We start from the raw sequence: 50,663 nt of genomic DNA on the forward strand, positions 1-50,663 counted from the left end.
GAATTTTCCTGTGCAGGAAGAAATTCAAATTATAGTGTATTTGAGGTTTTAAAAGGCTTCTAAAGTTTGTAATTTCCACTGAAATGTCAAACTTGATTTGCCCTAACAAAAAATGTATCAACCCCTACAAAAAAAGTCCATTAATTATAATCCACATAATAATTCAGATTTCCTGTTGCTGCATAATTACTTTCCTGCTGTGAGAAACAGGGTGAAATTAAGATAGCAGATCTGTAGGCCTTTTTACTGTAGGTGTGATCATCATGTGTGATTATGTGTGGGCTGCTGCATGGACAGTTTATTCTCTCTTAGTAGCCAGGCTATTCATGGTCTGCATAGTATGTGTGCTGCCTATCTGAGGTACGTAAAGGACACCACATGGTCAATGAAAGCAAGCTCTGGCTGGTGGGTGTGTTCGGCTCTTCAGAGAAGCATCTTCAGGAAACACAGAGAGATATGAAGAATGTGCAGACAAAAGTATAAAACAAAAGGCAGACCATGGAAATGCCACTGGACTGACATTGATTAAGTAGACTAACAAGGGGACATTGAGGGCTGGATCCAGCTGCTGCCCTCCCTCCCCTCCCTCATCCCTGACCCAGTTGATGTCAAAGCCCACTCCTTACAATGGTCCCAGTGTGCAGCTGGAGCAAACACCACACTGTCTTTTTGGAGTGTGCCTGTAACCTCTTATCCTCTTTGACTTTCCCCAGTCTTAGCCCTTGACCAAAATATCAACATACAGTTGCAAATGTACCATAGATTATGATAATATGCCAAAGCTGAAAGCCCTGATGCCTCAAAATCCAAGCTGAAATTGTGCTGTTTGTTTTCCGTTGAAAAATAATCTTGATATGTGATACAATTGAATTAGATTGGCCATCTGACTCATAGTAAAGCTGATACATTTTTTAAAGCTGATGGATTTTGACAAGAAGACAACTCAGTTCCAAAAAATCTTTAATCAGCCCATTGATATTGAACAGTAGTATTAGTCAATTGTGTTCTATGATCGTATCAAAGAAAGCAAGATGACAATAATTCTCAGAGCGATGTGCATTCTCCCAGAATAATACTGTGAAGTGTTCACATTGAATTCAAAAGACACTTTCATAGTAATGCTTCAAAACGTGTTATGCTGCAAAATCTGGGTTTTGTGTAAATGGGATGAAGCCTATGGGTGAATCTCAGCTTGCTCAATCTGCAATATTTTAAGCAAAACTCTTTAAAATCTGATTGATTCAGGTAGTTTATACATACAATTGTGATATACTTAATTATCTTACTGAATACCTTTATATTCATATAAACAAATAACAATAAAAAAAACTGCTGGTCTAAGTTTATTCTGTACAAACAAGCCAAGCCAATGGAATCATATCAGTTGGTTAGGGTAGGTGCCATCTTAAGCTATTCTCTGTTTATAACAAAGCAGAAGTCGCATTCGCAGAACGGGTTTAGCAAAAGAAGACACAGTCAACTGAAAAATAACAAAGGTACTTAAACAGACGACCATAGATCGGATTACAATACTAATATGATGAAAGCCAATACTTCAAACAAATGTCAAACAAATGTCTTACCAATTTACACTTGTACATTGCACTTTGCATGTGCGCAGACACGCTCACAAACATACGCGCACGCAAACAGACACAAACACACATACACACACACACACAGTCACACACAGACACACACACACACACACACACACACACACACACACACACACACACACACACACACACACACACACACACACACACACACACACAGTCACACACACACACACACACACACACACACACACACACACACACACACACACACACACACACACACACACACACACACACACACACACACACACACACACACACACACACACACACACACGAACGCACACATGTTGTGCATATTCAAATAGAAATATTGTTTGGATAAATGTGATACTTTTACTACAAATTGTAATCAATGTTGTAGTAAAGGTTCAATTCATCACAGTCACCGTAACAGCATTTCTCTAAGCAGAGAATGTTACAGTAACAAGCCATTCTTTAGTCAGGAAGTAAAAAATACCCTTTTAAGTTGTGAGTAACATGAGGAATATGTATAAAAATGCTTCATAACACAGATTTTCTGCTTTTTACAAATGTCCTTCAGTCAGGGATGAGTCCAGATGTTAATTGTTCCACAAAGAATTGTTGAAAATCAAAACAGATATCATAGTAAGAAAAAAGCTTCCCGTACAAATCCAACTGTACAAACACTATACTGAGGTTGTACAAAAAAGAACCAAATAAATGTTACCCTCAAAAGACAAGAATGGGAAATAAAAAGCTTTTTTTCCCCACGTTTTAACCAGCTCACAAAGGCTTTTGAAAATGATTATAAGAAAATGACACTGCTTATAGACCTCCTTCTGTGAGGAAGAGGAAGCAGTAGTATTATATTGGCGGCGATTCTGCACACTTTGAGCAGAAAAAGCTTTGTATGGCTCTTGCAGTATGAACATAAATTCAAACGTATCTTACCCACGCATCCCATACCAACTACTGTTTTGTATTCATTCCTAAACTACTGTACAGCACAGCACACACATCAACTCACCTCTACAATCTCTGTCCCCTGTGGTCTGTATGTCATCTGTCCCAGGCTGGGTCTATACTCGGGTGGTGGAGTGGGAGTGGGGCAGGCCTGTGGAGTTGTACCCGGCTGGGAAGGTACTGTAGGGGTGCATATTGGGAAGGCCCATCAAGGAGTTGGGGATCATGGTGATATTGTTGGGTGTCATCAAGGGGATGTCGTCTGGTGAGCGGCGCAGGGTCATGGTGTAGTCCATGTTGGTGGAGAGGTGCAGGGGGTCGTGAAGGTCATGAAGGTCATGGAGGTCGTGGAGATCATGGAGGTCATGCAGGTCATGCAGGGTGTCACACTGGTTCATCTGGCTGCTCTGGGTCATCTGATGGGACAGGCTCTCGTCGATGGTGGTGGTGGTGTGGCTCACTTCGTTGCCGTTGCTCTGTCGCTGGGGGCTGGCTTGATGGGGGCTGCCGTGGCCATCCTGCCGGCTGCGCTTGTCCTTACGGTAATAGAGCGCGGCAAAGGCCAGCACATTGAGGAACAGCAGTGAAGCGCCCACAGCGATGGTGACACTCAGCTCAGTGGAGTAATCTCTCGGGTTAGCCACAATCAGAGGACCCGTTTCCTCCTCATCCCCGTTACTGCTGTGGGCCGTGGAGACAGGCGGACGCTTGGTGGTGCCAGTCCTCTTACCGTTGGAGTTGGTGGTGTCCTGGGGAGGGACCTTGGTGGTGGTGGAGGTGTATTGGAACATGTCATGGAGGTTATACAGGTGGGGCACCAGGTGCTTCCAGAAAGCTACCTTGGTGGCACGGTAGTGGTCGCGGATGCGAGGCTTCAGGCCGATGTGAAGGTACAGCTGGTCATGGGGGTTGTACTTGGACCAGGCCACCTCCTCAAAGCGGTTGGCCTTGGTGTGGATGAACTTGGTGTCCTGAGGAACTGGCTTGTTGGGATCCCTGCAAACAAACAGTGAAGACAGGGATCAGAGATTGACTACCCACATAGAAGACATTAAACTTTCATTTGTTTCATTATGGGGGATGTCAACAGGCAAGTTGTGAGCTGTGAGACTGGTTGATGTAATGTCACAGAAATGTCTTTCTGGGTAAGTCTCTAAGAGCGTCCCACACCTGGATTGTGCAACATTTGTCCATTATTCTTAAAACAATTATTCAAGCTCTGTCAAATAGGTTGTTGATCATTGCTAGACAACCATTTTCAGGTCTTGCCATAGATTTTCATGTAGATTTAAGTTAAAACTGTAACTCGCCCACTCAGGAACATTCACTTTCTTCTTGGTAAGCAACTCCAATGTAGATTAGGCCTTGTGTTTTAGGTTATTGTCCTGCTGAAAAGTGAATTAATCTCCCAGTGTATGTTGGAAAGCAGACTGAACCAGGTTTTCCTCTAGGATTTTGCCTGTGCTTAGCTCCATTCCGTTTCTTTTTTATCCTGAAAAGCTCCCCAGTCCTTAACGATTACAAGCATACCCATAACATGATGCAGCCACCACTACACTGGAAAATAAGTAATGTGTTGTATTGGATTTGCCTCAAGCATTACATTTTGTAGTATTACTTAAGTGCCTTGTTGGAATATTTGTATTATGTACGGGCTTCCTTTTTTTCACTCTGTCAATTAGGTTGGTATTGTTGAGTAACTACGATGTTGTTTATCCATCCTCAGTTTTCTCCTATCACAGCCATTAAATTCTGAAACTGTTTTAAAGTCACCATTGGCCTCATGGTGAAATCCCCGAGTGGTTTCCTTCCTCTCCGGCAACTGAGTTAGGAAGGATGCCTGTGTCTTTGTAGTGACCGGGTGTATTGATACACCATCCAAAGTGTAATGAATAATTTCACCATGCTCAAAGGGATATACAATGTCTTCTTTTGATTTTATCTACCAATAGGTGCCCTTCTTTGTGAGGCATTGGAAAACCGCCCTGGTCTTTGTGGTTGAATTTGTGTTTGAAATTCACTGCTTGACTGAGGGACCTTACAGATAATTGTACTGCATGTGTGGAGTACAGAGATGAGGTAGTCATTCAAAAATCATATTAAACACTATTATTGCACAAAGAGTGAGTCCATGCAACTTGTCAAGCAAATGTTTACTCTTGTACCTATTTAGGCTTGACATAACCAAGGGATTGAATACTTATTGACTCGATATTTGAACTTTTCATTTGTAAAAACTAAAAATAATCCTAATTCCACTTTGACATCACAAGCTGTGTGTAGTCCACTGACAAAAAAATCTAAATGTAATAATTTTTTATTTCAGGCTGTAACACAAAATGTGGAATAAGTCAAGGGGTGTGAATACTTTCTGAAGGCACTGTACATGTGAAGTGCATCTATACTGTATGTCTATAAATATTGGTTCTTCTGCACAGGCTTCAATGCGCATCTAAATATGATTAGGAAAACTTTTGGGGAAAATACATGGACATAAATGGTTAATGTACAGCTACAAACTAATTAAAAAGGCAGACTAACTAAATGGAGCACAGAGATATATACACACAATTTCAAAAATTAGAACCACCAATTAGCATCATGTATTGACCTCCACTAAACACAGGACGGAAACCAATTGTACAGAGTTGACCTCAGCCATTTTTTAGAATATTTAACTCATTATTTTTACTATACAATCAAGGCTGACCAGATCTTAGTGTATTGTACTCACCCACTCTTAGCGAAGTTAGTCCAGTAGGTCATGACCACAGCACTGAGCATGATGTCATTCCTGGAGAAATTGCACGGGAACAGGTCAGTGGCTCCCACCATGGGGATGCCAAACACATAGGGCACCTCGTCCCCGTGGGCCGAGTCCGACCACACAGGCTTCATCAGGCTCTGGCAGTGGTGGTAGAAGGCGTAGAAGTATGTGGGCGAGCCGTAGCGGGCGTGCAGGTCAGCCGTCACCACTGAGGGCTCCACCCACTGGTGGTCAGTGAACAGGGCAACTAATGTCTTCCTCCTGGTCTCCGGGTTGTCCCTGTCGGCCCAGTCCGTGTACATGAACTTGATGGTCTCCCTCAGAGTGTCCTTCCCCTCCGGGTAGCCATACAGGCTGTCCACAAAGTCCGACACAGCAAAATCAAAGTCGCTGCCAGATACGCCGTCCTCCAGGTCCACAACAGTCTCCACAAAGCGCAGCCCTTCCCCCTGGTTGACGCCCAGCATGATGTCATAGTTGAGGAACTCGCCCTGCTCCATCAGGATCTCAGGATCATCAGGGATGACATCACCATCGATGACGGGGCCAAAGGCTACGTGGTAGCGGGCTGGCTGGATGTCCTGCTCCACCAGCTCTCTGGCACTCTTCTTCTGCAGGCAGGACACCATGTCCAGGGTGTCCAGCACGTTGCAGCCCACCCTCTCGGCCAGCATGCGGGTGTACTTGACAGGCTGATAGTTGACGGCCCAGCTGGACAGGGCTGAGCCACTCTGGATGATGGCTCTGTGGAACAGGCCTGAGGAGATCACAGCACAGTCAGGCACAAACATAGATCAGAGGAGGGCTGTTTGGTCAACAACCATCTGAGATGGTCTACCCTGCAGTATAATATATTGGTAGCTTCATAGGATCTCTATCTAGGTTCTGATGATGAGAGGTCAGTTTTGACCAGACTTTTGATGATAATTTGTGCTCACCGCACAATTTCATCTGAGATGGTGATAGACAAACCTCATCAACATTGCTTTTTCAATCTGTGTATCTGCAGTCTCAGTTAACTTTCATTTTCCTTTAACGAAAGATAAATCACTAAATAATATCGAGGGAAAGGATGGAACTCTAAAAATGATATGAATTCTAATTGAGAGTGTATATTTCACAATTAAAAATAAAGCTTAGTAAGTGGTGCATATGCAAGGTCTCACAACATTGGCCACATTAAAAAAGGGATTTGAATTAATTAAACTCTCACTCAACACAAAGGCATCATATTTGTGGCACTCATCTTGAAGAGTACTGATTTTGGGAATGAGTCACGATGGAAAATGTAAATTTACACAAAAAAAATGACATTTTTGTGAATACACACAGTAGCCTTGTTGAAAACATCACTGTTAAATGAACCTTTAAGATTACATTTTAAGAAACACTATTAATTCAACCTAGCTCTGTGCAAGAATTGGTCCAGTGAACTTGATGTGGAATATCTCTCTCTCTCTCTCTCTCTCTCTCTCTCTCTCTCTCTCTCTCTCTCTCTCTCTCTCTCTCTCTCTCTCTCTCTGCTGACACTCACAGCTCCCTCTCTCTCTCTCTCTCTCTCTCTCTCTCTCTCTCTCTCTGCTGACACTCACAGCTCCCTCTCTCTCTCTCTCTCTCTCTCTCTCTCTCTCTGCTGACACTCACAGCTCCCTCTCTCTCTCTCTCTCTCTCTCTCTCTGCTGACACTCACAGCATGTCCATCAGAACCAAGTGTAATGGAGGTCCGTGGACAGCCAGGCAAACCAAATAATAAACATTGACAGAAACCATGCTCCAAAATCAATACCACATCAGGGGGTGTGTGAGCAGGTGTGTATGCGATAACAGGCAGCCCTCATGCAGGGAACTACACACACCACAGTAGCACACACAAAGTCAGTCATTGCATCGTGCCTCAATAGCTGCGTCCTCAGGGAACTCTCTAACCAAAGACTACTTGGCTATGTGGCAGGGCCACCATTTTATTTGACAAACGTGTACAGTAATTTGATTGTGCATCAGAAGTTTCTCTCTATTTATCAATTAGCCCATGTCAAAACATCTTTCAGATTGGTAAATTAGTCTAGTCAACTACCTAAACTTGTATGAATCATGCTCGAATTACCGACCGTGCATGCAGGGAACGTGCCCAGTGGCCCTGACTTCCAGGGGGATATTGTTAGGCACTCACTCAGAAATCATATTAACAAGTCATGGCAAAATGGGTATAATTCAGACCTGGGATTACCTGTAGTTTAAACTGTTTGTGGAAAGTAACTCTTCCCACAAATATAGTTTGTAAAAGCGGAAATTATTTATTATTATTATTATTATTAATATATATATATATATATATATGCAGTTTATGTATAGATAAATCAGATCAAGCCTGAACTGTGCAACATAGTAGGGAGTTGAAGTTTCCAACAGGCCAAAATTCTACACAGTTTAGCGCAGAAAACGTGGTAATTAACTACAATGACCATAATCTATTGCACGCCCGGTCTGTGCGGAGCAAGACATGGAGACGGAGAGAAGAGAGAAGGCCAATCGAGAGGGATAGAAAGCAGTTGCTTCGCAAGCCTGAAAATGGTTACACTAGTGACCATATCCCCCGTGCATCCCGCAAAGGCGGAGGTGTTGCTAACATTTACAATAGAAAATTTTAAATTTACAAAAAAAAAAGACATTTTCGTCTTTTGAGCTTTTTATAGCTACTGTTTACAGGCCTCCTGGGCCATATACAGCATTCCTCATTGAGTTCCCTGAATTCCTATCGGACCTTGTAGTCATAGCAGATAATATTCTAATCTTTGGTGACTTTAATATTCACATGGAAAAGTCCACAGACCCACTCCAAAAGGATTTCGGAGCCATCATCGACTCAGTGGGTTTTGTCCAACATGTCTCTGGACCTACTCACTGTCACAGTCATACTCTGGACCTAGTTTTGTCCCATGGAATAAATAATGTTTTTCCTCATAATCATGGACTATCGGACCACCATTTTATTACGTTTGCAATTGCAACAAATAATCTGCTCAGACCAAGGAGCATCAAAAGTTGTGCTATTAATTCACAGACAACACAAAGATTCCTTGATGCCCTTCCAGACTCCCTCTGCCTACCCAAGGACGTCAGAGGCCAAAAATCAGTTAACCACCTAACTGAGGAACTCAATTTAACCTTGCACAATATCCTAGATACAGTTGCACCCCTAAAAACTAAAACATTTGTCATAAGAAACTAGCTCCCTGGTATACAGAAAATACCCAAGCTCTGAAGCAAGCTTCCAGAAAATTGGAACGAAAATGGCGCCACACCAAACTGGAAGTGTTCCGACTAGCTTGGAAAGACAGTACCATGCAGTATCGAAGAGCCCTCACTGCTGCTCGATCATCCTATTTTTCCAACTTAATTGAGGAAAATAAGAACAATCCAAAATGTATTTTTGATACTGTCACAAAGCTAACTAAAAAGCAGCATTCCCCAAGTGAGGATGGCTTTCACTTCAGCGGTAATAAATTCAAGAACTTCTTTGAGGAAAAGATCATGATCATTAGAAAGCAAATTACGGACTCCTCTTTAAATCTACGTATTCCTTCAAAGCTCAGTTGTCCTGAGTCTGCACAACTCTGCCAGGACCTAGGATCAAGAGAGACACTCAAGTGTTTTAGTACTATATCTCTTGACACAATGATGAAAATAATCATGGCCTCTAAACCTTCAAGCTGCATAATGGACCCTATTCCAATTAAACTACTGAAAGAGCTGTTTCCTGTGCTTGGCCCCCCTATGTTGAACATAATAAAAGGCTCTCTATCCACCGGATGTGTACTCACTAAAAGTGGCAGTAATAAAGCCTCTCTTGAAAAAGCCAAACCTTGACCCAGAAAATATAAAAAACTATCGGCCAATATCGAATCTTCCATTCCTCTCAAAATATTTTGAAAAAGCTGTTGCGCAGCAACTCACTGCCTTCCTGAAGACAAACAATGTATACAAAATGCTTCAGTCTGGTTTTAGACCCCATCATAGCACTGAGACGGCACTTGTGAAGGTGGTAAATTACCTTTTAATGGCATCAGACCAAGGCTCTGCATTTGTCCTCGTGCTCCTAGACCTTAGTGCTGCTTTTGATACCATTGATCACCACATTCTTTTGGTGCTAAATACGGCTGTTAGAATCCTGACTAGAACCAAAAAATGTGATCATATTACTGTTACTGTAATTTCATTATTTCCAATATGTTTTCATTAATTGAATTCACTTAGTCTATTTTATGAGAATTTGTAAGATTCTTATTTGCATAAAATAGACGGAGACCAGTCTTATCAATAATGGATAATAGCATTTATTCTTGGAGCGCGCTCTCATGTATCCACGAACAACAGTTAATATACAAAACATGACGTAATTTCATTGCTTCTAGAATGAATCTCCTCCTCCCGACTGAGACAAAGCAAGTTTAAAAGTTCATTCCGACTCACTAACGCACACACAGGACACACAACATAGCTGAATTAACTCTTGACCCCTCACAATTATCGATCACCACTTAGCTGACAGTTCTAGTTAACGGAAACCTGGGAATGCACTCACTACCTTATCTAAAACACCCCAGAGTTAAGTTTCGTCGGTTCAACCATAGGTTAAAGACCTTTTCTGCTTACTTAAAAAAAACACACCTAATCTCCTCCAACCTGGCTGGAATGGTATTTATTTAAATGTAATTACCCCCTGTTTCAGGCTCCACAATCCCTCACTTATGAACTCATATTGTTAATCAGATATAATAAAACAGAGTATAAGTTTACTTAGTTACAGTTCTATTTAAAATGGGGATATTGTTTAGTCATTTATTCATACAATTCCTAACAATTACTCCAGTGCTAGCCTCTCTACACTGTTAAGGCAAGGGCTGATTTCAAGGTTTTACTGCTAACCTACAAAGCATTACATGGGCTTGCTCCTACCTATCTTTCTGATTTGGTCCTGCCGTACATACCTACACGTACGCTACGGTCACAAGACGCAGGCCTCCTAATTGTCCCTAGAATTTCTAAGCAAACAGCTGGAGGCAGGGCTTTCTCCTACAGAGCTCCATTTTTATGAAATGGTTTGCGAGAATGTGAGAGACGAGACTTGGTCTCAACCTTTAAGTCTTTACTGAAGACTCATCTCTTCAGTGGGTCATATGATTGAGTGTAGTCTGGCCCAGGAGTGTGAAGGTGAATGGAATGGCTCTGGAGCAACGAACCGCCCTTGCTGTCTCTGCCTGGCCGGTTCCCCTCTCTCCACTGGGATTCTCTGCCTCTAACCCTATTACAGGCGCTGGCTTACTGGTCACTGGCTTACTGGTGCTCTTTCATGCCGTCCCTAGGTGGGGTGCGTCACTTGTGTGGGTTGAGTCACAACCTTGGGTTGTGCCGTGGCAGAGATCTTTGTGGGCTATACTCAGCCTTGTCTCAGGATGATACGTTGGTGGTTGAAGATCTAATCTAAGATCTAATCTTTGGTGATTTTAATATTCACATGGAAAAGTCCACAGACCCACTCCAAAAGGATTTCGGAGCCATCATCGACTCAGTGGGTTTTGTCCAACATGTCTCTGGACCTACTCACTGTCACAGTCATACTCTGGACCTAGTTTTGTCCCATGGAATAAATAATGTTTTTCCTCATAATCATGGACTATCGGACCACCATTTTATTACGTTTGCAATTGCAACAAATAATCTGCTCAGACCAAGGAGCATCAAAAGTTGTGCTATTAATTCACAGACAACACAAAGATTCCTTGATGCCCTTCCAGACTCCCTCTGCCTACCCAAGGACGTCAGAGGCCAAAAATCAGTTAACCACCTAACTGAGGAACTCAATTTAACCTTGCACAATATCCTAGATACAGTTGCACCCCTAAAAACTAAAACATTTGTCATAAGAAACTAGCTCCCTGGTATACAGAAAATACCCAAGCTCTGAAGCAAGCTTCCAGAAAATTGGAACGAAAATGGCGCCACACCAAACTGGAAGTGTTCCGACTAGCTTGGAAAGACAGTACCATGCAGTATCGAAGAGCCCTCACTGCTGCTCGATCATCCTATTTTTCCAACTTAATTGAGGAAAATAAGAACAATCCAAAATGTATTTTTGATACTGTCACAAAGCTAACTAAAAAGCAGCATTCCCCAAGTGAGGATGGCTTTCACTTCAGCGGTAATAAATTCAAGAACTTCTTTGAGGAAAAGATCATGATCATTAGAAAGCAAATTACGGACTCCTCTTTAAATCTACGTATTCCTTCAAAGCTCAGTTGTCCTGAGTCTGCACAACTCTGCCAGGACCTAGGATCAAGAGAGACACTCAAGTGTTTTAGTACTATATCTCTTGACACAATGATGAAAATAATCATGGCCTCTAAACCTTCAAGCTGCATAATGGACCCTATTCCAATTAAACTACTGAAAGAGCTGTTTCCTGTGCTTGGCCCCCCTATGTTGAACATAATAAAAGGCTCTCTATCCACCGGATGTGTACTCACTAAAAGTGGCAGTAATAAAGCCTCTCTTGAAAAAGCCAAACCTTGACCCAGAAAATATAAAAACTATCGGCCAATATCGAATCTTCCATTCCTCTCAAAATATTTTGAAAAAGCTGTTGCGCAGCAACTCACTGCCTTCCTGAAGACAAACAATGTATACAAAATGCTTCAGTCTGGTTTTAGACCCCATCATAGCACTGAGACGGCACTTGTGAAGGTGGTAAATTACCTTTTAATGGCATCAGACCAAGGCTCTGCATTTGTCCTCGTGCTCCTAGACCTTAGTGCTGCTTTTGATACCATTGATCACCACATTCTTTTGGTGCTAAATACGGCTGTTAGAATCCTGACTAGAACCAAAAAATGTGATCATATTACTGTTACTGTAATTTCATTATTTCCAATATGTTTTCATTAATTGAATTCACTTAGTCTATTTTATGAGAATTTGTAAGATTCTTATTTGCATAAAATAGACGGAGACCAGTCTTATCAATAATGGATAATAGCATTTATTCTTGGAGCGCGCTCTCATGTATCCACGAACAACAGTTAATATACAAAACATGACGTAATTTCATTGCTTCTAGAATGAATCTCCTCCTCCCGACTGAGACAAAGCAAGTTTAAAAGTTCATTCCGACTCACTAACGCACACACAGGACACACAACATAGCTGAATTAACTCTTGACCCCTCACAATTATCGATCACCACTTAGCTGACAGTTCTAGTTAACGGAAACCTGGGAATGCACTCACTACCTTATCTAAAACACCCCAGAGTTAAGTTTCGTCGGTTCAACCATAGGTTAAAGACCTTTTCTGCTTACTTAAAAAAAACACACCTAATCTCCTCCAACCTGGCTGGAATGGTATTTATTTAAATGTAATTACCCCCTGTTTCAGGCTCCACAATCCCTCACTTATGAACTCATATTGTTAATCAGATATAATAAAACAGAGTATAAGTTTACTTAGTTACAGTTCTATTTAAAATGGGGATATTGTTTAGTCATTTATTCATACAATTCCTAACAATTACTCCAGTGCTAGCCTCTCTACACTGTTAAGGCAAGGGCTGATTTCAAGGTTTTACTGCTAACCTACAAAGCATTACATGGGCTTGCTCCTACCTATCTTTCTGATTTGGTCCTGCCGTACATACCTACACGTACGCTACGGTCACAAGACGCAGGCCTCCTAATTGTCCCTAGAATTTCTAAGCAAACAGCTGGAGGCAGGGCTTTCTCCTACAGAGCCCCATTTTTATGGAATGGTTTGCGAGAATGTGAGAGACGCAGACTTGGTCTCAACCTTTAAGTCTTTACTGAAGACTCATCTCTTCAGTGGGTCATATGATTGAGTGTAGTCTGGCCCAGGAGTGTGAAGGTGAATGGAATGGCTCTGGAGCAACGAACCGCCCTTGCTGTCTCTGCCTGGCCGGTTCCCCTCTCTCCACTGGGATTCTCTGCCTCTAACCCTATTACAGGCGCTGGCTTACTGGTCACTGGCTTACTGGTGCTCTTTCATGCCGTCCCTAGGTGGGGTGCGTCACTTGTGTGGGTTGAGTCACAACCTTGGGTTGTGCCGTGGCAGAGATCTTTGTGGGCTATACTCAGCCTTGTCTCAGGATGATAAATTTGTTGGTGGTTGAAGATCTAATCTAAGATCTAATCTTTGGTGATTTTAATATTCACATGGAAAAGTCCACAGACCCACTCCAAAAGGATTTCGGAGCCATCATCGACTCAGTGGGTTTTGTCCAACATGTCTCTGGACCTACTCACTGTCACAGTCATACTCTGGACCTAGTTTTGTCCCATGGAATAAATAATGTTTTTCCTCATAATCATGGACTATCGGACCACCATTTTATTACGTTTGCAATTGCAACAAATAATCTGCTCAGACCAAGGAGCATCAAAAGTTGTGCTATTAATTCACAGACAACACAAAGATTCCTTGATGCCCTTCCAGACTCCCTCTGCCTACCCAAGGACGTCAGAGGCCAAAAATCAGTTAACCACCTAACTGAGGAACTCAATTTAACCTTGCACAATATCCTAGATACAGTTGCACCCCTAAAAACTAAAACATTTGTCATAAGAAACTAGCTCCCCGGTATACAGAAAATACCCAAGCTCTGAAGCAAGCTTCCAGAAAATTACAGGCGCTGGCTTACTGGTCACTGGCTTACTGGTGCTCTTTCATGCCGTCCCTAGGTGGGGTGCGTCACTTGTGTGGGTTGAGTCACAACCTTGGGTTGTGCCGTGGCAGAGATCTTTGTGGGCTATACTCAGCCTTGTCTCAGGATGATACGTTGGTGGTTGAAGATATCCCTCTAGTGGTGTGGGGGCTGTGCTTTGGCAAAGTGGTTGGGGTTATATCCTTCTTGTTTGGCCCTGTCCGGGGGTATCATCGGATGGGGGCCACAGTGTCTCCTGACCCCTCCTGTCTCAGCCTCCAGTATTTATGCTGCAGTAGTTTATGTGTCGGGGGGCTAGGGTCAGTTTGTTATATCTGGAGTACTTCTTCTGTCTTATCTGGTTTCCTGTGTGAATTTAAGTATGCTCTCTCTAATTCTCTCTTTCTCTCTTTCTCTCTCTCTCTCGGAGGACCTGAGCCCTAGGACCATGCCTCAGGACTACCTGGCATGATGACTCCTTGCTGTCCCTAGTCCACCTGGCCGTGCTGCTGCTCCAGTTTCAACTGTTCTGCCTGCGGCTATGGAATCCTGACCTGTTCACTGGACGTGCTACCTGTCCCAGACCTGCTGTTTTCAACTCTCTAGAGACAGCAGGAGTGGTAGAGATACTCATAATGATTGGCTATGAAAAGCCAACTGACATTTACTCCTGATGTGCTGACTTGCTGCACCCTCGACAACTACTGTGAGTATTATTATTTGACCATGCTGGTCATTTATGAACATTTGAACATCTTGGCCATGTTCCTTTATAATCTCCACCCGGCACAGACAGAAGAGTACTGGCCGCCCCTCATAGCCTGGTTCCTCTCTAGGTTTCTTCCTAGGTTTTGGCCTTTCTAGGGAGTTTTTCCAAGCCACCGTGCTTCTACACCTGCATTGCTTGCTGTTTGGGGTTTTAGGCTGGGTTCACTTAAATACATGATCTAAGTGATTGACAGTTGGTTTTCAGGGTCAAAAAAGTATGCCTTATTTACTGAAGAACTAGTAAAATAGTGATTTTGACAGACAGCATAAGCAGCAGCAGCCCTACATGAGATGATTACTTTGAATGAAATAATAAAGTCATGGGGCCTCCCAAAGTGGCGCAGCGGTCTAAGGTGTCACTACAGACCCGGGTTCGATCCCAGGCTGTGTCACAACCGACCGGGAGTACCATAGGGCGGTGCACAATTGGCCCAGCATCGCCCAAGTTAGGGGAGGGCTTGGCCTGGGGGCCTTTACTTGGCTCATCACACTCTAGCAACTCCTTGTGGAAGGCCAGACGCCTGCAGGTTGACAGTTGGATGGTGTTTCCTCCGACACATTTGTGCGGCTGGCTTTCGGGTTAAGCGGACGGGTGTTAAGAAGCGCAGATTGTCTGGTCATGTTTTGGAGGACGCATGACTCAACCTTCGCCTCTCCCAAGCCCGTTTGGGAGTTGCAGCGATGAGACAAGATCGCAATTGGATATCATGAAATTTGGGAGAAAAAGTAGGTAACATTTTGTAGCATTTTATTATAATAATAAAGTCATAAAATAAAAAATGTATTAAAGTAAAGTAATGTGAATAAATGATGGTTAATAAGTGATAAGTAGAAATGGGCATTCACTACCGTTTTTTCATTTATTTTAATTTTTTATTTAAACTTTATTTAACTAGGCAAGTCAGTTAAGAACAAATTCTTATTTACAATGGTGGACTACCTCGGCCAAATACTAACCCAGACAACGCTGGGACAATTGTGCGCTGCCCTATGGGACTCCCAATCACGGCCTGTTGTGATACAGCCCCTAGAACGAGATGCAGTGCCTTAGACCGCTGCGCCACTCGGGAGCCCAAATGGGACTTTCAATGTTTTTATTCTGTTTTGTTACAGCATTCAACCCACATAATGCATACTGTCAGATAAAGACAGTATATTCAGAGGGCCATAGATTACAGTTAGTGCAAGACCCTGAGCATTGAGCTGAAGGGTAGCTTCAGGCTACCAGGACATACATCACATCCACTAACCAAAGCATACATGTCTGGAAAACAAAGGACAAATCCCACTGCCCTTAAATTATCCACTTTGATTATACTGTATGCTTCACCTTAATTATTCACTTAACTGACCTTCCTGTTTTTTACTTTTTTATGATCCCATCAAACCAAATGTGGCCTGTAGTGAAACAAGCTCATTTTACACAACCAGGCAGTGGAAAAACATCTGGAAAACATGGCGATATAATATATTTTTATTATATCGCCAACGGTGATCGTGGTTCTTAATTAATGCTTGAAAAATATATGATATAAAGACTTGGGTAGTCTGTCTGTATACCACAGTATCACGCTGGCTCACACAATCTCAGTGAGAGGGGCCTAAGCTGGCTCTGGTGCCGTTAGAGCTGTGGCCTGATGTAATAAAGGGCTGATTGATTAGAGGAGAAGAGGTGGTGTGTGTGTGTGTGTGTGTGTGTGTGTGTGTGTGTGTGTGTGTGTGTGTGTGTGTGTGTGTGTGTGTGTGTGTGTGTGTGTGTGTGTGTGTGTGTGTGTGTGTGTGTGTGTGTGTGTGTGTGTGTGTGTGTGTGTGTGTGCGGTTGTGGGAGATGTAAAGGCACAGATGCCACTATCTTTGTTTCAGATTGAGTGACATTCCTCAATTCATTCACAACCCTCCTTCCATTTACTCTCGTGAGGGTAAGAAAGAAATACGAGCAAATCTTTTTGAAACGCTGGGGATAAATTAGTGAGTGTAAAACAGAGTGAGGTTTAAAGATTATTATATTGATTAATAGATGCTGCACAGTATGTGCTGTGTACACATGTCTTGATGAATAAAATGTAAATATATAAATTTAAAATGATAGATAGCTAGATAGTTAGACTCCATCCATACACTACCTTGAATTTATAGGTGGATCTGTTAAAGGGGTTCACTCTTTAAGAGGCAAAGCTTTTAGTCTGATTATATTGAGGAGAGGAGAACAATAGCCATCACTTAACTGTACCACTGCCCTACCACCCTAGCCACATATCCAAACAATCCACTTCCTCTGAAGGACTCGATTGGATCCCTTTGGAGTTTGGGGTCTGGTTCACAAATAGAGTACATTTTGCATCCCTTTGATATTTTAAGTAGAAATTGTTTACCAATAGTGAATTTCAAAAGCCTGTTAAATTAAATGAAGTGCATTTTGAAGTGCATTTTGACATGAAGATTTTAACCCGCTTAACCCCAAATGTATTGAAGGTTTCACTATCACTGTAAAGCTCTAGTTATGTTTTTGCTTTGACAAAGACCTTTCTGAAGATTTGTATTTATTTAATGTGATTAGTGATTCATTTACGTCTGTCCCTCATTTTATCGTCAACCCAGTTATGTGAACTGAACTCGTTTGAGTTCGGATCCGGATCCAGCGCTCTTTGTCTTGCGCCCCCAAGGGAGTATGATGGAGCGGTGGCTGGGTGCAAGGGATTCTTGCTCCAGCTCGATCTATACTTGGCTACCATTCGCCCGACTCCCTCTGGTGAGGAGAGCGTGAGTGTCCGCGTCTCCTGCCTGTCGGGCAGAGCCCTGGAGTGGGCCAACGCGGTTTGGAACAGCCCAGACTCCGCAAGGGACCACTACTAACGGCTGTTCCACCTTAGGTAGGAGACGAGGAGTGCGCAGGACTTCACGCTGGAGTTTCGGACCTTGGCCGCTGGAGCGGGGTGGAATGACAGGGCCCTGATGGACCACTACCGGTATAGCCTCCGAGAGGATGTCCGCAGGGGGCTAGCTTGTTGGGACGCCACCCTCTCCCTCGACGAGCTCATAGACATGTCAATCCGACTGGACAACCTGCTAGCTGCCCGCGGGCGTTCAGAATTGGCCCTGTTGGTTCCACCTCCCAGCCCACCCGCTCCAATACCTATGGAGTTAGGGGGGGCCGCATCGAGGGGGAACCAGAGGAGGAGGCTCCTCCTGCACCAGCTGTGGTCGGAGAGGACACACTGCCGACCGGTGCTGGAGGAGCTCGTCTGGGAGTTGAGAGGGCAGGCAGAGCACTTCTCTGTCACCCCAGGTGAGTCAGCACCAAAGTCACCCAGAGCTCCCTGTTTGTCACATGTTTTTACTAATCTCTTCCCCTGAGTTTTCTCCCTCTCTCCAGCATAAGGCACTAGTCGATTCAGGCACAGCTGGGAACTTTATGGATCGCAGACTCGCTCGTAGGTTAGGGATTCCACTGTTGCCGATATATCCACCCTTCCCCGTGCACTCCTTAGATAGCCGACCGTTATGGTCAGGGCTGGTCAGGGAGGCCACGGTTCCACTGGACATGGTAACGCAGGGGGATCATAAGGAGCGGATTAGTCTCTTCCTTATTGATCCACCTGCGTTTCCAGTGGTGCTGGGGGTTCCCTGGCTGGCTAGTCACAATCCTAGGATTTCTTGGAAACAGGGGGCTCTCTAGGGGTGGTCAGAGGAGTGTTCAGGTAGGAGTATAGGAGTTTCCATTGGTGCCACGATGGTGGAGAGTCCAGACCAGGTTTCCACTGTGCGCATTCCCTCAGAATATGCCAATTTGGCTATCGCCTTCTGTAAAAAGAGGGTGACAAAATTACCACCTCATCGATGAGGGGATTGCGCGATAAACCTCCAGGTAAACGCAGCACTTCCCAGGAGTCACGTGTACCCATTGTCACAGGAGGAGACAGTGGCTATGGAGACATATGTCACTGAATCTCTGGGGCAGGGGTACATTCGGCCCTCCAAGTCACCTATCTCCTCGAGTTTCTTTTTTGTGAAAAAAAGGAGGGAGGCCTGCGTCCGTGCATTGATTATAGAGGTCTAAATACCATCACATTGGGGTTTAGTTACCTGCTACCTCTCATCGCTATGTCAGTAGAATCTTTTCACGGAGCGCGTTTTTTCACTAAACTGAACCTCAGGAGCGCGTATAATCTGGTGCGTATCCGGGAGGGAGATGAGTGGAAAACCGCGTTTAGTACCATATCTGGCCATTATGAGTACCTCGTCATGCCGTATGGGTCTTTCAATCCTTTGTAGACAAGATTCTCAGGGACCTGCATGGGCAGGGTGTGGTGGTGTATATCGATGATATCCTGATCTATTCCACCACACGCGCCGCACATGTGTCTCTGGTGCGCAAGATATTTGGGCGACTGCTGGAGCATGACCTGTACGTCAAGGTGGAGAAATGTGTGTTCTCCAAACAAGCCGTTTCCTTCCTGGGATCATTTCCACCTCGGGGGTGGTGATGGAGTGTAACCGCGTCAAGGCTGTGCGTAATTGGCCGACTCCGACCACGGTGAAGGAGGTGCAGCGGTTTTTAGGGTTTGCCAAATACTACCGGAGGTTTATCCGGGGTTTTCGCTAGGAGGCAGCTCCCATTACCTCACTGCTGAAGGGGGGGCCGGCGCGTTTACGGTGGTCAGCAGAGGCAGGCAGAGCTTTCAATCGTCTGAAGGCGCTGTTTACCGACACTCCCGTGTTGGCCCATCCGGACCCATCTTTGGCGTTCATAGTGGAGGTGGAAGCGTCCGAGGCTGGGGTTAGAGCCGTGCTATCACAGCGCTCGGGCACGCCACCGAAGCTCCGCCCCTGCACTTTCTTTTCGAAGAAGCTCGGTCCGGCAGAGCGAAACTATGATGTTGGGGACCGGGAGTTGTTAGCTGTGGTAAAAGCTCTGAAGGTGTGGAGACATTGGCTTGAGGGGGCTAAGCACCCTTTCCTCATCTGGACTGACCACTGTAAACTAGAGTATATCCGGGCAGCGAGGAGACTGAATCCTCGTCAGGCAAGGTGGGCCATGTTTTTCACCAGATTTAGGTTTACTATCTCCTATAGACCAGGTTCCCTTAACACTAAGGCCGACGAGCTGTCCCATCTCTATGACACCGAGGATCAGTCCATCGATCCTACTCCCATCCTTCCAGCTTCACGTCTGGTGGCACCGGTGGTATGGGAGGTGGACGCGGACATCAAGCGGGCATTACGATTGGAACCTGCGCCTCCACAGTGTCCAGCGGGTCTTCAGTATGTGCTGTTTGGTGTTCGTGATCAATTGATTCGGTGGGCTTATACGCTTCCCTCTTCAGGCCATCCGGGTGTTGAGAGGACAGTGCGAGGTCTTAAGGGAAAGTACTGGTGGCCCACCTTAGCTAAGGACGTGAGGTTTTATGTCTCCTCCTGTTCGGTGTGCGCTCAGAGTAAGGCTCCTAGACACCTGCCTAGAGGGAAGTTACAGCCCATCCCCGTTCCACAATGGCCATGGTTCCATCTGTCGGTGGATTTTCTCACCGATCTTCCCCCATCTCAGGGGAACACTACGATCCTGGTTGTTGTGGATTGGTTTTCTAAGTCCTGCCGTCTCCTCCTGTTGCCCGGTCTCCCTACGGCCCTACAGACTGCGGAAGCCCTGTTTACCCACATCTTCCGGCACTACGGGGTGCCTGAGAACATCGTTTCTGATCGGGTTCCCCAGTTCATGTCCCAAGTTTGGAGGGCGTTTATGGAGCGTCTGGGGGTCTCGGTCAGCCTGACCTCGGGTTATCACCCCGAGAGTAATGGGCAGGTGGAGAGAGTGAACTAGGATGTGGGTAGGTTTCTGCGTTCGTATTGCCAGGACCGGCCAGGAGAATGGGCGAGATACGTTCCATGGGCGGTGGTGGCTCAGAACTCACTCCGCCACTCCTCCACGAACATGTCGCCTTTTCAGTGCATGTTGGGCTACCAGCCGGTCCTGGCACCGTGGCATCCGAGCCAGACCGAAGCTCCTGCGGTGGAGGAGTGGGTACAGCGCTCAAAGGAGACCTGGAGGGCCGGCATGGAATCACTCAAGGAATCACTCAAACAAGCTGGTGGGCGGCAGAAGAGGAGCGCTGACCGCCACCGCAGTGAGGCCCTCGTGTTTGCACCGGGAGACAGCGTCTGGCTCTCGACCCTCCACCTGCCCTGCCGGAAGCTGGGGCCGCAGTGTGTGGGGCCATTTAGTCCTGAGGAGGATGAACGAGGTGTGTTATAGGTTACAGCTCCCTTCTTACTATCGTATTAACCCCTCGTTTCATGTGTCTCTCCTCGGGCCGGTGGTAGCTGGTCCCCTGCAGGAAGGTGATGTGCCGGAGGTCCCTCCGCCCCCTCTGGACACGAGGGGTCCCCGGCATACACAGTACATTCCTTTCTGGACTCTAGACGCCGGGTGAGGGGCCTACAGTACCTTGTGGACTGGGAGGGGTACGGTCTGGTGCTGGGAACCGGTGGGGGACATCTTGGATCCATCACTGCTGAGGGAATTCCATCGCCTCCATCCGGATCGCCCTGCGCATCGCCCTCTGGGTCGTCCTCGAGGCCGGTGTCGGCTCGCTGCAGGAGCCGCGCGTCAGGGGAGGGGGGTACTGTCACGACTTCCACTGAAGGTGGCTCCCCTTCCTGTTTGGGCGGCGCTCAACGGTTTTGTGGATGGTATTGTTTGTATTTTTCCGGACTGTTTGTGTCCTGTTTTGGGCCGGTGATTTATTCACCTGTTGTTTTGGCATGACCTTTTCTCACCGGAATAAATACATTTTTCCTTAAACCTCTGCTCTCTGCGCCTGACTCCGCACCCACCACTCCTAGTTACGTAACAGGCAGCACCGGTAATATGTACATGTAGGTAGAGCTATTAAAATTACTATGCATAGATGATAACAACAGAGAGTAGCAGCGGTTTAAAAGAGGGGGGGAATGCAAATAGTCTGGGTAGCCATTTGATTAGATGTTCAGGGATCTTATGGCTTGGGGGTAGAAGCTGTTAAGTCTCTTGGACCTAGACTTGGCGCTCCGGTACCGCTTGCCATGCGGTAGCAGAGAGAACAGTCTATGACTTGGGTGGCTGGAGTATTTGGAATTTTTAGGGCCTTCCTCTGACACCTCCTGGTATAGAGGTACTGGATGGCAGGAAGCTTGACCCCAATGATGTACTGAGCCGGTCGCACTACCCTCTGTAGTGCCTTGTGATTGGACCCCGAGCAGTTGCCATACCAGGCAGGGATGCAACCAGTCAAGATGCTCTCAATTGTGCAGCTGTAGAAACTTTTGAGGATCTGAGGACCCATGCCAGATCTTTTCAGTCTCCTGAGGGGGAATAGATTTTGTCGTGCCCTCTTCACAACTCTCTTGGTGTGCTTGGACCATGTTAGTTTGTTGGTGACATGGACACCAAGGAACTTGAAGCTTTCAACCTGCTCCACTGCAGCCCCATTGATGAGAATGGGGGCGTGCTCGGTCCTCTTTTCCTCTAGTCCACAATCATCTCCTTTGTCTTGATCACGTTGAGGCAGAAGTTTTTGTCCTGTCACTACACGGCCAGATCTCTGACCTCCTCTCTATAGGCTGTCTCATCGTTGTCGGTGATCAGGCCTACCACTGTTGTGTCATCGGCAAACTTAATGATGGTGTTGGAGTCGTGCCTGGCCGTGCAGTCATGAGTGAACAGGGAGTACAGGAGGGGACTGAGCACCCCTGAGAGGCCCCTGTGGTGGGGATCAGCATGGCGGATGTGTTGTTATCTACCCTTACCACCTGGGGCGGCCCATCAGGAAGTCCAGGATCCAGTTGCATAAGGAGGTATTTAGTCCCAGGGTCCTTAGCTTATTGATAAGCTTGGAGGGCACTATGGTGTTGAACGCTGAGCTGTATTCAATGAATAGCATTCTCACATAAGTGTTCCTTTTGTCCAGGTGGGAAAGGGCAGTGTGGAGTGCAATAGAGATTGCATCATTTGTGGATCTGTTGGGGCGGTAGGCAAATTGGAGTGGGTCTCGGGTTTCTGGGATAATGGTGTTGATGTGAGCCATGACCAGCCTTTCAAAGCACTCTGTGAGTGATCCGGGTCGGTAGTCATTTAGGTACATTACCTTAGTGCTCTTGGGCACAGGCACTATGGTGGTCTGTTTAAAACATGTTGGTATTACAGACTCGGTCAGGGAGAGGTTATAAATGTCAGTGTAGACACTTGCCAGTTGGTCAGCGCATGCTCACAGTACACATCCTGGTAATCTGTCTGGCCCTGCGGCCTTATGAATGTTGACCTGCGGAGAGCGCGATCATACAGTCTTCCATAACAGCTGGTGCTCTAGTGCATGTTTCAGTGTTATTTGCCTCGAAGCGAGCATAGAAGTAGTTTAGCTCGTGTCACTGGGCAGTTCTCTTTGTAGTCTGTAATGGTTTGCAAGCCACATCCGACGAGCGTCAGGGCCGGTGTAGTACGATTCAATCTTAGTCCTGTATTGACGCTTTGCCTGTTTGATGGTTCGTCGGAGGGCATAGCGGGATTTCTTATAAGCTTCTGGATTAGAGTCCCGCTCCTTGAGAGCGGCAGCTCTAGCCTTTAGCTCAATGCGGATGTTGCCTGGCTTCTGGTTGGGGTATGTACGTACGGTCACTGTGGGGACGACGTCATCAATGCACTTATTGATGAAGCCAATGACTGATGTGGTGTACTCCTCAATGCCATTGGAGGAATCCCGGAACATATTCCAGTCTGTGCTAGCAAAACAGTCCTGGAGTTTAGCATCTGCTTCATCGGATCACTTTTTTATTGATCTAGTCACTGGTGCACCTGCTTTAATGTTTGCTTGTAAGCAGGAATCAGGAGGATAGAATTATGGTCAGATTTGCCAAATGGAGGGCGAGGGAGAACTTTGTATGCGTCTCTGTCTGTGGAGTAAAGAGTTTTTTTCCCTCTGGTTGCTGACAAAAATTTGGTAAAACGGATTTAAGTTTCCCTGCATTAAAGTCCCCTGCTACTAGGAACACCGTTTTCTTGTTTGCTTATGGCGGAATACAGCTCATTCAATGCTGTCTTAGTGCCAACCTCAGTCTGTGGTGGTATGTAAACAGCTACGAAAAATACAGATGAAAACTCTCTAGGTAGATAGTGTGGTCTACAGCTTATCATGAGATGCTCGCCTGAAGTAGAGTAATAGTTTGAGACTTCCTTAGATATCGTGCACCAGCTGTTATTTACAAAAATTCATAGTCCGCCAAGCCTTGTCTTACCAGACACTGATGTTCTATCCTGCTGGTACAGCGTATAACCAGCCAGCTGTATGTTGATAATGTCGTCGTTCAGCCACGACTCCGTGAAGCATAAGATATTACAGTGTTGAATGTCCCGTTGGTAGTTTAATCTCTGCGTAGATCATCGATTTTATTCTTCAAAGATTTCACGTTTGCAAGCAGAATGGAAGGAAGTGGGGGTTTATTCAATCGCCTACGAATTCTCAGAAGGCAGCACGCCCTCTGGCCCATTTTTCTCCACCTCCTCTTCACGCAAATCAAGGGGATCTGGGCTTGTTCCCAAGAAAGCAGTAAATACTTTGCGTCGGGCTCGTCAGACTCGTTAAAGGAAAAAAAAGGATTCTGCCAGTCCGTGGTGAGTAATCGCAATCCTGATGTCCATTACTTCAGCAACATTATGTACAAAATAAGTTTAAAAATAAGTTACCAACAACGCAAATATACGAACAAAAAAACACAATCGGTTGGGGCCACGTAAAACGTCAGCCTTCTTCTCCGGCGCCATTTTGGTGAAACTATTCCTTTTTTAGTTGAGGATAAGGGTTGTATACTGCGCATTCAGAAAGTACTCAGACCCCTTGACTTTTTCCACATTTTGCTACATTAATGTCTTATTCTAAAATGTATTCAATAGTTTTTTTTTCTCGTCAATTTACATACAATAACCCACAATGACAAAGCAAAAACAGGCTTAGAAATGTTTGCACATAAAATATAATGATAATAAATATCACATTTACATAAGTATTCAGACCCTTTACTCAGTACTTTGTTTAAGCACCTTTGGCAGCGATTACAGCCTCGAATCTCCTTGGATATGACACTACAAGCTTGGCACCCCTGTATTTGATGAGTTTCCTCCTATTCTTTTTTGCAGATCCTCTTTAGCTCAGTCCCTGCCAGTGAGAGTTCAATCTTGGTTTCATCAGACCAGAGAATCTTATTTCTCATGGTCTTAGAGTTGTTTAGGTGCCATTTGGCAAACTCCAAGCCTTTTACTGAGGAATGGCTTCCGTCTGGCCACTCTACCATAAAGGCCTTATTGGTGGAGTGCTACAGAGATGGTTGTCCTTCTGGAAGGTTATCCCATCACCACAGAGGAACTCAGAAGCTCTGTCAGAGTGATCATCGCGTTCTTGGTCACCTCCCTGACCAAGGCCCTTCTCCCCATTGCTCAGTTTGGCCAGGTGGTCAGCTCTAGGAAGAGTCTTGGTTCCAAAGGTGGTTCCAAAGGCCACTGTGTTCTTGGGGACCTTCAAGGCTGCAGACATTTTTTGGTACCCTTCTCCAGATCTGTGCCCCGACACAATCCTGTCTCGGAGCTCTACGGACGATTCTGTCAACCTCATGGCTTGGTTTTTACTCTGACATGCACTGTCAGCTGTGGAACCTTATATAGACAGATGTATGCCTTTCCAAATCATGTCCACTCAATTGAATTTACCACAGCTGGACTCCAATCAAGTTGTAGAAACATCTCAAGGATGACCAATGGAAAAAGGATGCACCTGAGCTCCGTTTTGAGTCTCATAGCAAAAGGTCAGAATACTTATGTAAATAAGATATTTATATTTTACATTTTTTATAACTTTGCAAACATATCTAAAAACCTGTTTTCACTTTGTCATTATGGGGTATTGTGTGTAGATTGACGAGGGAAAAATATAATTTAGTACATTTTTTAATAAGGCTGTAACATAACAAAATGTCGAAAAAGGGAAGAGATCTGAATACTTTCCAAACACACTTTATAATGTAAATGTAAAACTAAATAATGGCATAATACAGAAATATAACATTTTTGCATTTTTGCATTAAAAACATCAAAGTACAAATAAAAGCAGATAACAGTAGATCTGTTTCAACACAGTGAATAAAGTCACTTCCCTGAAGCAATACTACAGAGCACAACACATTAATGTTAATGCTCCACATAAAGCTATACATTGAGATGAAGTACCAGATAATGTAGTACCTAGTATGTGTCTGTGAAAACTGCAGGCTGAGGAATCACTGGGTCTGTGTGTGTTTATCATGTGATAAAGTTATATAAAGTCATTCTCATTGGGCATGAGATTCACTGGTGACTATCCCCATCCCATCCCACCCCCCCTGCCCTGTCTATCCAGGTTGAGTTTTAGTCTTACCCTCAGAGTGATGGGACAGTGTGAGCAGGCTGACGCAGGATGCTCCGATCCCAGATCCAAAGACAGTGATGCGACCAGGGTCTCCTCCAAAATAGCCAATGTTCTTGCTGATCCAACGCAGGGCTTGGATCTGGTCCAGGAGTCCATAATTTCCTTTAGCTGCCTGGTCACCTGTACTGAGGAACCCTGAAGTGTACAGCAGAGGATATTAGTGTTATTTAACTTCTTTCTTGTCACACTTTTATCTGTGATTTACCATACCAGAGCAGGTTAAATACCTAGCTCAGTACATCATTCTCCTCCTCCTCCACTTTTTCATAAGGATACTCTCACTGCATGGTTCCTTGAGTTGCAACCAGTCTTTTTCTCCAATATGCATTCTCCACTATGCATTCTCCACTATGCATTCTCCACTATGCATTCTCCACTATGCAGTATCAATCACAGAGAGAGGGGCAGGCCCTTTCCGCCCCTCACACAGAGATACATGAAGTGTTACAGCTGGAATCTCGCTCCTATAAGAAAGACTCCAGACCTTGGCTGTGATTCCTGCATCCCTTCCTATTTAAATCAGTCTTCCAGGCTTGACAAAAGCAGTCAATTTCTCTGCAGGTTAGTTCAAAAAAGATTAACAGTGTTTTGGAATATTGTAGCTTGTAGGCGATTAATAGTCCTAACCATTGTCCTCTGACTGAGGAGTTCTAATCTTACTCCCTCCTCCAGACAATAACATACTGAAAAAGACTTTGCCTTCATAACCTGGGATTATACATTACACACCAGGAGAAAATGACTTCCATAGCAAATGATAGAAATGTAACAAATGAATAGAAGTTTGAATAACTGGCATAAGTGTACATATGAATTGGATCTCTGTGTGGAGATCAACGTTATGGGAAGAAGAAAATGTATCTTCGAGACTGAAAAGAAATTCCACAGACACCATTCAGAGATAGTAAGAGAATCCCATCACCTAGTACTCCGACCCTGTAGTTGAGAGTGATGACGATGACATTCCCATAGCTGGCCAGCACACTCCCATCGATCATATTTCCTGTCCCCTCCATGTAGGATCCTCCATGGATGTAGACCATCACAGGCCTAGCCTCAGTGTTCCGAATGTCTGCAGAGAGAATCAGCCATTTACTATTTGTACTGTAAAGAGTTACAGGCAAGGTAATGCAACATCAGAATACTGTAACCCCTACCAGACGGTAGACTCAGCAACATTTACACCACTAAAGCTGAAGGTAAGCTCAAGGTAATGGTATTGATTTCAGCAGATGTGCTTCGTGATTACGGTCTTGGTTGTGACGCACCAATGGAGACAAGAATGCAAAGCAAGGACACTACTCATACAGGCCTAACAGAGATCTATATTATGTCAATCTCAATGTTTTTCCCCCACAAAACTGTGTTTATACTAGAGCCTGAGCCATATTCTAATATTCTATTATTAGCAATATACCGTTTTCACATCTAGTATCTCTAAAGTGTATCTAGTTAATACTATGTGTTCACTATGTTCAACAGAGCATGCGTCTTCAGGCAAGGTGGTCATTTCTGTGCACCACGCTCCTATAAATTAATTTGTCATAATAGTGGTTAAATTACAGGACATGATTTTCTCTGCATCTAAAACAACAACTACTAAATATAGTTTTTTCGTCAGAATAAGGCATATAAAGCCTCCCCACACTTATAACTGCCCTCCCCGCCCCAATGAAAAAAATGACAAAGTAAAAAACAATTTGGTGACAAAAAGAATAAGGCATATGACCTGAACTGTAAGTTCAGTGTCAATGTGAGAAAGGCGTGAGTTGCCATAAAATAACATAAGGACACCCATTTCCTACATCACACTCAATCTCCTGAACAGTACGACATGTAGTGAATAGTAATAGCTTCATCCTCATGAGTCACTCATACGGTCCTCTCATGAGACCCACAGAGAGGTAGTGGAGGAGACTTTGAGATAAGATGTAGTTGGTTATAGATAGCCCAGTCTGCGATCCCTAGAAGACACAGGAAAATCTTCACTTCCCATTCTATTTATGGTGCTACAAAATAATATCTTTGTTGATTGGTATAGCCACAAAGATACAAGAAATAACCCATGTGAGTCATTGTTCAAATTGAGTACATTTGGGATCAATGGCAAATTGACCAGCATTTGTCTTCAAGGGGGACAAAATCAGTATTCAGTGTCCCAAAAAATCCATGACACAAAAAATACTGCAGATATGATATGGATGTCCAAATCAAAACAATTGAGAGTGAAATAGCTAAGACGCTGAGAGAATCAAGTGACTTATAATTGACTTGGCATGCCCACTGATAAACTAAGGTTTAACCAGTTGTCAAAGGTAAGATCGAAGACGAAAGTCTATGAAAATATCAAAAGTCAAAAAGTGTCTAAAAAGAAAAAACGTCATGCATTAAACTTTGAGCACCAAAAATACCTTCACTGTCACCATGAGAGAAATCCACTCCTTGACTCTTGCTGTGGGCCCCTAGGAATCACATCAAGGAGGAAAAAAACAAAAAAGTACAAGAGAATTCAAAAATAGCATGATTGACCACCAAGGAAGGAAGATAGTGATATCCCAATCTGTGTCTCGGAAAATCTGTCAAAAATGGCGTTACTGTAAAAACCAAATAATGTTTGTTTGCAGTAAACATAGGCTGTGCTGAATTTGAGGTAAGATATGATGTACTCTCCTTTTCATTGCCATGACTAAATCAGAACAAATTAGATTTACATATTGTACAAACAGTAACTTTTGACATCAGAATGTTGATTTCTTTCATTATTGGCTTTCCAATAATAACAAATAAAAAATGTATAGAAATCAATGTGTTTTTCGAATAAACATGTCATGGGTGGATGTTATTGTGTGGAATGATCTTACTCTGGATTGCTCTTAATTTCGCACAGCAGAGAGACACACACACTCTCAGGCATAGATGGACGCACACATCTCTGACCGACATTTATCGGTCTCTACTGTGTTTGATTTTCAAATACGATGACGATGTGATCTTGGTTTGGAGCCAACTCTGAAGTCACTTTGCTCCTTTTTACTTCTTTGTTAGCTTACATACCTTCTTCTCTACATACTTTCTTGTTGGGTTTTCTGGCACATTCCTTGGATACTCTTTTGACTGAAAAATGAATGAAAGACTACGAAATAACAGAAGGCTCTGAAAAATTGAAGAAGCATGCAGGCACCCAATTCCCAACCCAGTTCACTTTTCATCACCTCAGGAACTATACAAGGGAGGTAGTGGGATAGTGGGTTAAAGATATACATCGAATTAAATAATAATCATAATGATTTCACAATGCTGCACACAGTCCATTTTCACATGCACCCTGTCTGTATATTGTATAAGCCCTAATACTCTACAAAATAAATGAAGGAAAGGAAATGTGTTTATCAGTCACAATAGTGTTTACTTGAGACTAAGCACCTCCGAATTTGTAAATATTGATCTACAGATCCATAGCATAGAAATATATAAATGTATTGCACCTCAGATTTTACACGGTTAAGGCGTTTCATTGTAAACAACAGGCCTCTAGTGCACAATAACAAACATTTCACCGGCCCAACAAATGTCTGAGTCTGATTTATCATAACTATTGAGCCATTCCCAGTAGTTAGGTTATGCCATGCTGTAGGCTATATTCTGACTTTAAATTATTAGTTGTCTGACGCAATAATAGGTTTTATATCAGTGTGTGATTTTCCCGTAGAGAACACAATGAACGGAGTCAACAGTGTAACAGGATGAAGAAGAGTTGGTGACATGACTTCGGATGAGAAAACAACTTGGGGTGGCGCAAATGAGATGCACAAGGACAACTGCTGCATACGCAAAACATGATGATTGCAAAGTGACAGCAAGGCCAATACAGTAAACATGATGATTGCAAGGTGACAGCAAGGCCAATACAGTAAACATGATGATTGCAAGGTGACAGCATGGCCAATACAGTAAACATGATGATTGCAAGGTGACAGCAAGGCCAATACAGTAAACATGATGATTGCAAGGTGACAGCAAGGCCAATACAGTAAACAACATGGATTGTCCCTTTGGTCCATTTTACCCGTTCCACTCACCATCCTCTGTTGGAATATAGATGTTTAAATACAAACAGTCCTCGTTCTGATCCTGAATGAGGTTGGCCACTGTGTCCAGGTTATAGGTGAACCATATGGGCATCATGATCTCAGGCACTGTGTTGCGGATGTTCTGAGGGCACACGGGCATGAAGTGGGTAGCATTCTTGATCCCTGACCAGGAAGAGGGCTGCTCTGGGGGCATGAAGCGCTTCTCCCCGATGGGAGGGGCAGCGTACGGCACCCCAAGGTACTGGTCAACGGGCTTAAGGACCTCGCCTGGCACAGCAACCCGGAGGCCCCTCAGCTTCCCAAACTGGGTGTTCACAGTCGGGTTGAAGTTCTGGCTGGTCACCACTGTGAATGGCCAGTAGGAACATAACATCCACATTAAAAGACCATGGCAGGTGGCGATGGTTGCGGTTCCTCTCCGATTTGATAGGTGTGCAGGCAACACATGGTGCGTAAACTCTGCCAAACACATGGTCTGGGCAAGTGAGTGCCCTTGCACCACGCCAATGTACACTCGAGTGTCCTCTCAACCCCTATGACCTACTATATTCCGCTTAACCAGGCATCGCTCAACCTGCCCTGGGCGCCAATGGTTACTAAAAACAAATGAACAAAGCCCAGGTATTCACTCATCTCCAGCTCCAATTCTCATTGCTGTTCTGAAACCGAGCTGCAAACAAGAGAGACAAATGGTTAGGTGAGCAAACATCGGTGGGTTGCTAACTGCAATTCCCCTGAGTATACTGACGGGACTATGTTGCCAGATTACTTGAAAACTGGGGCTTCTAAATATATAGAGCGGGAGTTGCTCATCATCCGTATGCTTTCACAGAAGATAGGCTCCCTGTAGACACACAATCATTTCAAAGCAAACTAATCACTTGGGAGAACTCAAGGGACCATTTGAACACACTACTTTGGTGAGTGAGTGGTAGTATTGTCTGTAATCCAGCAGAATGTGAATGTAAATACTGTATATGTAAATATATATCGCAGAGGATATGCTCATTGGCCTCAATTGTCTTTTTTTTTAATGATTTCACCTGGGACAAATATTACTCTTACAAACAGGCGATATAATTTCCAGCGTCATGTTTGTTACAAACACCCTTTCATGGTTCTCGTGTGGGATGACATTAACATGGGGAGAAGATTTGAACTATCTGAAAAAGCATCTGCATCGATGAAGGCAGAATGTTGTATACTGCAATGCATCTGGAAGTAAGGGATTTAGTAATATACTGCACATTCACTTTCTCTCATTTAAAAGACAGTAATGAACGGGACAGAAATATCAGAAAAACAACACTGACGTAACCTTTGAGTGGAAGGATGAAAAGCTGTGATGGAAGGAAGTACAGTGCCATATAATCATGTTCTTACCCATGATGCCTGCATGTGCATAGTATAGAGCCACAGCAGCATGGCAACAACAACCCTCCAGTAAAACAGCTAAACACTAGACTAAATCCTAATGAAAACAGTAAAACAGCTAAACACTAGACTAAATCCTAATGAAAACAGTGAAACAGCTAAACACTAGACTAAATCCTAATGAAAACAGTGAAACAGCTAAACACTAGACTAAATCCTAATGAAAACAGTGAAACAGCTAAACACTAGACTAAATCCTAATGAAAACAGTGAAACAGCTAAACACTAGACTAAATCCTAATGAAAACAGTGAAACAGCTAAACACTAGACTAAATCCTAATGAAAACAGTAAAACAGCTAAACACTAGACTAAATCCTAATGAAAACAGTGAAACAGCTAAACACTAGACTAAATCCTAATGAAAACAGTGAAACAGCTAAACACTAGACTAAATCCTAATGAAAACAGTGAAACAGCTAAACACTAGACTAAATCCTGAAAACAGTAAACACTAGACTAAATGAAAACAGTAAAACAGCTAAACACTAGACTAAATCAGTGAAACAGCTAAACACTGAAAACAGTGAAAACAGCTAAACACTAGACTAAATCCTAATGAAAACAGTGAAACAGCTAAACACTAGACTAAATCCTAATGAAAACAGTGAAACAGCTAAACACTAGACTAAATCCTAATGAAAACAGTGAAACAACAGTGTTGCAGAGCTACAGGCAATAGAAACAGTGTAACCAGCCTCCTGGGTCATCAGGCTGGGTACTTGCTTGTCAGTATGGATGATTCCAAGAACATGCAAGCATAAGTTTGTTTCCCTAAATGAATTTCTTAAGCATTTATTGATAGACCATGGTTGAGGCACCTGAAAGTGAACCTACTCTTTTCTGGAATGAACAGATAATGATTCTGTCAAAAAAACAGAAATATCTCTGAGTCCTCTACCTCTTCAAAAGTGTACAATCTGGGTTGTGAAAATATATCAGAAAAAAGTAGTGAATGTAGCTAGATAAACGCTGTTTTTATTTGTTTATTGTCAACTTGTGCAATGATTGCAATTTATTGGCTGATGTATGGATACAGAAACAGGCTAAAGGTTGACAAAGTAAGCCTCAGCTTAGTTTAATCAGGAGGCCAGGCAAAGCTGCCGAGGTATATTCCCTAAACACATAGGATTGCGTTTAGACTAGCAGGGGAGATGGAAGAGACTTCCCGACAAGACATGAATACGAATAGATTACAACCCACGGTCTCTTATACTTGCAATGCTGTGGGAGCTATCTGATGCCCATGCAGTGTGTGTAGCCTACATTGAAAATAAATAAATGATCCAGAGTTCTCAATATCCTTATATTAAAGTCATCACTTCAAAATACTGACAGGCCCTGTGTCTAAGTCTGCAACTAAATGCCACAACCTGTCCTATTTTCCTGAGTTGTGTGTAATTTTCAGTGAAAAGGCTGTTGATTAAGAAAATACATAGAGAACAACAATGGTCACTTTGAGTGTAGGCCATTAGCCTAATGCTTTCAAATATACTCAATATGTCAAATACAGACAATTAACCATAAGTTATACCACACTCAAAACAGGTGTGTTAACATCCTGAATATAGTCTACAAATGTTGCATTTGTGGGCCAAAGCTGGGCAAAAAATTAATTCATGCATTTAAAGATGCATTTGAAAAAACAACATTGTTGAGGTTCGTTATGGCGGCTACAGGCCCACAATAACGTAATGATATCAGTGGCTCTATTGGCTATGCCAGTCATAAGCACAATTACAACCACATCCCCAATGACACCTTGTAGTGAATTACTCTACACGGGGAGTCTAATTGGACACACATGGCATGCTTTGACATTTCGCCTATAAATTTGTGTTAATGAATCCCAATTGCATTATACCGATTCCAAGGTAGCAGCCTGTGACCATTGGCAGAATGGTTATGGCTAAAAGATAACCGGAGTGCGGCGCAAATAAAGCAGTTTATTTCTCATCTCTATGTAAGGCACGCAAGGTGCTATAGCCGAATCCAGTGCCCTTGCAATTTAATCAGTGTTATTCCTTCCAAATCGTTCAATTAGTCCAACTCGTTTTAGTGTAAAACTAAAACATGCACGGTTACGGGGTAAAAGGATGATAATGTCACAGAACACCTCGTTGAAGGTGAGCTGGTGGCACTAATTCACCAGTAATAGGCAACGATGCGTTAAAATCTCAGAGTGAAAAAGAGACTGAAAACCAGACGTTCACACAAAAGACCAAGCCACAGACAGCCCTGCTCCTCCAAATGCCCAAATAAACACCAAGGATGCGGTTGATGAAAAAAACGTTGCAAATGTTGACCCTAATTATCACATGCAAAACATCTAAATATCATCAACATATTATACAATTATGTTTAAATGTGCTACAATTAAAATACATCATATTATGAAAAGAATACCCATGATCCTACTATGTGGGATCGTGGTGTGTAGTAAAATCTTGCCAAACCTTCATCTCATGGAAAGGGAATTTCGACTCACCTGCTCTAACGGAGGCTCCTACTCTTCATCCCCGGTTTGCTCTTCTCCATATAATTTAGTTTTCATGGCACTGCACTGATGATCACATTTCATTATTATTATATTTTAAATCGCATGCAAATATTTTGCTTTCAATTCACATGTTCTATTTTGTCTTCTTGATTAACATTAATATATTAGCCCTTTCGGTTTGTGCGCGCGCAGCTCGTTCACGACGGCAAGGTCAGGAGCGCCCACTGTCTTCGCGTTTCTAAGCAACCATGGGGATACGCGTGAGCTGACAGACAGGCAGTAAAGAATTAAAGGGAATGTATCTGTATCATGGTCTAATCAAAATTATGTATATTTCATTATAATAATTAGGCTATATCGAATCTAACGCATCAGGTAGCCTTTCCCCGGGTCCCTTGTGTGATCAATCAAATGTATTTCTAAAGGCCTTTTACATCAGAAGATGTCACAAAATGCTCTACAGAAACCCAGCCTAAAACCCCAAACAGCAAGCAATGCAGATGTAGAAGCACGGTGGCTAGGAAAAACTGCCAAATGAAAGACACAGAGTGATGCAGATTCAGGTCTCATCTAATTTAAAATTCAAATATAAGGGTCTAAATGTAGGCTGTGTGTGTGATAGCCTAAGCATAACCAATTCTGTTTAAGGATAGGCCTATAATCTGCATTGTCTTCCTGGCAAATCAATGGGAATCATTCGATAAGATTCAGCACATTCTGCTAAAACCATGTCAACGTTTGAATGGGAAAATGGTGCTGGTAATGAATAAGGAATTTACCCTTTGATTAGATGTCTTTACTAAAACATTAAAATGTGAATGGTCTAATATAGTAAATGGTTTATAGTTGTAAAAGAAGTTTCAATTATAAAGAGGCGCTCAGCATCACCCACCCAAACACATGCAGTATCTGGTGCTGATGCTGCGTTGGACAGCTCCCCCTTGTGGTAAAATTTTAAAATCACAGCCATCGCAACTTCAGTGGGAAACGATGTTTTAAAGTAACTGTCTAGTGAAAATCTCACTTTAAAAAGTACCCAAATAATGTTGTTGACTCGTCCTATACTTATATTTGTGGCCAAAGCACAAATGAGATTTTAAAAAATGCTTCCAAAGCCCCACCTCAAACCGTTTAAAAAATAATTGCTATATCCTCATAGAGGATGCCTTCATATTTCTGACTGAGACTACTAATTGGCTCACCGTTTGAGCTGGCCAATCAGCTCTTTTACTTGTCATTCATATTTTTATTGACCGGTATACGCCCTCACCATTTTGTTGTTGGGGTACTCATCTTCTATCTGTGCCATTATAGCGTCTGTGACAGCACGGGCAGCGCCAATGAGGCTCTCTCTATTTTGAAGTGGTCAATTTTCTTCTTCACGATTGGCTGATCCCTCCTGATGATCCGGTTGGACATGATTCCAACAGGGTCACTAAAAGCTGGATCAGCCAATGAAGTTGTAAGTCCCACCTAGTTGACGACATGAAATTGTTGAAAGCCTTCAATGGCGCTGCTCATGCTAATATGGCAGTTTGGCCACTAGAGGCCACTATATCATTCTCTATAGATGTGTTGACAACATCACGAAAATTCAACCAAATATTTTTTTAGAACTAAACCAAGACAGACCACAAGCATGTCGTTTCCAATGGGAACAAATTAGTCATAAGTGGGCAGAACAAGCAAGGAGGTGGGCAGAGCCAAGCACGAGCATCATCTGCATATTTCCGTTAGCTAACGCCTACTTTGTGAATTGCGCGTATGCAATAACGCCATTCGACTAAACACACCTTCTAAACAACGCGATTTTTGAAACCCTTTGCAAATGGCAAAGTCTACAAAACGTAGTCCACTCTTTTCGGAACAGCTTGTAGTTTTGGGAACAGAAAACGGTATTGAGATCAAATGTTTCATCGATGAGAACATTTGCAGAATGTCGGCCAAAATCCATCTCGTTCCATCCTCTCCCACTTCTTCTCACTACCATATGATTGGGAACGCCAAGCGGATGTTTCACATTTATACATCCAGTGAAATATCTGTCTCATTGTTCTATCTGTGATTATACAGTATGTGCGCTTCCATGGGGGAAGAAGTCAGCGTGTTGTTATGATTCTGGACGGCCAGATTGCTAGCAAGAACAACAAGAAACTCCCATGTGGGGAATTGTAAAGGGGCTCGTTTCATCTTGTTCTTGATACCATGTCTTGCTTTGACTGAGTTCATGGCAATGCAAATATGGCAAAATGTCACTAACCAACAACTGTAAGGATGTACAAGTGCTCATTGAGCAAATGTATTTATGTTTTCAATAAACATTGGAGACGAAATATAGTTTGCATGTTGTCAACCTTTAAAGCCAACCCCTTGCTGTTTTGCCCCATTGTTGTGCACACATCGGTTCTTAGGAAAAAGAGGACCGAGCACCCCCCCATTCTCATTGATGGGGCTGTAGTGGAGCAGGTTGAGAGCTTCAAGTTCCTTGGCGTTCACATCACCAACAAACTAACATGGTCCAAGCACACCAGGACAGTCGTGAAGAGGGCACGACAAAACCTACTGTATTCCCTCTCAGGAGACTGAAAATATTTGGCATGGGTCCTCAGATCCTCAAAAGGTTTTACAGCTGCACCATCGAGAGCATCCTGACCGGTTGCATCACTGCCTGGTATGGCAACTGCTCGGCCACCGATCGCAATGCACTACAGAGGGTAGTGCGTGCTGCCCAGTACTTCACAGGGGCTAAGCTTCCTGTCATACAGGACCTCTATACCAGGCGGTGTCAGGCCCTAAAATATTGTCAAAGACTCCACCCACCCTAGTCATAGACTGTTCTCTCTGCTACCACACGGCAAGCAGTACCGCAGCGCCAAGTCTAGGTCCAAGAGGCTTCTAAACAGCTTCTACCCCCAAGCCATAAGACTCCTGAACATCTAATCAAATGCTACCCTAACTATTTGCATTGCCCCCCTTCTACACTGCTGCTACTCTCTGTTATTATCTATGCATAGTCACTTTAATAACTTTACCTACATGTACATATTATCTCAATTACCTCGACACCGGTGCCCTCGCACATTGACTCTGTACTGGTACCCCCTATATATAGCACCGCTATTGTTATTTTAATGCTGTTATTTAATTATTTGTTATTTTTATCTCTTACTTTTTGGGGTATTTTCTTAAAACTGCATTGTTTGTTAAGGGCTTGTAGTAAGTAAGCATTTCACTGTAAGGTCTTCACCTGTTGTATTCGGCGCATGTGACAAATACAATTTGACTTGATTTGATCGATATACATAAATGTTTAAAAAAATCTATTGCCGTTTACCAAAACGATTGAGAATGCAACGCCCACGCAACTACTCCATCACACGTAACTACGTAAACAGGAAGAGTCGTTGCAGCGACGCGTCGCCATGAAAGTGTTGTTCAAAATGATCCCGCGCACAATACAAAGTGTACTCTTTTGTAACTTGTTTTAGAACAGTGGTCATTTTACGATTCTCTGATGGAAAGATGCAATGAGGATGAGAAGCTGAATGCCCCGTCCGATTTTGTGGCATCAAGTGTCTCAAGTAAGTCCTAAAAATCTAGCTAGCTAAGTTAGTTAGTTGGCTAGCTACCCGGAAGCTAACGCCAGCTGCGCCTAACGTTACATAGAACATAAGTAGCATTGCTAACCAATTACTTTTTTAAGTTATATAATTTTCTAAGTTATACAGCAGCGTAAGTTGTCTTGTGAGCTGTTGCACCAAACGTACCAAACGTAACGTGCCGTCCTCTTGGATGGCATTGGGACCATATGGAACATTTGACAAATACAATTTAATTTATATTGATGGGTACACTTGCTGTTTTGACTTCCTCCATGGGTACAGTCGCAATGGCCGCCAGTCCACCCATTATGCTACCATTGACTTGAATGGGGATGTCCATTCTATTCATTCTATTTCTATATTTGGGACAGCATGTGCGACTACCTTACTCGCAGGTGTTCTGTCACATGCTTGTTTCATGTACATTCTCACATACTGAATACTGCATATTGTTTTTCAGAGGGTAGTCAGAGGACCCTGATGCCCCCATCCCATTTCACCGCAAGCACCCAGTCTGCCTCCATCATAGTACCAGGGACTGTTACGGGACGAGGGACAACACCAATAAAATGGGTCACCCATGCCACAACATCCCCATCGGACTCTGGCCCTGCCAACCCATGGCTCACCATGGCTCAGGCCAAAAAAGAAATTCTAGAACTACACAGAGAAAACCAGAGGATTCTGATGTTACAGGGAGACTGCTCCAGAGGAACAGAGTCAACAGAGGATTCTGCCCACTCCATAGCAAGGTCAGGTGCTGCTCTATATGCCTTGCTTATGAAATCCACTTCTTTCACTTCTCACCCATGTCTATTAACTTAACACCTAACCTGCTCCTCCCACCCCCCACACACAGGTCTGGAGCGAGAGGTGAGCAGGCCTCCAGGTGGGAGACAGAATGGAGACTGGACACAGAGCGTTTCAGGGCAGAGTCAGAGAGGCTGAAAGGCCAGGTAGAAGCACTGAAGGAAGTTGGAGGGAGACAGAGGGAGGAGATGAGGGACAAAGAAACTTATCTGAACAGGTATTATAGTGTGGGTGTATAGACACTGACTTGTCATTATGGAATATTAGTAGCCTAGATCTTACATTCCTCATTCAATAATTCACATTTTATGGAGAAATGTGTATCCTGCTTCTATTCTAAGTAGACCTACTTAATATTTTTTTTAAAAGTTACCAGTGATATTACCTCCCCTCTCCTTACACCCTATATTGCAGGCAGAGTCATGAAATGGAGGTGATGCGGGAGGAGTTATATAAGACTAAGACTGAGCTCAGCCAAGTCAGTGTGGAGCTGGTCCAAAAGAGAGAGGACAAAGAGAGACTCAGCACCCAGGTAACAGTTATTCACAATAACTCTACATTTGTGTATGTTGTCATCCCAGCTCACCTCTGTTTTATGTGTGGTGGTAACTAAGGGAAAGTTCAGTTATTTGCATCTAGCTTGCAGCAACTGTGCCATGATTGCAGCATCATCAGCAACAATGGCATGATTGCAAAACTATTCAGTGCATTTGGAAAGTATTCAGACCCCTTGACCTTTTCCACGTTTTGTTACGTTACAGCCTTATTCTAAGATTAGTTCAATATTTTTTTTCCTCATGAATCTACACACAATACCTCATAATGACAAAGCAAAAACAGGTCTTTAGAAATATCACATTTACATAAGTATTCAGACCCTTTACTCAGTACTTTGTTGAAGCACCTTTGGCAGCGATTACACTCTAGATTCTTCTTGGGTATGACGCTACAATCTTGGCACAACTGCATTTGGGGAGTTTCTCCCATTCTTCTCTGCAGATTCTCTCAAGATCTGTCAGGTTGGATGGGGAGCGTTGCTGCACAGCTATTTTCAGGTCTCTCCGGTGATGTTCTCTCCGGTGATGCCTTTTACTGAGGAGTGGCTTCCGTCTAGACGCTCTATCATAAAGGCCTGATTTGTGGAGTGCGGCAGAGATGGTTGTCCTTCTGGAAGGTTCTCCCATCTCCACATAGGAGCTCTGTCAGAGTGACCATCGAGTTCTTGGTCACCTCCCTGACCAAGGCCCTTCTCCCCCGATTTCTCAGTTTGGCCCGGCGGCCAGCACTAGGAAGAGTCTTGGTGGTTCCAAACTTCTTCCATTTGAAGAATAATGGAGGCCAATGTATTCTTGGGGACTGTCAATGCTGCAGAAATGTTTTGGTACCCTTCCCCAGGTCTGTGCCTCGACACAATCCTGTCTTGGAGCTCTATGGACAATTCCTTCGACCTCATGAATTGGTTTTTGCTCTGACAATGCACTGTCAACTGTGGGACCTTGTGTAGACAGGTGTGTGCCTTTCCAAAAATGTCCAATCAATTGAATTGACCACAGGTGGACTCCAATCAAATTGTAGAAACATCTCAAAGATGATCGATGGAAACAGGATGCACCTGAGCTCAATTTCGATTCTCATAGCAAAGAGTCTGAATGTAAATAAGTTATTATTATTTTAATACATTTGCAAAAATGTCTAAAAAACAGTTTTTGCCTTGTCATTATGGGGTATTGTGTGTAGATTGAAGAAAAATAATAATTGAATCAAATTTAGAATAAGGCTGTAACGTAACAAAATGTGGGAAAGGGGAAGGGGTCTGAATACTTTATGAATACATTGTACATTGATGGTCCAAGAACTGCTATAGAAGCCAAGTCAGGTATGCTTGCAGCCCCCAAGGACTGTAATTTTGAATCACTGCTTCAAAACAGCTATTGGTTTAAATCAATTCCCTGCTCCCAGGCTTCCACTCAAACCTTGTCTTTATATACTACATTGACCTTGTATTGGACAATGCCTGCTCTCTGTGGTGTGCAGCTGGAGATGCTGGAGAGGAAGTCTGGGGAGGAGGCTGAGAGGCTGAGGAGGGAGGTGGAGAGGAGCCGACAGGAAACCCACAGGCTGACCAGGGAGGCTGATACAGCCAGGCTGCAGGCTGGGGAAGAGGCCAAGCAGGAGTTGCAGAAACTAAATAAGCAACTGGAGGAATCCCACTGGAGACATGAAACACAGGTAAGAGTATTTTTTTCAGATTGTTTACATTTCTTTCTGAACAATTTAACAAACATGGCGCAAATAATATTTTTTTTTACAGATGTGTAAGTTTTATTGTGGTTCTCTTTATTTGTTCCCTCTAGTTGCAGCAGTTGACTGCCACCCATGACACTGAATTGTCCACAGTCAGACAGACGAGCTCTGAGGTACAGGAGAAGTTATGTCATCTGTCAAAGGAGGTGACTCATCTGAAGTGCTGTCTACTGGAAGTGTCTGCAGAGAGAGATGGACTGAAAGAACAACTAAGGTAGGTGTTATATTTTATCCCAAAACTTCAATGGATCAATGGATGAATACATGGATAGTATCTCATTTTTGGGTTATTATTTTTTCAGCCAAATGGGCAATGCTTTTGAGACCCAGTCAGCAACGTTGCAGAGTCTTAGAAACTACATTGGACAACTTACCCCTGAGAGAGGGTTGGAAGAGAAACTAACTGAAACCATTCAGGTGGGGAGATTCATTGATAACATTGATTTAGATCAAGTTACTTGTGTGCTCTAAGGAAACACACAAGGAAAAATACAGTTGGTGCTTAACCAAGCAGAGAAATGGATTGTTCTTCCAGCAATGTCTTGCCTGTAGAACAAGGTGAATCTTGGCTCATTTAATCTCAATGCATGGTATGAGCATATTTTCTTATTACCATGTAATAAGTAGTCAATATTCTAATCTGACTTCCTCTATAGACACTGAATAGAGAGAAGGAGGCTCTGCAGGTGACAACAGAGCTTCTGACGGTCAGACTCAACTCTGTGAACGACATATTGGCCCTACAAGAGGAGGAGATGGTAGAGAAGGTGTTTGAACCATGCTTGTGTGTTCACAGCCCCACAGCTGATGCAAAATCCTCTTATTTCTTTCAGATATTTGATTAAAATCCATTCCCCTATGTGTGGGTGACTATATCTGTGTGGTTTGTGGGTTAAGTAAAGGCTTTGTCATGTCCACAGACTCTGTCAGACCCTCTCCTGAAAGCTGGGCCCAAAGGCACTCGGGTTCTGCGTTGCTGGAGAGAGAAGGTCTTCATGTTGTTGGTCCAGCTTCGCTCAAAGGATATGGAACTGCGGGGAGAAAGGGATAAACTTCACTCAACCGTATGTGATTTAGGAGGCTTATGACTTAAAAACTTGACGAACTCCAACCACTGTGAAATAATGTTCCATGTATAAATAGGCAAATCGTGATAAGGGACATAATCGAAACGTGCAAAAACATCCATTACTCTATTGTGTGTCCTGTTGCTTCAGATCTCGTCTCTGGAGCAGGAGGTGAAGAAGGAGAAGTACCAGTCCAATGTGTTCCAGCACAGCCTGCAGGACAGAACAGCTGAGCTGGAGCTGGAGAGGGTGGCTAGGGAGGTGAGGAGGAGCAGGGGGACAGCCTCTGTGGGAGTGTCTCAATGCATCTCTTCATAGGATGTCTTTCCTCCATTTTGTTGAGACATGATGCATCTGCTGTTGCCAGGGGGAGTTGCCAATTACCTCTGTTGTGTTAGCACAGCAGAGGGCGCCACTTCTCACGAAAAACCTCTTACGCACCTCCCATTAGTATTAAGAGAATGCAAAAAATGCTTCCTTTAAAAATGTTATAGCAAGATTAAAATGTCCAGATTAAATACTCTCAAACAATCCTCAAAAGACACAATTGAACCCTGAAGTCAGTGTGCGATGACATTAAACTTTTTTCAGAAGTTTGACATTTAACTGTATATGTAATCAAAAGGTCACTATGACCTCATCCGAAAGGAGACCCTAGTAGTTGTCTGGTGGCGGGTCGGTTTTTATGTTTGTCTGGTCCTGTCAGGCCGTGGAGCAGGACATGACTACGACTAAGAGGGAGAACACAGAGCTGAAGAGCTGGAGTCAGGAGGCAGAGGCTGGACTGAGGACAATGACAGAGGATACCCAGCGGTAAAGAGCTGACAGATAGACAGGTCCCCTTGACAACCACTATACAAGTCAAGCGTCGCCTGAGATATTTAAGTTGTACTAACTGTAATTTTGTACACTGGGCACCTAATCTTTTCCAGACTCTTTCACAGTCCATATCACTCATACCATCTGTTACAAAATGTCCAATGACACAGGGTGAATTTGTGTACTACTCGACCCTACAATCCTCATTTGATGTCAAATCTTTTGTTATAGTACCAGTTCTTCTTTCTACAGATTCAGTCAGGCATTTGGTGCTAAGATGTCAGAGGTGGAGACTGTCCAAACACGTCTGAACAGCTTTGGCCAGAGGCTGACCTTTGCCAAAAGAAGAATGGACACAATTCAAGGTCTGTCTATAGATCTGAAATGATTTCTTCCCGCTTAACTACAGGAAATCTTATAACAGTGAGTTTAAATTGCATGTGGATAATTCTTTGCACTGTTTTATTCTGGCTCAGTTTGACCACATATTCACTGTACTGTTGTCTCGCAGGTCTAATGATGAGGAGGGAGGCCCTACGGAGAGTGCAGCAGTCCACTAAAGCAGCCAACTCTGAGCTGTATGATAACTGACCACACTGGACCACCTTGGCCCTGGGTCTCCCTGAACCCGAGCTGGCAATGGCCAGTTATTAATCAGGAAAATGCCTTGACTTGTAGACCATTACCTCAGTTTGTCCCTCTACCACTACATCTCCCATTGCCTCACTAGTTGTGCTGTCCTCTTTCTCTATTCACAGTGCCGCTGTCACAGAGCTCCAGGCAGAGCTGTCCTCGGTGTGTGAGGAGAGAGACAAGCTCGGGCAGGAGCTCAAGAGAACCCCCGAGCTCATTGAGAGTGCTCTGGCTGATGTCCGTGAACAGTGTACGCTGTTTAGTCATCTGTTCAGAGAGATTCAGACTTACATGAATTCCTTGTACCCTGTAGCTGTACCTACAGTAGATTTGCATGCACCATCAAATTTTATTTGTCACATTTGCCCGAATAGAACAGGTTTAGACCTTATATTGAAATGCCTACTTACAAGTCCTTAACCAACAATGCAGTTTTAAGAAAAATAAGTATTAAGTTAAAAATACAATATAATTAAAGAGCAGCAGTAAAATAACAGTGGCAAAGGCTATACACAAGGGGTACCGGTACACAGTCAATGTGTGGGGGCACAGGTTAGTCGAGGTAATTGAGGTAATATGTACATGTAGGTAGAGTTATTAAAGTGACTATGCAGAGATAATAAACAGTAGCAGCGGCATAAAAGGGGTGGGGGGGCGACAATACAAATAGTCTGGTTAGCCATTTGATTAGCTGTTCCAGAGTCGTAAGGCTTGGGGGGTAAAAGCTGTTTGGACCTAGACTTGGCACTCTGGTACCGCTTGCCATGCGGTAGCAGAGAGAACAGTCTATGACTAGGGTGGCTGTACTATTTGACCATTTTTAGCGCCTTCCTCCTCTTGTATATCCTGACTATGTGGTAGTAGAAATACTCAGAATACAGTACACCAGGGGTGTCAAACATACGGCTGGCTAGGGGGTCCAAGCCGGACTTCGGGTGGTTTGAATCCGACCCGTGGTGGGAACAAAGTCAATATACTTTTTAAAATAACCAAAACCAAATGAGAACAGTGTGGTAATGATAATGAACCTAAATTCATATGGTTCATTGACTGTGTCCAGCTCGCTAATAATCACCGTAATAAAAGATGGAGAGTCCGTGATTCCCGGAATTATGAATTGAAGACTATATTTGGCCATTTTCACGGCGTGAAAAAAGAACCAGTTTTCCATGCGGCCCTTTGGACCTTGTTGAAGACTGACCGCGGCCTCCTGGGCAAATGAGTTTGACACCCCTGCAGTACACCATCTGTGTTCCCCCTCCTCCAGTTGACAGTGAGGTGAGGCAGCTGAGGCAGGCTGCAGAGCGAAGCAGGGGGGAAGCCCAGGAGGCCCAGGCAGCCAGAGAGGAGGCCCAGCAGAGGCTGCAGGAGGCCCACACACAGCTAGAGGAGAGCAACCTCAACCTAGAGAAGCTCCATGCACAGCTGATCAGCCAACAGGAGGACAGTGACAGAGGTTAGAGAGGAATCGGGGTGGACTTAAGTGTACAATGCCAGGATTCCATTGTAATTCAGTCAATTAAGTTTACTGTCTGAATTTAAAACATCTTGTGTTTTTTCAATCTATTCATCAAATTTCAATTTCTCTTGAAATCGATGTGACCGAATTGTTGACATGTCACAGAATGTTCTGTACCTGAATTTCTCCTTACACCATCTCTGTTTGACTGTCCCATCAGCTCTGCAGGAGAGAGTGTCTGAGACAGAGGATCACTGTGCTCAGCAGCTTAGAGTGATGGAATCTCATCTCAACACGGCCAGAAGAGAACACACCAAAGCAGGTAGCGGACACTTGACTCATTCATCACATCATGTCCATCTCAACACAAAATGCGAAAGGGTCATGTAGAGTTGAGAGGATTCATATATGCGTCTACAGAAATGTAGTGTAAATATATATGGCTAAGACTGATAGGACTCCTGTCTGTATGTTATAGTGGTAGCCCTGCGTCAGTTTGAGAGACAGGCTAAGAGAGAGAGGGAGCAGGAGAGAGAAGCACAATGCCTTCAGAGTGAACACACCAAGAGAGAAATCCAGGATCTACAGAAACTACTGCAAGAAAAGGACAAAGACAGAAATCTACTTTTGGTGAGTTCATTGTTTTTTTCCCCCATGTCTTGGTTTATTGTAAGTTAGCCACGAACCTCAGGCTTCGTTCACGTACTGTACATTTTGAACGCCTGGTGAACTTGTCGGCAGAAAGATGCTTAAAAGGGGTTAGTCTAGATGGAAACGAGTACTTGACATGTTTAAAGCTCTGAACAGATGTTGTGTTCCTGAAAATTTTCAAAAAAACAACTTAAACTTTGTCCGACATGGTAGAAAAATATGAAAATGACAAACAAAAAAATGCCTCTCCTCACGGGGAATGTCATTTCTACTCTGAGCCAATCAAATGTGAGCGTTGAATGCCAGCGCCTCCATCAACAGTCAACAAGACAAGTTTTGGAAGGATGGCCTCCGATAGACTTATTGTTTACCATGTTGAGAGACTTTTTTTTTTTTCTTTTTTGTGAAACTGACAACTGTCAAGACACTTTCTTACACAGATCCATTTTCAGTATTTGTATATTTTGCCTCCCACAGGCGACTGTACGTGAGAGGGGTCTGATGAGTGAGTATAAGGCAGCCCGGAACACAGCCCTGCAGACTTCTGTGGCCTTGGAGCAGCAGCAGAGACCCTCAAGGAAGAGCAACACTCTGAGAGCCAAAGACCAGCCACAGACCAGAGGTAACTTCCACCAACACACCATGTTGTCACATTGTCTCATCCTATGAATACCTCTTGTAATATAAGACAAGTGTATGTATAACACTTTATACACTGAGTATACCAAAAATTAGCTACACCTTTCTAATATTGAGTTGCACCCCCTTTTGCCCTCAGAACAGCCTCAATTCACCAGGGCATGGACTCTACAAGGTGTCGAAAGTGTTCCACAGGGATGCTGGCCCATGATTCCAATGCTTCACACAGTTGTGTCAAGTTGGCTGGATGGCCTTTGGGTGGTAGACCATTCTTGATACACACAGGAAGCTGTTGAGTTCTTGACACAAACTGGTGCACCTGGCACCTACTGCCATACCCCACTCAAAGGCTCTTAAATCTTTTGTCTTGCCCATTCACCATCTGAATGGCACACATATACAGTACCAGTCAAGTTTGGACACCTACTCATTCAAGGGTTTTTCTTTATTTTTTTAACTATTTTCTATGTTGTAGAATATTAGTGAAGTCATCAAAACTATGAAATAACACATATGGAATCGTAGTAACCAAAACTTTGTTAAACAAATAAAAATATATTTTAGATTCTCCAAAGTAGCCCCCTTTTGCCTTGATGACAGCTTTGCACTCTTGGCATTTTCTCAACCAGCTTCATGAGGAATGCTTTTCCAACAGTCTTGAATGAGTTCCCACATATGCTGAGCACTTGTTGGCTGCTTATCAATCAATCAAATGTATTTATAAAGCCCTTCTTACATCAGCTGATGTCACAAAGTGCTGTACAGAAACCCAGCCTAAAACCCCAAACAGCAAGCAATGCAGGTGTAGAAGCACGGTGGCTAAGAAAAACTCCCTAGAATGGCCAGAACCAAGGAAGAAACCTAGAGAGGAACCAGGCTATGAGGGGTGGCCAGTCCTCTTCTGTCTGTGCCGGGTGGAGATTATAACATAACATGGCCAAGATGTTCATAGATGACCAGTAGGGTCAAATAACAATAATCACAGTGGTTCTCGAGGGTGCAACAGGTCAGCACCGTGCTTCTACACCTGCATTGCTTGCTGTTTGGGGTTTTAGGCTGGGTTTCTGTACAGCACTTTGAGATATCAGCTGATGTACGAAGGGCTATATAAATACATTTGATTTGATTTGAGCACCTCAGGAGTAAATGTCAGTTGGCTTTTCATAGCCGATCATTCAGAGTATCTCTACCTCTTCTGCTGTCTCTAGAGAGTTGAAAACAGCAGATCTGGGACAGGTAGCACATCTGGTGAACAGATCAGGGTTCCATAGCCGCAGGCAGAACAGTTGGAACTCGAGCAGCAGCACGACCAGGTGGACTGGGGACAGCAAGGAGTCATCAGGCCAGGTAGTCCTGAGGCATGGTGCTTTTCCTTCACTCTGTGGTCCAACTCATCCCAAACCATCTCAGTTTGGTTGAGGTCGGGTAATTGTGGAGGCCAGCTCATCTGATGCAGCATTGCATCACTCTCCTTGGTCAAATAGCCCTTACACAGCCTGGAGGTGTGTTTTGTGTCATTGTCCTGTTGAAAAAGAAATGATAGTCCCACTAAACGCAAACCATATGGGATGTTGTATCGCTGCAGAATGCTGTGGTAGACATGCTGGTTAAGTGTGCCTTGATTTCTAAATAAAACACTGACAGTGTCACCAGCAGGGCACCATCACACCTCCTCCTCCATGCTTCATGGTGGGAACCACACATGCAGAGATCATCCGTTCACCTACTCTGCGTCTCACAAAGACACGGCGGTTGGAAACTCATTAGACCAAAGGATAGATTTCTACCGGTCTAATGTCCATTACTTGTGTACTTGGCCCAAGCAAGTCTCCTCTTCTTATTGTTGTCCTTTAGTTGTGGTTTCTTTGCAGCAAATTGACCATGAAGGCCTGATTCACGGAGTCTCCTTTGAAAAGTTGATGTTGAGATGTCTGTTACTTGAACTTTGAAGCATTTATTTGGGCTGCATTTTCTGAGGCTGGTAACTCTAATGAATTTATCCTTTCTAGCAGAGGTAACTCTGGGTATTCTTTTCCTGTGGTGGTCCTCATGAGAGCCAGTTTCATCATAGAGCTTGATGGTTTTTGCGACTGCACTTGAAATGTTCCTTGTTGACTGACCTTCATGTCTTAATGTAATGATGGACTGTCGTTTCTCATTGCTTATTTGAACGGTTCTTGCCATAATATGGACTTATCCCTATTTGGTAAAGGCCATCTTCTGTATACCACCCCTAACTTGTCACAACACAAGTGATTGGCTCAAATGCTTTAAGAAGGAGAGAAATTCCACAAATTAACTTTTAACAAGGCACACCTGTTAATTGAAATGCATTCCAGCTGACTAAATCAAATCAAATTTATTTATATATCCCTTCGTACATCAGCTGATATCTCAAAGTGCTGTACAGAAACCCAGCCTAAAGCAATGCAGGTGTAGAAGCACGGTGGCTAGGAAAAACTCCCTAGAAAGGCCAAAACCTAGGAAGAAACCTAGAGAGAGGAACCAGGCTATGTGGGGTGGCCAGTCCTCTTCTGGCTGTGCCGGGTGGAGATTATAACAGAACAAGATGTTCAAATGTTCATAAATGACCAGCATGGTCGAATAATAGTAAGGCAGAACAGTTGAAACTGTACACAGTAGTAACCAGTGAACTGTTCTGTGTGTTCCCTGTTAGACTCGCTACTGTCAGTGCTTGGGGACCTTCGGACTCTGAGTGCTGCAGTGATCCACAGCTCAGAAGACGATGCAGAGGAGGAGGGATATGGGGACAGGGTACGGCATCCCAGAACCAGAGGGGACGACTCACTAAAGTGACAGTCCGCAATAAGTACTAGGAACTTTTTTTCTGCATTTTTATTTTTTTTAAATTGCGACCCATTTCTGTTTTATACACTCTTCATGACTAATTGACATTTCATTACGTATGTAACTCAGACTCCATGTTGGTGGTAATTATGTTGGTGGATGATTTAGTGCTTTCTTAATGTCTATAAAATGGCACTGTCGACACAACAGCAATGTTCCCAGTTTAAAAATGCATTGGATGTTTTAAGATTTCATGGATCTACTTAATGTTAATTGACCTTTGGCTGACAGGCTCCGGCCAGAGGAGAAGCTCACTGACTGTGATGAGTTCATATAAGGTAGGTGGACGTGTGGCCTGTGCGCCCAGTCTAATCAATAAGTCAATGTGCTTTCTCCCAGGGCCTCACAGCGTGACAGGAAAATCAAATGAATGGATAGCTTCGTTCAAAACAGCATGCTGCCTTCCGCTGGAGAAAACTAAAAAAAACAGGCTTGTGACCCTGAGTGCTCTGAACTGTAGCACTGGAGACACGAGATTGACCTCTGCTGATGTTTCTATAGTCTTGCTAATGGTCGTGTTTATGAAGACATGAATCACCATCTTTGACAAAGTTGTGTATTTGTTTGTGATGTAATAAATTATGTTGATATTTAATACTTTCATTGTGTCTGAGAAGTGCAGTTTTGATGGAACTTAGAATGCATTTCATGAACATTTGGACCGCCTGTCCTCCATTAAGGAATGGAGAGATCGTGACAGGATATGAAAACTAATTCCAGAGAATCAGAAGCAGATTGTGAGATGCTCAGATGGCTCTTACTTAAAGTGACCTGGTGATTCACGGTCTATCAGAAGCTGTCATCGCCTGGTTATGACTAGTAAGTCGAAGTCAGGCCTAACTGGAAGAGATGTTCAATTTAGTCACTATATTTAGTGTTGTGAAAGTATGTCCCCTTTTTATGTTTTAATTATATATATTTCCATTATGAAGCACAAGCTGGGTAAAGGAGTGATCAATTGGCTCCAGAAAAACAATCTGGACTGCAGCAGAGATATATATATATATAAGCATTTATGATTAGCTATACTAATGATAAATGAATTTAAGTGTAGCCCTGGTTCCTGTTTGTGTCCCTTGCCATCAGCCTCTTGTTGCTTTTCCTTTTACAGAACACCATTACAGTTTCATGCAATTTATGCAGCACTAATTGGGACTGAGGCTGTCCATGCCAAAAACAAACTCAATCAGGCATATCCATCAGGGGCACAATACAAACCCTGGTGTTGGAAGTGCTAAGATAACCAAGCTATCTGTACAGTATTGACTAGCTGTAAGTGGGCTAGATGCTAGTGTAAAGGCAGACTGAGATTGTGAATGTGCTGGCTGTGCAAGTGAGAGTGCATGATGCAGGGTGATTTGTTTCCCAGAATGCTGTGAAGCAGCAACAGGACCGTCTGATGGATGTCTGCTTTATCTTTCCCCAGCAGTGTCCTCATCAGACCCCAGCAGCTCTAAGGCATTGTATTGTTTGGTTTGGTGCAGAGAGGACCCCTGACATGATGTTTATC

General features: G+C 43.7%; 2 protein-coding genes across 6 annotated transcripts; one reads left to right on the forward strand and one right to left on the reverse strand.

Annotated features, from left to right (window-relative positions):
* Positions 1-943: 943 nt before the first annotated feature.
* LOC118391257 (neuroligin-3-like) lies at positions 944-34,498 on the reverse strand. Of its 3 annotated transcripts, XM_035782460.2 has the most exons (8): positions 34,290-34,498; positions 30,357-31,038; positions 29,332-29,391; positions 28,689-28,739; positions 27,200-27,349; positions 26,227-26,412; positions 5,284-6,073; positions 944-3,545 (listed from the first exon to the last, which is right to left on the reverse strand). In XM_035782460.2, exons 2-8 carry the CDS (start codon positions 30,838-30,840, stop codon positions 2,666-2,668), a joined length of 2,601 nt encoding a protein of 866 aa, XP_035638353.1. In that variant the 5' UTR covers positions 30,841-31,038; positions 34,290-34,498; the 3' UTR covers positions 944-2,665. The 3 variants fall into 3 exon arrangements, with proteins under 3 accessions (XP_035638353.1, XP_035638349.1, XP_035638351.1); XM_035782456.2 differs by lacking the exon at positions 29,332-29,391; XM_035782458.2 differs by lacking the exons at positions 28,689-28,739; positions 29,332-29,391.
* A 3,183-nt stretch (positions 34,499-37,681) lies between these two features.
* On the forward strand, positions 37,682-49,756 carry cchcr1 (coiled-coil alpha-helical rod protein 1). Of its 3 annotated transcripts, none has more exons than XM_035782462.2 (20): positions 37,682-37,882; positions 38,364-38,655; positions 38,763-38,930; positions 39,128-39,245; positions 40,748-40,942; positions 41,068-41,231; positions 41,320-41,434; positions 41,674-41,784; positions 41,938-42,081; positions 42,235-42,345; positions 42,791-42,897; positions 43,156-43,268; positions 43,415-43,481; positions 43,662-43,786; positions 44,804-44,992; positions 45,216-45,317; positions 45,474-45,625; positions 46,124-46,268; positions 48,963-49,115; positions 49,493-49,756. In XM_035782462.2, exons 1-19 carry the CDS (start codon positions 37,816-37,818, stop codon positions 49,100-49,102), a joined length of 2,625 nt encoding a protein of 874 aa, XP_035638355.1. In that variant the 5' UTR covers positions 37,682-37,815; the 3' UTR covers positions 49,103-49,115; positions 49,493-49,756. The 3 variants fall into 3 exon arrangements, with proteins under 3 accessions (XP_035638355.1, XP_035638356.1, XP_035638354.1); XM_035782463.2 differs by having other exon boundaries at positions 48,963-49,060; XM_035782461.2 differs by having other exon boundaries at positions 48,963-49,756.
* The last annotated feature ends 907 nt before the right edge of the window (positions 49,757-50,663 follow it).

The sequence above is a fragment of the Oncorhynchus keta genome, chromosome 12, assembly GCF_023373465.1.
Source record: "Oncorhynchus keta strain PuntledgeMale-10-30-2019 chromosome 12, Oket_V2, whole genome shotgun sequence".
Taxonomy (NCBI): Eukaryota; Metazoa; Chordata; class Actinopteri; order Salmoniformes; family Salmonidae; genus Oncorhynchus; species Oncorhynchus keta.

What these genes read in the sequence shown, in the direction of transcription:
- cchcr1 (XM_035782461.2), top strand. Translation starts at nt 37,816, where the DNA reads ATGGAAAGATGCAATGAGGATGAGAAGCTGAATGCCCCGTCCGATTTT. An exon ending in AAAGAAACTTATCTGAACAG is followed by an intron (nt 38,931 to 39,127) that starts GTATTATAGTGT and finishes CCTATATTGCAG; the next exon opens with GCAGAGTCATGAAATGGAGG. An exon ending in AAAGCAGCCAACTCTGAGCT is followed by an intron (nt 43,482 to 43,661) that starts GTATGATAACTG and finishes CTCTATTCACAG; the next exon opens with TGCCGCTGTCACAGAGCTCC.
- LOC118391257 (XM_035782460.2), bottom strand. Translation starts at nt 30,840, where the DNA reads ATGTGTTTGGCAGAGTTTACGCACCATGTGTTGCCTGCACACCTATCA. An exon ending in CTATATTCCAACAGAGGATG is followed by an intron (nt 29,392 to 30,356) that starts GTGAGTGGAACG and finishes TTCATTTTTCAG; the next exon opens with TCAAAAGAGTATCCAAGGAA. An exon ending in ACTGTCCCATCACTCTGAGG is followed by an intron (nt 6,074 to 26,226) that starts GTAAGACTAAAA and finishes TGATCTCCTCAG; the next exon opens with GCCTGTTCCACAGAGCCATC.